The following is a 55000-nucleotide window of genomic DNA, read 5'->3' on the forward strand; positions in this document are numbered from 1 at the left end:
TTTCTGAATTTTCTGACATTATTATTATTATTATTATTATTATTATTATTATTATTATTATTATTATTATTATTATTATTATTATTATTATTATTATTATTATTATTGAGGGTGATTTAAGGTTAATTCTTCTATATGCTGTGATATCATCGGTAGATTCCATATAACTAGAATGACAACCAAATTATTTTAAAGAGTATTTTTCTCTGGATACTTATGGATATTCAAATCTTGAAGACTATGGTAAAGTATACTGCTAAAATTATACTTGATTTCATTAGAAAAGGATTTGATCCGTTATGGTGATGATTCAGATAGAGAAAGGTATTGAGAAAACTTTTAAAAAGAATCATCATATTAGCAAAAGTGTAGGTGTGATTTTTTTCCCCACACCACTAGCAACATATAACATTTGATTAGTAGATCTTATGAAAGTATTGGATATTGCTGGAAAATATATGCATAATAATGTTGTAGTACTAATTCCTGGTAACTTGATAAGACACAGAGATTGTATGTTTATATATATAATATATATATATATATATATATACACACGCACACACACGTATACATATATATAAATATATATATATATATATATACTGTATATATATATATATATATATATACATATATATATATATATATATATACGCACACACACGTATACATATATATATATATATATATACATATATATATATATATATATATATATTATATATATATATGTACGCACACACACGTATACATGTATACACACACACACACACACATATATATATATATATATATATACACACATATATATATGTATATATATATATATATATATATACATATATATGTATATATATATATATATATATATATTTGTGTATGTGTGTGTATGTGCTTGTATCATATTAACCAGTGTATTGGAAATTTTCAACTTATGTTTAAAAGGTAATTTTTTTTTTTTTATTCAAGTACCTTTCTCTCTGTTTTTATGTATCAAGAATAGAGATGTAAAAGCATTTTTATATGATGTGAGTCATTACTTCAATCATACTATAGAATGTTCAATATGTCTGCAATGTCAGTTTTATGACTAACTCTTAAAATTTGACAAAGAATTATAAATATAATTGTCTCAATTTATTAACATTTTAACCAATTCGCTTAGATTACACTTTTATTTGCAATACTATTATAAAATAATGAAAGTCAGTAAAGAATTTCAAACAAACGTAGCTTTCATGCCTCAGCGCCATCTATTGGTAGTAACATGTAAATGTCCTTGATGGTCCTTGTTTCTCAACTCTTAGAAGATGTTAGTGAAGTAGTTTGTTTGTTTTTGTAACCGTGAATATATGTGCACGAAGGTTTCCGGTATTCGTTTTATATACGTAAGATATTCTATGCGTTTACTTTATTATGTTAAGTAGTGTTCATGAGGTTTTATTGCATTCTCCCTTGGTCTCTCGCTATTAGGTCTTATTTTTTGTGGGATCAGTTAATTTGTATATGAAACTCAGTGTAAGCAATAAATTGAGCGCGGGATGGTGCATCCATTTAATATATATTTATTTGCTTCGAAAGCTTCAAATAGCTACAATTAACCATTTGTGAAATTGTGTATGTTTTTAATTTGGTGTGTATTGTTCAGATATTTGCCATCGCAAAATATTTATGGTAAAATTATAGAATAGTACAGTACTAGGTTTGTAGATAACTGTTACTTTATTTCTGGTGTGTTAAAAGGTCCTGATAATAGTTTATTGTGGAAATCCATAGATTTTGATCTATAGTGGGTCACTGTCATACATGAAAAGCTAGGCAATTCTTCAGAAGCAAGCAGCATCGCCATTATTGTAAATAAGTTCATGAAACTTCATTTTACGGTGTACTTTTAATAAATATGAACTTATTATCTTGAAGTAAAGTAATTGTAACCACATTACATCCATACAAGTTTGGGAATCTTGAAATTCTGGTGGGGAAATACCTAAAATGAGTGCTTTGCTGCAAATTAATGGTTACATATGGTTATTAAACACAGGATTACAAGTTGTAAAAACATATGGTTCTTGTAAGTGGCTGGAAAGTAGTGTATAATTAAGTTTAATTTATATCAAATCGCTTTAATGGCTTTTACTGCGCTGTAGCTCACTAAGCTATCGAAATTAACATTTCCTAACTACTGCTCTGTTCTGGGATTTAAAGCATAGAGGTGCAGCACACGCAAGCCCCTTTGGTCATTGTTTTCGGGACATTTTTTACCAACAATAGCTATATAGAAAACAGTGAGTATTTCCCACATATCCAATTACCGAATTTGAGGACATTACACTAAATTTTGAAAGATTTTACTCCCCTTTAGTAGACATCTTCATGTGAAGGTACTCATGCTAGAACTGAAGGGGAGGGTGGGAATTATATGGCTGCTGTTGAACAGTATCCTGGGACTTTTGCGTAAATATTTGAAGCTTGATCATAAGCTGTCCCACAATGCCTTCAATGTCTTTACTTTAGTATATTGTCTTTGAGCAAATTCAATTGCTACTCTTATGCCACCACTAGTCAAATAATAAAATAGGTAATAGTTTACAACACCACGCTCTTCATTTACTCTAAAATAATGCAATCCTGCAGTTCTCATCTTCTTTTACAGTAATTAGGAAGTTTTTTAAATTCTGGGAAAGCAATAATTAGCAAGATAAGTTGAGAAGGGGGAAGGGGTTATAAAAAGAAAATAGCTGTTTCCTCACTAAACGACAACTGACATGTCAACATAGTCAACCAAACAGATTTTGTGATGCCAGCGTGAATAAACAGAAGTCAGTGATGCCATCGTACATTTGATATACTGTATATTCAAAATATACTTAATAAAAAAGGGAGTGATTACTCAAAAGTGTCACTATTGTAACCTGCATATTTTATGCACACTTTAGAGTTATTAATCCATTTTTAATTAAGTGTATTTTGAATATACAGTATATCAAATGTACGCTGGCATCATGAACTTCTGTTTATGTACGCTGGCATCACAAATTCTGTTTAGTTGACGATGTTGACGTTTCAGTTCCAAGTCGTTTATTGAGAAAACCAAGTCATTTTCTTTTTATAACCCCTTCCCCCTTCCTCAACATATCTGACTTATTATTGCTTCCCCAGAATTTAAATAACCACCTAATTACTATGCAAGAAGAGGAGAACTGCAGGATTGCTTTATTTTGGAGTAAATTGAGAGCGTGGTGTTGTAAACTATTATCACAGTTATTGCCAACAATAGCTATATAGTAAACGGTGAGTATTTCCCCACATATTCAAATATCGAATTTGAGGACATTACACTAAATTCTGAAAGATTTCTCTTTCCTTTTGTAGACAATTTCATGTGAAGGTACTCATGCTAGAACTGAAGGGGATGGTGGGAAATATATGGCTGTTCTTTAACAATATTCTGGAATTTTTCCTAAATATTTGAAGCTCGATCATAAAAATTGTTCCACAACACACTCAATGTTTTGGCTTAATTACATTGTCTTTAAGCAAATTCAGTTGTTACTTCTATGCCACCACTAGTCAAATAATATTTGCCGTAACCCATATTGCACTGGAAACAACCCTTAGGAAATCTGTCTGTTAGAATTAAAGCCAGAAGTCTCAGCCACTGACTCTTCCATCACTACAATAAGAAATAATGCCTTCTTTTTTTCCCCTTCATTGTTTGAAGTATTCAGTCAAACAAATGTACCAGTGAACACTGAGCAGGTAACTTTATTACTTTGCTGAAATGCTAGTGTAACTTGATTTTTGTAATTGGTTATGAAACAGAGTATACCAGCATTGTCATAATGCCATAGATCTCGGCCAATAATGAGTAAATGGAACTGTTTGTTTGCATAAAAAAAGTAAGTTAAAGGGCTTATTATAAGTGAAGAATACCATAAAGAAAACATCTTTCCCCACTTAGGGAAAGTAAAAGTAAAAATGTATAAAGGCCCTTACAATTCCATAATCCACTATGCTCAAACTTGTATATTATCTATACTTTTTATATAGCTTTTCACATGCTCTTTACATGTATATATTTTTTTAATATCCAGTGCAGTATGCTTCTGAAGAAATATCTAAGAACAAAAGGTCAAAATCCAGTAAAAGTAATGAAACCTGATCAAAGCATTGTAGCTTTTGTTTGACACAAATTCCTGACGGATGGAAAATCGGGATTTTTCAGTAACATTCTGTGTATTTATTTGTAGCCATGGGCATCGTAATAAGAAAACCTCATTAGTAAATTGACCGTATTTAGCGTACCTTTGTTATTCCAAATTAACACTGACAGTGCTCTTTGTTCTTCTCTAGCTCGGTTCGTTCACGGTTTAACATACGCAAGTTAGCCCAGTTGGATAATGTTTAGGCATTGAATTTACTTGCTTACTTACTTTGATGGCTGCTTTTCTGGCCACATACAATTCACTCCAGACAGATATGTTTGGAATTCAATCTTGTATGATGCAAGGTAAAACAGAAAAACAATATGAAATATTTTTGTATTATGACTTGAAGCATTTGTAAAATTGAGTAAATAGATCAATTTTTATACACATTTAGCAAACGGGTGAATACACACTTAGTTATAGTTATCCGACACAGATACAAACCTCACTATTTATAGGGTATTACTTTTGGCAACGCTGAAAACCAGCCAAGACAATTTTAGTGAGGGATAATTACCCTACCCGCTAGTTAGCCGGAGGGGGTTGGGGTGGACTAGCTACCCTGCTCACTCACACCTGTCGGTTGAGTAACCACTTTTGCTCAATGCTCGGTAGAGTGCGGACGTGCCATCTCTCTCTCCTGTTAAACATACTGCCTTGACTTTATTACTTTTTCATTTACTTTTGTGTGTATTGGTGTGTGTGTTTGTCCCGCTATGCGGACACATCCAGGGATTGAAGGCCGCCGCTGTGGCACCTTCATGTCGTCCGTGGAGACGGAAGCACACCCTTTATGCCCGGCTTGCCGGGGAACTCATTGTTTGCGGGACAACACCTGTTCCGAGTGTAGGGAGTGGCCTGCCTCTCAGTGGCAGTTGGAGAGGTTTGTGCGTAAGAAGAAAAAGTCTAAACGAGAATCTTCGTTTTTCGGGTCTTCCTTGAAATAGAAGAGATTGCGTGTTTCTGCTTCCTCTATGCCCAAACCTCTGCCCGAAGCTAATCCTCAACCAGGCCTTTCCGGGGCACGGTCGAGCAGTGGCACAGGGCTTGTGACTCCAGGTCATCCCTGTGGAATAGACGAAGGTGGCGGTTCCCCTAGTGAGTCGGATCCTTCTCTTCCCCCAGGGAGGGCCTGTTCTTTTCCAGACCTTGTGTCTTTGTGGCCGTTGCTGGGCGTCAATGGTCCCCCTTCGAAGGAAGTTCTCCTCGAACTATTAGAAAGAGGAGCAGAGAGAAGGCGGTCATCTCCTTCCTCTGTGGAGGTCGATCCACCTCTTAGGGGCGCAGGCGCTGTTGCCCGTCGATCAGGCCGAGAGTCTGGTTCTGACACCGAAGAGTTAGCTAACCCACCAGGGGCGGTGGCAGGGCTCTCTCCAAGGCAAGCTTCACCTTCGCGTGAACATATCTCTTGTTCGCGAGAGAAGATATCCTCTGTACATCGGCAATCTCCTTACGCTTTAGGTTTTCCTCCCGGGCTGGAAAGAGAACCTTGTTATAAGCGTATTTCTCCTTTTGGCGAACTCTCCTCCACAGCGGAGGAATTATCTGTAGACCTTATTCAGTCTCCCCCTCGGGCGGAGTCTGTTGAATGTTCCTCTCCGAAGGTTTGTGGAGTGGAGGGGTGGGTAACCCCTCTCCACCCCGGACGTTCTCCTCCTTGGGCTGTGAGGAGACGTCTTTTTGAACCTTCTGGTTCTCCTGAAGTTGACCCTTTGGGATCTTGTGACCACCCTTTTAGCTGGCGTAATCGTCAGCCATCGGGCTCTTGTCATGTTGATCCTGCGGGTTCTCATGACAGCAGGAGTCCTTCGGGTCTCTGTCGCTCTGAACCTTCGGGCTCTCGCAACTTGAAACCTTTCAGTATCCGTTACGCTGAGCCCTCGCGCGCTCGTAACGACGGTAACGTTGAACTCCAGGTTCTCGTGCCGTCAGTCACGTTGATCCTTCGGGATCTCGTGACAGAAGAACCTTGATTCTTCGTTAAGCTGACCCTTCGGGGTCTCGTAACCCGAGTTACGCTGAACCCTTGGGCTCTCGTAACTCTAGTCCCGCTAAAACTTTGGTGTATCGTGACAGAGAAACTCTGGTTTCTCATTGCGTTAATCCTTTGGGTTCGCGCAGCACAGTTCACTCTGAACTTTCGGGTTCTCGTGACCGGAGTCCTTCTTTTTATGACGAGAGTATTCAAACACTCGTTGTGTTGATCATTCGCGCTCACACAACAAAAGCTATCGTGAACCTTCGGGTGAGCGTAGCAGTGAGTTCTCTCACCAACCTGAGATCTCTCACGCGCACGACCAAGTTGGCGCACACGGCCAGATTGGCGTGCACGACTGACATGACACGCACGACCGTCTTGGCCCACGCAAACAAAATGGTGAACATGGCGAGCGGGTTCATTCTATGGCGCTCGGGTTCATTCTATGGCGTGCCACATGCGCAAACATCCAGTTGCTCGCCAGGCGCGCGAACATCCTGTTGCTCGCCAGGCGCGCGAACATCCTGTTGCTCGCCAGGCGCTCCACGAGCGAGAAAAAGGTACGCTCAACCGGGAAGGGCGCGTGCACGAGCACCTTTCCGCCCATCAACTGTTCGGCGCAAGAGCGCACGACCATCTTGGCGCTCATAATCAGTCTCTCGAGCCCCTTAGGCCTCAACAGACACAACAGACGTCTGCGCGACCGAGCCCAGACCCTATCACTTAGGGTAGGCCTGTGCCGACGATCTTGCCTGTAGAGAAGCGTCCATCAGACAAAAGGGTTAGGAAACCTGCCCAGGTCCCTAAAGCCAGGGAGAAGTTCTTTCCTAAGTTCCTCAGGAGCCCGTGACCCTCCGTGGCTTAGCACCTTATTCAATACAATGCTCCAAGCCATGAAAGGAGTCGTTCCCCTCTCCCAGTCCTTTGGTGACACACCTAGGATTCCCTTGTCGCCTTCTCTCTTCCCAGGGTCCTCTCTTCACTCCGATCCTAGGAGGAGTTCGGAAGATCCCGCACAGGCTGGTCCTTCTGGCAAGGGGGGACTGTCATCCCCTTGCAAAAGATCTCTTGAGGAGATTAAGCATGAGCCTCAGGGAACCTCTGCAGTTCAAGACGCCACAGGCCAGGCCAAAGGGGAAAAGGAAATGGATTCGTCCTTCGCCCCCCAAGAAGGATAGGGTTACTTCCTATGGAGACTCCTTCCGTTTTTTACCGGTCGAGATAGTGTCTTAAGGAGGCACGACCTGTGACCGGACGGGACTTGCCTCATACGGCAACGGACTTACATTCCACCTGTAAGCCAATGGAGTCTCCTAGGCCCTTGGAGACAGAGGACCTCCGGCCTCGTGGGAGGGAACCGTAGGATTTTTTCACCATCCCCAAATCCTCGGCCAGGCTTCCTTCCTCACTGCCTCCCAGGCAGCCGGAAGTGAGCATCCCCGGTAGTCTCCCTATCCCCAGTCTATACAGTTGACGACTTTGACCCACTCCGGGCTCCTATGGATGAGAGCTCAGACTTGGAAGGGCAGAGCGATCTAGAGGACGACGCTCTGCCAGCAGCCGCTAGCCCTAAGCTTACAGAGGATGAGAGGAAGGAGTCTGTACACGCATTCTGGCAGTTCCCAGCCTGCATCCGTTCCATCAATGGACTTCCAGATCCATCAGCAGCCCATCTAGATGGAAAAGAAAAGGTCCTTGAAAAGTTCTATGGCACTCTGAAACCTCGTAGGACCAGTGCAGCTTTACCCTGGTCAAAGTGGTTGAAGAGTGCCAAACAGAAGGCAGTGTCCCAGGCAACTGGGTCCACCTCTTCTCTCCACTCCAACTCGTCCTCCAAGCTCCTACCACCTCCGTACGTGTTTCAGAGGAGGTATTATGAGATCCTCGGGGAATGTCTTCCAACGCTGCCTCTCGACCACTCTAAAAAGGCACTCTCGAAGGCCGCCCCTTTCGATAAACGTACGGGACTTCCGGTCTCTTCTTCGGCCTCTGAAATACTAAACCAGGAGATGGTGACGTACGCCATGCAGGCTACTTCGTGGCTGGATTTCTGGTTAGGATCCTTAGGACAACTGATGCGGTTCAAAGACCTGTCTTGGGAGTCCTCCATGAAGTCTTTGGAGACTTACCTATTGTCTGGCACTCAGGCCATAGATTTCCTCTACCATCAGGTAGTGAACCTTTGGGCCAACACTATCCTGAAGAGGAGAGATGCCGTAATAGGAAAGTTCTATAGACATCTCCCTCAGGCCAAAGTAGCAGGACTAAGAAATGCTCCTTTCGAGGGCAATTCTTTGTTCCATCCCGAGGATGATGAGTGGGTGGCAGAGAGGTGGAAGAAGTCTAGTCAGGACTCCCTCATCCAAAAGGTCTAAAAGCTAGACCTTACCCCTTCCAGCCACAGCGTAAAGCACAGCAAAACCTGCAGCCAAAAAGGGCTTGAGATCCAAAACAGCAGGGTAAAAAGGGTGCAAAGCAGGCCTTTCACGGCGAAAAGAACTTTCGTGGAGGAAAGGGTAAGAAGGGATCTGGCCAAGGCAGGTCCCAATAAGACAGGGAATCCTCCCATTTGCCCACCTGTTGGGTGATGCCTGCAAAGCCACTGGCAGAGGTGGCTTTACCACGGGGCCAAACCCTGGACGGTCGAGGTGATTCGTTCAGGGTATTGTATCCCGTTCACGCTCTCTCTCCCTCCACTTACTCGAGTGCCGATTCCATCAAACTCCTGTGCGAAGGGATCCGCAAAGAGTTTGCCCCTGGGGTAGAAGTGTAGTCCATGTTGGAGAAGGAAGCTCTCCAAGCTTCTACAGTAGACTCTTTCTTGTGAAAAAGGCGTCTGGAGGCTGGAGACCAGTCATCGCCCTGAACGAACAGACACCTTTCAGGATGGAGATGGGCGACAGAGTCAGACAAGCGACAAGACGCCAGGACTTCATATGCACTCTAGATCTGAAGGAAGCATACTTCCTGATCCAAATTAACCCGTCTTCCAGGAAGTATCTGAGATTCATGTTCAATCGGAAGCATTACCAGTTAGTTCAGGGTACTGTGTTTTGGTCTTTCCACAGCACACTAGGTATTCATGAGTGTGTTCGCCCTAGTATCGTCTTGGGCTCACAGACTCGGCATCAGTCTCCTAAGATACTAGGACTACTGGTTGACTCTGGCAGACTCGGAGGCGGCCCTTCTCTGCCACCGAGACGAGCTTCTAAGGTTTTGCCATGATCTGGGGATCGTGGTAAACCACGAGAAGTCTCAACTGCTCCACTCTCAAGAACTGGTATACCTAGGCATGCGATTAGACGCCCTAAGCCACAAAGCTTTTCCATCAGACGGAAGGATCCGGAAAATGAGGGAGATAGCACAAGTCTTCATCAGTCGGAAAGAGCTCCCTGCACAGTATCTGTTTCGCCTTCTCGGGCACCTCCTTTCCCTGACCCGACTTGTCCCCAACAGTCACCTCAGGATGATATCCCTCCAGTAGCGACCTAGATCCCAGTGGAACCAACACTCCGATTCCCGGGATCACCTAGTCAGCATAGGACTAGAGGAACTGTCAGACCTCACTTGGTGGCTGGCAGAGCCAAACTTCTGCAAAGGGGTCGATCTTCTCGTCTCTCCCCCGGAATCGGATGCATCAAAAGAAGGGTGGGGGGCTCACGTGCTGCATCATTACATCTCCGGCCAATGGTCCGAATCAGAAAGGTACCAGCACATAAATCTCTTGGAGATGAGGGCAGCCTTTCTGGCCCTCAGTGTTCCACCAGGTCCTGGCGGGGCACTCAGTCGTGCAGATGAGCGACAACACCACGGTCGTAGCTTATCTAAGCAAACAGGGCGGTACCTTTTAGCAGCAGCTGTGCCATCTTGCAGTAGAGATACTCAGATGGGCAGAGGACACCTCGGTGACTCGCTATCGGCTCGCTTCATTCCGGGCAAGCTGAATGTGCTAGCAGACCAGCTATCACATTGTTCTTTTCTGAAAACTGCGGACCCATTTACGCAGCTTCTCCCTTGCAGCATCCCTTGACTCCGCTGACTGGGGGTCATCGATAGCCCCAGTAACCAAGGTTTTACAGATATTACATACATGAGGGTCCCAATACTTTAAAAGTTCCCTTAGTGTTGGAACAGCGTGAGTGCGTCCTGCACACCTCATGGCCTCAGTAGTTCTTACTTCGTATGTTGCAGAAGACGCTTTTACACTTGGGTTGGTCTCCTGTAAAGAGAAGAAAAAAAATGAGTATACAGTGATTCATCTCACAGGATGAAGTACACAAATATTATAATAAATATTTTGTCTTTAGCATGTAGCTTAGAATAGATAAGCTAGAAATGAAATAAGAGAGACACATGTGTTTCCTGCCCAGCCAATTGCTGTGACCTCACTCAATTAAAACCATGGGTCATTCTATTTTGGAAAGTCCATTGGAATATTTTTATCCTGTAAGGATAGGAAAGTGTAACAACACTAGCTTCCAGGCGGATTAAAATTGGGGATTGTTATCAGTGATAACTATTTGGTATATAAAAAGAACTTACTTTCTTTATATTAAGTGGTCTCAACAATAGGCTGTGCACGACAAAACAGGGTATGTTGGAAAATTTCTGGCTACCGTATAATTTGTACTGTAGTTTTCTGTTTGCAGTATGATCTATAATGCAAATATACTGGCTACTGTATAGACATATAGTGTAGTTCCATGCGGCATATGCCGGCAGGCTAGCATCAGGGTATAGCTCAGTCGATGCACTCTCGACTGTGGTAATGGCCGGCAGATCGCCGGATGCCGGAGGGCGGCCGGCAGATCACTGGCTGTCAGCATTTTATGCCAGCCGGTGATATAGTATTTATACAGGGCAGTTGGCAGCTTGCCGGCTGCTAGCTGCCGGCAGAATAGATCCCAATGGTACCAGCTAGAAAAGAGAGAGAAATAATGGATTGAAGGATGGTGTAAGAGCTCTGCCTTACTGCCTTCTTCCAGAATGAGTGTTCAAATGGAAGGGGAGAATGTGTCATTCAGGCTTCCACCCATCCAAAACTATAGCTGGTCTCTGCCAGCACAATTTATGAATAACAGTCCAAGAGAGGAATGAAGAACACTCTACAATAAAGAGATCTTCTGCCGGCAGCCGGCACCGCCGGCCCAACTCGCCCAGAGCACTATGTCCGTAAGGGAGAGTTGAGTGAGACTGATAGAAACCCCAGCCAGCCCCTCAACGTCCCGGCAATCGCCCCGATTGTAGGATGATGGCCAATAGTTTGTGATGGCTAGGCCATCACCAAAGGACAGAAAGGGGAGGAGTGAGGGTCCTATAGAGTTAGGAAGGAACGGCAGGGTTGCCAGTCTTACCTCGCCCAACGAAACTCTGTTCTAGTATTAAGCCAACATAGGCGGCAGGAAAACTCTAATTCTCCAGCCTAGGGTTGGCTAATACAGTAAAGGGGCCAGCAGCACCTCGCCAACAACCCTAAGCTATAGAAGAACAGAGATCTAGTGCCGGTGTCGCCTAAGCAATAGAACAATGCTATTCTTCAGCCTAGGGTCCGCGGCACAGGACTAGTCAACTAGGCCACAGGGAAAAGGTATAAGTATAAAGCCTTTAGGTGTGGTCTAGGGAGGTCTTGCCTCCTATGCCTGTAGCTTAGTCCATTAGGGAATGCTATTCACCATGGCAGACAGCCAGGGTCATCGGACTAAATACTCAAAGGTTCTGACCAAACCCAAAAACCTGCCTCTGCAGTTACAGGGAAAGGACAGAAAACCCTTGCCTAGTCGTGCTTAAATTGCAACTCAAGGCCCGATAGACCAGGGTTATAGCCTAGGCTAACTCAGAAGGAACGAGATTTTGCCATTAAGTCTCCGTAGGAGACAAGTATTGCTTTATTAATAGTTAGGGAGATATGTCTCCGACTGGGTTAATAAAAACAATACATAAGGGCAATCGGGGAACATTTATGAAAGTATACTAAAGCCACTAGGCTAGTACCCTAGTGGCAGTGAGAATAGATTACCTAAATCACCGAAACACTCGTATACTATCTTGGAAGAGGAAAATATTATGCTATCAATATATCTTACATGTATAAAAATCTGCCTAGGTCTTCATTAAATATGACACTAGGAAAGTGTATCATATCATGCATGAAAGTACTAAAACTGAATGCCTAAGCTAGGAAGCCTAGCGTAAGTAAGGTTCGGTTACCTAAATCGCCGAAGCTAATATAAATACTATCGGCATAATTTAAAGAATTCATAGCAATGGAGGCTAAATAGCTGAAGATATTTAAGCTATTAAAACCAGGAAGGTCGTTCTGGCTAACTAAATGACTCGTGCGTTACAAACGACAGAGTCTATGACGTCTCCGGCTTAGACAACAGCTCTTGCAATGTTAATATAACTTTTATCCATATTAAAATAAGGCAAGAGCTTACATTTATACAATGTAAGAATCAATACTCAACTTTCCAGAGGCAAATGAGGTTTGAGAAAGCATGATTAAACCCAAAATCTTCCGAAATGACGAGAGAGCACAGGGAAATGACCCAGCAATGGCGCTACGATAAAAGGAATAAAGTTGGCAGATGGATATGACGTTATCTAGATACTCAAAACAGTAATGGAGGAGAGGCACCTTACTAACGGCTCCCCGTCGTTTTCTTGCCACTTTTCCCCCAAAACATAGCGTAAACGCTATTCGGGGTGAAGATATGTGGCGTGTCAAGAATACGTCCTCTGATATTATGCGATATCCCTGAAAGGAAAAGTTAGGGATATTCGCACCAGGAGTTAAATTTGGGAGACCTTAAGGTAAAATTCTCTAGGAATATCAATGTAGTCAAATATACCCTGGGAAGCTACTCTTAAAGGAATTTCCTACAGCACGATATGTCCTGAGCCCAAAAATACCCTATAAATAGCTCCAGGTTTGTATGTTGGGAAAAATACAAATTATTTCCTAAGTTGTTATTTTTACGCTACAGCCTCTGTTTAAACATGTACTTGGCATCCGTTACCCTTAACAGACTTAATATACCAAAACAGACTGTTGTAAAATAAAAATTCTAACATCGAAATCTGACATAATCACTAACTTTATTTTTTTTCCTGAGCTACCAGGAGGGACAAGGTGCTCTTAGGTCCCTCCGTACCCAGGTCCCTCCGTACCCAGGTCCCTCCGTACCCAGGTCCCTCCGTACCCAGGTCCCTCCGTACCCAGGTCCCTCCGTACCCAGGTCCCTCTGTACCCAGGTCCCTTTGTGCCCAAATTTCAATGCAGTTTACTGCTAAGAGCCAGTGCCTTATAAATACCAGAGAAAATTGCTGTTATCTTAGCAATTAGATATATTAAAACTTAGAACTGATTATATGCTGCATTGTATTTGTAAGGTACATTTCTGAATTAACATTGAATGTTGAGAAACAGGACAACTGCTGTATGGCAGTAAGAGGTTATGGGTAAAAGGTGACAAGCATAACTTAGGCTCGCCAGCAATATGAACATTCAATCCAAAGTTGATATGAAAATATAAGTTTACACATTACTGTAACTCTGTCCAAGTGTATGTTGGTTAATGAACTAAAACTAGCTATCCAATAAAAGATCTTTGCTCCACCGTTGTTGGGTTTGCTTGCAATTAACCAGTTATTGCTCATCTGTTCTGGCAAGGGTTATATGTTACTCTACGTGTTAGCCGAGGGGGCAATTATTTTGCCAGGCGAGAATTCTGTGACCCAACAACCTATACACCACCCAACTGCATGAAATAGCTGGTTATGGGTGGGAATTTTTGGTGGCATAAAGCCAGATGGCAAGACATGATTTTGGTTCCCATGGTTAATGAGCTGATGAAAGCTACGAGGAGTTATCTTTATAAAGCATCTCAAGGTGAAGAGAATAATTTCATAATTTGTGGCAAGGTTGTTAAGTCTTTGATTAATATTGGAATCTCCATATTTTCAATAATTCACATAATATTATGGATACTGCTATTTGTTCTTAAGCTAAACATGGAGAACATTAGTGTTATGTGCTGTTACAGTATTTTTGTTTTTGTAGTAGAATAAAAAGCTCAATACTTTGTGTAATACTTTACATGTTTCTCCACCAGGTAAAAATAGTCCCAATACCAACAATCACACCAAGATCTGTTTTATGATGAACTTTTATATTCACAGCATGAAAGGTCTGAATGTCACCCCAACCAACTGGTGGAAACTATGACATTGTACCCTCGCTCAATTCTAAAGAGTGCTCTACTAAGAGTCTGCCCCCAAGGAACTTGAGAACCTTTATCTTCAACCTCTTAGACTAAGGTAAGTAATAATGTAAATATGCTAGATCTTAGGATATTTTAATAATGATCTGCAAAGTCAAGTTGCTGTTTATTGCACATCCATTACCTCTTTGCAAATCCATACAATTATGTATGTCAAGAAGATTTATTTGAGAGCAAAGTGAGTCTAGTTGAGCAAAATCCATTTGATGGACATAACGTAGATTAAAGAGTAGGTTATTATATTCAAGTTCCACATCAAATTCATGATCCATAATTTGTTCCCACACATCTTACAAACCTTCGTCATGTATTTAGAGATTGGTCAAGCATGACCTATAATCGGCCTTTAAAATTGGATAAGTTGGCTATCCAGCTGGTGAGAGGGTGGGGTAAGGAGCCCCAGTTCCTACTCCAGTCAGAGAAAATTTACTTTTACGTTGACCACTGTCATAAATTAATGTACAGACAACACATTCCAAAATTATTCATTTCCTAATTTTTTGTTTAAGTCTATGTTAGTTCTTCATTGTGTAATGGAACCAAGAAGTTCATTGCCAGTGGATAAATGGGTCTAACGGCTTTAGCTAGAAAATTCCTCTGTTCTTAGTTGCATTTCTGTCCAGAGTTATCCCGGCACGTTGAATGCAGTTTGGGCCCATTGGTTAAGTGACAGGCTTCACCCTGAATGGGGCCAAGCGAGCAAGACGTGTATTAGGTGACTGGGTAATGACCAGGAAAATGCCGATTGTATTTTTTTTTCTTGTCCTGTCTACAGCTGTCACCCCTTTTCATACACGACTGTATAGGTACTCAGAGTAGTAGGCTGAATAGGTTAGGAGTTTTCGGATCTAAATCAGTGTTTTTCAGGTTTTGTGTGAGGAGTCCCTTGGCCATTGGGCTGTCTTTCTCACGGCTTCCTGAGGTATTTCAAATAATTCATCAACAACTGGAGGGAGTTAGTAGATGAGGCTACTTCTCCATGGTTCTCTTTGGGCTACTTGTTTCAGGTTTTTTTCGCTGACGGGAATGGTGAAGGGTGTGGTGGTCCATAGTGACAGGGAGCCTTATGGTTCCCTCCTTAGCACTAGAAGATGGTTAAGTTATTTGGTACATTCCAGCAGGGCATATAAGTTTCCGGTGCTAGGAGCCAGGAACAGTGAGTGTCCTTTGCTAAGTAACTGCTTCAAAGGTCCCTGGAGTTACCCAATTCATTTCCAGTCTTTGTGATCCACTCTCTTTCTCTTTGGCATTTGCCCCGACCCTTATATCAGTGGGCCAAGTGCTGCTGCCCTCCCTGTGTGTCAGGCGTTGTACCTCTGGCACTTCAATTTGTGTGTTTGCAGGGAATGAGTGCCTTTCCTTCCCCCCTGTGGTGATTTGCCCCAGTGGTGTGGCTTCTGTGTAACAACCAGTGCAGTTCTCCCCTCGAAATAATTGATGTTTACGATAGCATGGACCTCATTCGCTATGCCTCCATTCTTATGTTGACAGGCTTCACAGAACTCCACAAGGTGTAAGACCTGCCCTAGAAGTTATTGGTCATAATTGGCCAGGGATTCAATTGATGACACAAATAACCAATTGCTCTAAGATATTGCCTTTAGTCTATTCAGGCTGTGGAAATTTTTTGCTCCAGATGACTCCACACCTTGTTTTGTGCTCATAGACATGACTTTTGCAACCCTAATACTGTGAACATAAGAGAGTGGGGATGTAGTCGACTATCATTTCAGTCTAATTCGACAAATAAGGAAGTTAATGCAATGACTAGCCTATAACCAACCTCCTGGTTGGACCACTAGTCAAAAACATGGCCGCCTCTATCTCTTCTCATGATTTGTCAGATCCTTAGAGCAAGAAGAGATCTGAAGAGCTCTGTCAGACGTGGTTACCTTCCTGGCTCACGAAACTGCAAACAAGTGGACCAACTGGGTCCTTATGTGGAGATATGCAGTTGCTTTCAGATCTGCCAAAAAAATCTGGCACAATGTCCTTGATTAAAAGAATTCCCCATTTAATCAAAAGCCCAATGCTCTTACCTCCTTTGAAAATAGAAGGGACAGTGGAATTCTGAACGAAATCTAGGGACATCAGGACAAACACTGAAGGTGAATGCATAAACTGATGTCAGCCCTTAAGAAATCGTTGACGATCTTCAGATCGAGATTCCGTAAACCTTCAGTCTCTTCCTTGAGAAGAGACCTTTTCATGCCTGGTTAGATCAGGCCAGAATAGGAAGGGGCTCGAGAGGAATCACTAGAAACTGAAGATGTCTACTGAAACTAGAAAATGCAGGTCCCTACTGCAATTACTTGAGTTGGGATGTGTCTGTCTGGCTACTGACCCAGGTTTTACTGGGCAGAGGAATGGATGGTAGCTATCCTTCAACAATAACGAATCCTCTACCTATTCTGATATATCCTCCACTTATTTGGATAAATCATTCACTTATTCGAACTTGCATTCCTTGATATTGAGCTTTGAAGTTTTATTTTAACAATATATTCATTAGTACCTGATCATTAAATAGCATTTCAATCTTCCAAGCCTTGAAACTGATTTAGAATTTCATTAGTACCTGATCATTAAATAGCATTTCAATCTTCCAAGCCTTGAAACTGATTTAGAATTTTTTTTTCAAAATCCATAGTCAATAATTATACGAAAACTACCATCATAAGATAGATAAAAACAACATGCTCTTACTGTTCTGCATGAGGTGTCATGTTAAAGTTATTTCTTATATTTCAAAGTTACTCTTCATCAATGTGTTCTTACATAATGGATTCCTTTTAAGTTCATTGAATCGAAGATATGAATATTTCATTTTCCTTGGTGTCCTGAGTATCAAAGGTAGTTATTAAATTCTTTTGATTGAACGGCTTGATTGATGTAAAGACCTTTCCCATATTTGTTGGAATAATTTTGATAGAGAAATATCAGAATTTATCTATAACGGTACAAAATTCCTACTAATGCGGAAAAGTAAAATAGTTAAAATCTAGTAAAAGCTTCATATTTTTTCAATGTAGTTAGTCACTTTTTGTGTAGATAGTGTGTTCTCGGGCTGAAATATCCGTATTTGAACAATTGTATTATACATTATGAATGGTGATTTCTATTTCAGTCCAAATATGCTGGTATTAATTAATGTAAAGCCTTCTGCTAGTTTTTATTGTTTTTTTTTTTTTATATCTAAATGTTTTTGCAGGTAACTGCAGGTTTCATTAAGATCCCAGGAAGGCTTGGGTTCAACACCCCAATGAAAAACCGCGTTTTGATGAAGTATACTACCCAAAGAATATTGATCAGATTTGCATACAAATTTATTACAGATTTGTGGTGTGAAATATCGTTATGCATGAATTTTCGTTTTACTTGCAAGTATTTGCGGTGATTTTTATTTCCCTTTCTTACAATCCCAATTAGAGTTACACATTTTTGGAGGATCCATGCTATGTTAAATTAGAATTCATGATCTGATAACCAGAAAATTTCGCCATGTTACCATTGAACAGTTGATCCTAAGAGAGCTCAAAGGGTGTAGAACTGTCTATCAGAGTCTGTAATAAGAAAAATAACGATCAAATGTTGTTTGTATTATAGTCAGTGATGGCATATTCGCTTTGTTTTGTTTGTATTTGAGTATACTTGATCTTTAATATTGGGTGGCTAGTTTTTGGGTTCTGTCATTACGTTAAATCATAGTGATTAACTTTATTTTGCAATACTTTTATCGTATTTTTTTCTCAAGTATCACGGTATTGCATCTATTTTTTTTCAGATTTGATAATTGGAGAAAGGTTTAGTTGCTAGACTGACATATTGTAATGTGGCATGTTTGGATTGAGTTGTCCTTCCATGAGGATTAAAAAATGTCATTAAAGTAAGAAATGCGAATTTTCAACGAAGTAAGTACTTCTATTTCAACTTTACTATGGTTTCCAGGAACCATATTTGTTCATTGTCATTGTTGTATTTGTAGGCTACTGTTATGAGATCCTAAAAAAAATCTGCTAGTCTTTACATAATAAAAAATAAATTCATTTAATAACTCAGCAAGGTGCTAGTAGTAACAGTTTATTCATATATATAGGCTTATTTCTGTAATAATAAATATATATATATATATATATATATATATATTTTTCTATTCTCACTTATTAAGAAAAAAAATGCATTTGTAGTTTGAAGAGTTACCTAATCAATGTCAATATCAATGTCACGACAATGCTAAAAAGTATGAAAACATTTAATGACAGTTCCCAATTTAAAGAAACTTTCACTATTTGCAAAATTTTTTATTACTTTACAGAAAGGAAGAAATATTTTGAGTTATTTAGAAACATAAATTTTAGTAATGACAAAATACTAGCTCTCTATTTACCTGTTTTATGGAAAATTAAGGTGTCATGAGTAACTCGCAGAAAATGTTTGCAAAAGGTTTAATAGATTTTTTGGGGGGAGCTATGGGATGTTATTTCAAGATTAAGCTGAGTCTCTCTTTCGAATTATGAAAATTATTTTTTTTTCAATTATAAATGGCATTGGAACTAATTGTTTAGTTGCAATGTTCTTTTTGTTTATTTCCTATGTATACCTTGTTCTATACTTATTTTGTATTAATAGAAAGGCTATCTTATAATTTTAAGCGCATTCTGTAAAGTGAGCTTCACTTAAGAAATTACTTTCAGAATAGCTGTTTCCAGTTTTGTTAACCTAGGGCTAGGTCCGGTTATCAGGTGCATATGGGATATGCAATTAAAAATTGTCCTATGTACGTTAATCAGATTTTCTAAGATTTTAGCTTAGCAACTTATAGCTCCAATAACTTTTACGTGTGTTGATAATAATAGCATAAGTTCTGTTTTCACTGGATCTAATTTGTATATGTCAGAATATTTAGCTTTTTTTTTCAATTTGATATATCTTTTTTTTTTTCAATTTGATATCTAATGAAGTAATAAACATTTTGGATATAAGGTTGGTTGTATGGATTATTGGTTTTACTGGAATTATCTCAATTAGGCATCAGTCATTATAGCAAATTTTAAATGAATTTCAGCATCCTAGATTTTCCAATATAAATATATACTGCTTCTCTATTATGAAATAGTAAATGAAATATTTACTTAACATTGGAGTAAAATTAATTTTACAAGTTGCCTTGGTGTGGGAGATATATTTATGATAGTGTTTTTTAAATGCACCTTTTTATACCGTAACCCAATACAACATACAATATTTTCTCTTTATCATATGCTGTAAAAATCTTAGGCTATTTTGAAAGGACCATATACATGTATAAGGGTCATGGCACATGGTTGACACATCAAAAGTCAAATTTGTAACTAATACAACTTTGAATCATTTTTTATATTGTATGACCTGAGCATTGTCTGATTTAAGTATTTGCAATTACTTTTCCAATGGGTTTCTGTATGTTAATTAGGAGCCCTGCTGCTTCTGCAATGGGGAAAGATAATTATGAAAATAGTTTTATGAATAAAGATTTAACTACCTTCATTTGTATTGCAAAATAGTAGCCTACAGTTTTGTGATCAATATGCACACTTTTTCAGATGCAGAAGAAATTTCTTCACCGCTTTGGTTTGGACCAGTACATCTGAAAGTAACTTTTTGTGACCTGAGTAGATTACCATAAAGATTCCAGCTATTGGAAAATCCATCAATTTAATAATGTCTTCACTGCTGAAGCTAAATACTAAAAGTATGATGTTCCACACTGAGAGCAGCTGACATATTTTCTTCAAATTGTGAATCTTGATGGGTCATTCCAAGATCATACCTAGTAAGGTTAGGATTTTTATATCCCAGTTCAGACAACGACAAACCATCATCATTACAGAGTATTTGGTATATATTAATAGACTATGGCTTAATTGATAATTCTCTTAAATTATATAGGTTGTATTTCCTCGGCAATTCTAATTTCTGGGTCGAACCTGTGGCGCCCGGTGAAAAGTCCTTCTTGTATATCTTTTCTGATAAAACTTTCCAATTATACCAGAGAAAGATAAAAGCATGGAATGCTGAGGTTACAACCCTCGCGCGAGCACCTTTTGGGTGTCGTGTATAAAGCAAAGGCGCGTGAAATCCACTATTCACAGGTTGTCTTCCATTTAGTTAATTCCTTCGTCAAAGGGATGGGCCGATACAGAGGCCCTAGACACACCCCCATCGCCGCACCACCCACGCCACGACGCGAGCGCCATCTGAACTTCATCCTTCTTTTTGGAATACAAAGTGTTGAATTGTTTTGTTGTGCTCTCGGTCTTTTTTATCAATCGTGGATTTATTTTGTCATGTCCGAAGCTCCATCTTCACACATTCCAATGTTAAGTGCCATAGTTTGTTTTGACAGTATTTTATTGTACCGGGCTTTTGTTTTATATCCAGTATAGTCTGTTTTATTATTCCCGTCTGGCCTTTCATGGCGGCCATTGTTTGTTCACTGTTTGGGAATTCATCTTTGTCTGCCCGTTTAGTTCTCTGTCACTTAGGTTCTTGGTTAAGTCCCTGGCCTTATGCCTTTAGAACCGTTATTATTTTTATTTTTATTTTTTTGTGTATTTATACTCATGGTACTTTTTGCTAGTAAGTCCAGCCTACGAACGAGATAGCGATTTAGCTTTGTATTTGTTTAGTACCCGCCCCTCCGAGGCTTTCGTCACTCGACTGTGCTATTTATTTTAAGTTTTAGCAGTTGCTATTCTTCGATCGTAGTGTTTTATGGATGTACAGGTTTATTTTATACGTTTATAATAGTGTTGTGTGTTTTTTAGTCCTGTTTTTGTGTTTAAGAGAGCGAGAGCTTGGGGTCCCCGTTTTCTGTTCGCAGTCACGAGTTACCCCTTTCTCTCGTTTTCTTTCTTAGCTCCGGTGGGGGAGCGGATTTCCCGTTTTCCGTTTTGTGCGTTCAGCGGGTTCTCCCTCCCTCACCTCTCCCCCTCTGGGTGGATGATAACTTACGAGTTATCTATTTTTCGTGACTTTTCAATTGTTAGCGTTATTTTGGTCCGTCTTTCGTCCTCTCCCCGTTACGGCTCGGGAGTAGTTATGAACGTTTTCCACTCCGCCTGGAGTTATACTCCGCCATGAGGGATTCTCAATAACTTTCGTTCTATTGTTATATTTATATTGTTTACTACATGGGACGGGCTTCATATTGTTTAGATACGACCCTCCGGTGGCCCTTACTTCGGTCTCAGGCCACGGCCATATCCACAATAGCCTTTGTTATTACAACTGTGTTTGTTATTCACAATAATTATTCAGGACCTTTCTTCTCCCTCCGGCCTCACCGGAGATCGTAAATACGCTTTACTATAATCTAAGCTTTAGTCTTTAGCTGCGGCTTAGCTTTTTATCTTTCACAATTGAATTATTAGCCACAATTGAATTATTCAGGGCATCTCATTATCCTCCGGCGTCACCGGAGGTCGCCCAAACACTTCACACTTATAGTTGTCTTAGCTAATTAGCTAAGGCTCCTTTATTCAGGACATTTCATTACGCTCCGGCCCCACCGAAGCTCCGGCTTCACCGGAGGTCGCCCATACACTTCACACTTATATTTGCCTTGCCTTTAGCTAAGGCTGGTGTTTATATTTATTTTAAGGGCATGTCACTGCTTCCCCGACCCTTGGAGGTCGGCGGATTGCTTTAAGCTAATTATCCTTATGTCATTAACAGACATTGGGTGCATTACAAATATACAGACAATTGAATATTAAAGTGCCAACAATGGTATGGGGCGGTATCAACTTAAAGTTAATATTCAGTTGTTTGGTCAATGCAATATGGGTGCTTAGGGAATTCAGTGGGTGCCGGAACTCTAAAATAATAGGTTTTTTATCCCTTATCAGAGTTTCAAGCAACACCAGACTCATGTCTCCTTTCTTTTACAGAAGGCCCGTTGTACTGCTGAAGGATGCTCTGCCTCGTTCAGCGATCCCGTTGGGCATGACCTCTGCTGGTCTCATGCTCACTGCTCCATTCCCTTTATCCAGGAACCAGGACAGGCCCAATACCCAGTGTGATTCCCGGATTTGTGCTCGTTCTGTTACGAGTTGTCGTCAGTTCTGCTGAATGATGATGTAAGTGGGTTTTCCCTTTGTTCCTTATTTCTCGTTGGCAGACACTACTATAGACATGAATATGATATACACAGTATATTTGGGAGGGCAAACCCCCTCCTCCATCACTAATCACTGCAAATCTTACAGGCCGATGATGTGTCTCTTCGGTCAGCAAGGGCTACTCTTTGTCCGTGGGTGTCGGGCTTTGGCAGGAATGCCCCGTCTGGCGCACCCTATCTCCTCGATGGGGATATGGCCTCCTGTCTCTTCCCAGGCTCGACTACTGCTGCAGTCTCCCCTGACCTTGCTGCCCCTTTAATTGAAGAAGTCAGGGCTACCATTTCCGTGGAGGACGAACCCCTCGTACCGATGGACATGGCGGGTCTGGATATAGACGTAGAACCCAGGGACGAGCAGGTAAGTGGTGCCGAGTTGGTGGAAACCCTTTTCTCTCCTACTCCCTCTCCTACCTCTTCCTTTCTAGGTTTTGATAACTCTAAGGCTTCTCCTCGGGATCCCTCTGCCTCCGTACGACCCAAGGTGAAGCCACTTCGAACTTATAAGACTTCAGCTTCAACGTCACCGGTCCCCGGACCCCCGACAGCTCCTGATATTCATATTGCTCCTCGTAAAACCACTACTCCTAAGAATTCTAAGTCTACCAAATCCAAGAAAAAACCAACGGGTGACTTTCAGGTACCCTGGGCTGATCTCCTCCCCATCCAACTGATCAAAGGATTGGTCAGGGATCAAGTTCAACATCACTCTGGTGCAATAATAGAGATTAAGGATATGATGGCTACTCTGATCCGCGCCGGAACTCAGTTTCCTCCCCCTTCTGCCCCAGACGCATCGAAGCTGCCGCCCTTCGATAAAAACAATCCTTGGCGGTTTGCTTTGCATGCTCCATTCGTAGATGGTTCCCTAACTCTGGAGGGCAAGGGCACCCACCCTCTAGAGGACCTGGAGTTCTATCCCCCGGGCCTAGCATTCCCGTTCAATGGTTTTGTACGGTTAAAGGAACATGCATTGGTCCGTATGGACAAGGTACTGAAGGAAACGGTCATATTTCCAAAAGAGCAGGCCCAGGCTATCTGGGCCAGAACACTATCAGAGTGGGGGTGTATTAACTCCAAGCTCACCCCACACAAAGGTTCCTACACTTTTTTTACGACAGCGGCCTCCATCTCTTTGCCGCTCATAGATAAAGTCACAGAGCTGACTATACAGGCCATCAAAGAAGGCTCTTCCATGCCGGCTCTCAAGGAGACGGACCCCACCTCTTTGCTTATTCCGGGTTCCTCGGCAGCCTAGGATGCTGCGGCCTCTACCTTCACGGTGGGGAAACTAGACCCGGACTGTGCCTCTACTCTTTTCTCTGAGAAGCTTCCCAGATTAATAGTCTTCTCAAAACTGAGTTCGAGACCCGTACTAGACTTGCTAGGTCCCTCCAATCCATCACCTCCATGGAGTCCCTAGCATCTCTTTACCCAGAGGAAACGCTGTTCAGAGTCGCCACAAAGAAACCGCTGCTATCCTACCAAATAGATCTCCATGACTTCTGGTCAGCTCGGGTTAGTTGCAGGAAGTTCGTTCTGTCGGAGGCCACCATCAGGCATGAGCCGAACAGACTGATAGCTTCCTCCTGCTGGGGTAAGACCCTCTTCCCTCAGACCGAGGTGGATAAGGTTCTTCAGGATGCAGCGAGGGCAAACCAGAATTTGCAGGTAAGGTGGGGTCTCTCAGCCAAAAAGAGGTTCGAACCCCAGAGACACACGTTCTTCAAGAAGAAGCAGAGGTTCAGTCATTACAAGGCGGCCCGGGGTACCTCGTCCCCACAGCCTTCCGCGGCCTCGACTTCTCGACAACAGGCGCCTTCTCAGCAGGTAGTCTACCTCGCTGCTCCCCCTGGTACACAGCCCAACCCCTCTTGGATGCCCTCACCTGCATACAACCCTGCCTACGAATCCTCCGGTTCCTTTCGTGGATACCAAAGAGGGAGTTCCAGAGGTAGAGGACAGTTCCGCCAACGTGGCGGGCCTAGAGCAAGGGGTTCCCATGGAGGGAGGGGCCCTAAGTTCACTCCCTCCCAATGATGTGATGCCGGTAGGAGGGAGACTTTATCACTTCCGGGATCGTTGGACCTAAAGTCCATGGGCTCACAGCATAATATCAAGGGGCTTGGGTTGGAAATGGTCACAGGGATCCCCTCCTCCACCGGTGACCTTCTTCCAGAGACCCACTCCCATCCTGGAAGAGTACACTGCGGAGTTACTCAAGAAGAGAGCAATCAAGCGGGTTCGATCCCTGAAATTCCAAGGCCGCCTGTTTACAGTCCCGAAGAAAGACTCGTCGGCGTTGAGGGTAGTTCTGGACTTGTCGAAGCTCAACTCTTACATCCTTTGCGACAAGTTCCGTATGCTGACTATCTCTCAGGTACGGACCTTAATTCCCCGTGGGGCCGTCACCACCTCTATCGATCTTGCCGACGCCTATTATCATGTCCCAGTAGCTCGAAACTTCTCTCCTTACCTAGGCTTCCGTCTCGGCAAGAGAGCCTTCGCATTCAAAGTCATGCCCTTCGGTCTCAGCATTGCCCCCAGGGTATTCACGAAACTGGGGGAGACGGTGCTCGAGCAACTCAGACAGCAAGGGATACAAATCGTCGCCTATCTGGACGATTGGCTCATTTGGGCCCAGTCGCACCAGGAATGCAACAGAGCTACGTCGAAGGTACTCCATTTTCTCGCCAAACTGGGCTTCCAAGTCAACCTCCGGAAGTCCCGCCTACAACCATCAAGCCTCTTCGAATGGTTAGGCATCCGTTGGGACCTCTCAAAGCACAAGCTCTCCCTTCCTCCCAAGAAGGTGAGGGAGATAGCTTCCAAGGTCAGGAACTTTCTCAAACACAAACAGGTGTCCAGAAGAGCTTTAGAACGAGTCCTCGGCCTACTCCAGTTTGCCTCACTGACCGATCTCCTATTAAAAGCCAAACTCAAAGACATCAATCGAGTTTGGAGAAAGAGGGCGACAATACCTTTAAGAGACAAGACCTCGAAGATCCCCTCTGTCTTGAAAATGAGACTACAACCATGGTCCGATCGGAGGAACCTCTCCAAGTCGGTTCCTCTACAGTTCCCCTCTCCACAAGTGACAATTCATACCGACGCGTCTCTGAGTGGTTGGGGGGGGGGGTTACTCCCAACATCAGATGTTTCAGGGCTCTTGGTCACCCGCCATGAGACAGTTCCATATCAGTGTTCTCGAAGCCATGGCGGTGTTCTTGACCCTGAAGAGAATCTCCCCTCCGAGGTCGACCCACATCAGAGTAGTCTCAGACAGCACGGCCGTAGTCCACTGCCTCAACAGGGGGGGGGTCCAAATCACCCAACCTGAATCAGATCCTGGTCACTATCTTCACCTTGGCAGCTGACAAAGACTGGTTCCTGTCAGCAACTCACCTAGCAGGAGTCCAGAATGTGATAGCAGACGCATTATCCAGGACGAGCCCACTGGAATCGGAGTGGTCCCTGGACATGCACTCCTTCCGGTGGATACTCAGGCTGGTTCCAGGTCTCCAGGTAGATCTATTCGCGACCCGACTCAATCACAAACTCCCATGTTATGTGACACCGAACCTGGACCCTCAGGCTTATGCCATGGACGCATTAACCCTGGATTGGAACCATTGGCAGAAGATCTTCTTATTCCCTCCAGTGAATCTTCTACTGAAAGTCTTGCACAAACTCCGCTCCTTCAACGGGGCAGTAGCTTTAGTGGCACCTCACTGGCCAAAGAGCAGTTGGTTTCCTCTCCTCCTCGAGTTGAAACTCCGTCCCTTCCGGATCCCATTCCCCAAACTGACCCAGGTGGTCCAAACTCGGACTCTGTCAGACTCCTCAAGGATAGCCAAAACCCTAACTTTGAGGATTTCATGAAGTTTGCGGCACGTAGGGACGCAAACATCGACCCAGATAATGTCCTCTTTATAGAATCAGACAAAAGGGACTCAACGATTCGCCAATATGATTCGGCGGTTAAGAAACTAGCGGATTTCTTAAGGACTTCAGACCATTCGGTTATGACTCCTAATTTAGCCATCTCCTTCTTTAGATCCATTTTTGACAAAGGCCTAGCAGCTAGCACTATAACCACCATTAAGTCAGCTCTGAGGAAAGTCTTCCTGGTTGGGTTTAACATTAACCTGGCGGAGTCTTATTTCTCATCTATTCCAAAAGCATGTGCTAGGCTTCGACCTTCGGTTCGTCCTCAAAAGGTCTCTTGGTCTCTAAATGATGTCCTCAAACTGGCTTCCGACACGGACAACGAATCCTGCTCTCATATCACTCTTCTTAGGAAGACGTTATTTCTAACAGCTTTGGCCTCGGGTTCCAGAATCTCAGAACTAGCAGCCCTCTCACGAAACTCAGAGGACAGGTCTCTCCCCAGAAATAGATTTTTCCTTCGTCAAAATCCCTTTTATAGAAGTGGATGAAAACATAGTTTCATTGTTTATTTCTGAATATTTAAAATATTTCAGATGTACACCATGCACTTTAATTTGAATCGGAAGCCCTAGTCAGCAATATAACATACCAAGTTAGTATTTCGGTAAAGTTTTTTTTATGGTACCATGACCAAATTATTGAATCATTAAATTAAAGTTTTAGCATCATTGAATTATTATAAGTTTTAGTAATTAATGTCAACTTCCACTACAGGGATTTAGCGAGACTAAAAAGTATTTTTTGTTCAGGCAAAACACAAGTTTAATATAATGCAATTTTTTTTTTATTAAATATTAAACCTCTGAACTCTTTCAAAATGTTTACATATATACTTAGCCATGTCGTTTTGAGACTCCTGGGAAAAAAAATATTACCTATGAAATTGAAGCTGGTTTGTCAAAATCAGTATCAGTTGTATTAATGCCGATCTACGTTCTATCAATTTATCAATTATAGCAAACAGATAGGATATATATCTCGGCAATTTTTTATTTAGTTGAATATGGAAAAAAAGAGAGAGATTGTTAGGTAAGAGGTATTTTCATTTGTTTCCAATGGAACTTGATACTTTTAACATTCTCCTTAGTGTTTTGGACTTCCATAAGAATTTTCATGTAAACAATAGCATAGTAGGAATTAGAACCATATATTGAATTACTGGCATAGTAACACATACTAGAAATTAAGACTGTGCTGTAAGTATGTCAAAATTTGTGATATCAGATTCTACATAGCGAACTTGAAATGAATTTTGGCATACAGGATATTAACTCAAAATGTTGGTTCTCGTTTTAATAAAACCTCTAAATATAGAACCCACTTGACATTGGAGTAGGAATAATTTTACAACTCTCTTGGTTTGGGAAATGTGTATGGAATTAATGTTTCCTCCTCTTAATCATTGTGATTTTTTTCATTAATGAGTCGGCTCACTAAGCCAGCCATCCGTCTTATTTCATTGCTCTTAATTTCTTTAAATGCCATAATCCACCTAGCCATTCTCCTCTGTTCTCCCAAGCCCTGTTTCCTCTTTTTTTTTTACATTATCATAGGTCTTATTATTGTGCAATATAGTTGTCTACTAGCTTGATTGATACTTAATTCCACTTTTAACTTCACTAAATACAACACGAAAGATAAATACAACACGAAAGATACTCTTTACCCTATGTTATAGACATCTCGTGATTAGAAGCATCATGAAAATATGTATTTATAGCACAATATCAAGCATAAAAACTATTTCATAACACATGGCTGTCATATCATTAGTCTAATTGGTTTCATATATAACTATGAATCACTTATGAAATAAGAGAATTTATGCTTGTAAATTTTCAATTAGTTTCCATGTAATGAGCATTTGTTGTAGTTCCTTTAATGTTGATTTTAAAAGTAGTTATGAGGATAAATTTAAGACCGTAGATTTGTATTAATTTTGAGACTAAATTGGAGAAATCTCCACTAATTTTAATTTTTTCTCTATTTTTGTATATATGATTAATGTTTGTATTTTTTCAGGAGCTCAAAATGTCGTCATCATTTAGTTTCGGGGCAGTTACTCTAAACTAATTATCTGTGACCTAAGAATAGCAGAATACCTTGAAACTTAATTCTAGCAACAGTATACAATGAATATGATGCCCATCCTATTAAAAGCCAATAAGAATAAAATGGAGTTTCATGGAGTACACCTGCGAGGATGCCAAATCACCTGTCCAAGATGGTGCCCCGTGCCTCGTCCGAGATGGTGCCCCGTGCCTCGTCCGAGATGGTGCCCCGTGCCTCGTCCGAGATGGTGCCCCGTGCGAGATGGTGCCCCGTGCCTTGTCCGAGCTGGTGCCCCGTCACTCGTGCGAGCTGGTGCCCTGTCCCAGTCACTTAAGACTCAATATTTCCTTAAAAAACCTTTTATTGGTTAATTTCATTATGGAAAAGATGTTAAGTTTTAAATGGAGAAGGATTTTATTTCCCTTTTAACATGTTTTATTGCTTTCTAAAAACTTAACGTGCTTTATTACTTTCAAAATACTATTTTTCTCAGACGATACAAATTATAAATTATATAGGCAGTATACCAGAGTTCTATTTTTATGGGTATTAGGATTGGGTAGAATAGTTTGATCAGTGACTGTCCAGTTACAGGCAATCTATCCTGATGTTAGCTATCCTGATGTTAGCAAGCACCCATCTGCCTGGTGATGGTTGTGGTAGAGATAACCCATCAGCCTGGTGGTGGTTGTGGTAGAGACAACCCGTCTGCCTGGTGCTGGTTGTGGAGTCAACCCATCAGTCTGGTGGTGGTTGTGGTAGAGATGACCCGTCAGCCTGCTGCTGGTTGTAGAGATAACCCGTCTTCCTGGTGGTGGTTGTGGTAGAGATAACCCATCAGCCTGGTGGTGGTTGTGGTAGAGACAACCCGTCTGCCTGGTGGTGGTTGTGGTAGAGATGAAGGTTGTGGTAGAGATAGCCCATCAGCCTGGTGGTGGTTGTGGTAGAGATGACCCGTCTGCCTGGTGGTGGTTGTGGTAGAGATGACCCGTCTGCCTGGTGGTGGTTGTGGTAGAGATAACCCGTCTGCCTGGTGGTGGTTGTGGTAGAGATAACCCGTCTGCCTGGTGGTGGTTGTGGTAGAGATAACCCGTCTGCCTGGTGGTGGTTGTGGTAGATATAACCTATCAGCCTGGTGGTGGTTGTGGTAGAGACAACCCGTCTGCCTGGTGCTGGTTGTGGAGTCAACCCATCAGCCTGGTGGTGGTTGTGGTAGAGACAACCCGTCTGCCTGGTGCTGGTTGTGGAGTCAACCCATCAGCCTGGTGGTGGTTGTGGTAGAGATGACCCGTCAGCCTGGTGCTGGTTGTGGTAAAGATAACCCGTCTGCCTGGTGGTGGTTGTGGTAGAGATAACCCGTCTGCCTGGTGGTGGTTGTGGTAGAGATAACCCATCAGCCTGGTGGTGGTTGTGGTAGAGATAACCCATCAGCCTGGTGGTGGTTGTGGTAGAGACAACCCGTCTGCCTGGTGCTGGTTGTGGAGTCAACCCATCAGCCTGGTGGTGGTTGTGGTAGAGATGACCCGTCAGCCTGGTGGTGGTTGTGGTAGACACAACCCATCTGCCTGGTGCTGGTTGTAGAGTCAACCCATCTGCCTGGTGGTGTTGGCTGTGGTGAGCGCCACCCATTTGCCTGGTGGTGGTTGTGGTAGAGATGACCCGTCTGCCTGGTGGTGGTTGTGGTAGAGATAACCCGTCTGCCTGGTGGTGGTTGTGGTAGATATAACCTATCAGCCTGGTGGTGGTTGTGGTAGAGACAACCCGTCTGCCTGGTGCTGGTTGTGGAGTCAACCCATCAGCCTGGTGGTGGTTGTGGTAGAGATGACCCGTCAGCCTGGTGCTGGTTGTAGAGATCAGCCGTCTGCCTGGTGGTGGTTGTGGTAAAGATAACCCGTCTGCCTGGTGGTGGTTGTGGTAGAGATAACCCGTCTGCCTGGTGGTGGTTGTGGTAGATATAACCTATCAGCCTGGTGGTGGTTGTGGTAGAGACAACCCGTCTGCCTGGTGCTGGTTGTGGAGTCAACCCATCAGCCTGGTGGTGGTTGTGGTAGAGATGACCCGTCAGCCTGGTGCTGGTTGTAGAGATCAGCCGTCTGCCTGGTGGTGGTTGTGGTAAAGATAACCCGTCTGCCTGGTGGTGGTTGTGGTAGAGATAACCCGTCTGCCTGGTGGTGGTTGTGGTAGATATAACCTATCAGCCTGGTGGTGGTTGTGGTAGAGACAACCCGCCTGCCTGGTGCTGGTTGTGGAGTCAACCCATCAGCCTGGTGGTGGTTGTGGTAGAGATGACCCGTCAGCCTGGTGCTGGTTGTAGAGATCAGCCGTCTGCCTGGTGGTGGTTGTGGTAAAGATAACCCGTCTGCCTGGTGGTGGTTGTGGTAGAGATGACCCGTCTGCCTGGTGGTGGTTGTGGTAGAGATAACCCATCAGCCTGGTGGTGGTTGTGGTAGAGATAACCCATCAGCCTGGTGGTGGTTGTGGTAGAGATAACCCATCAGCCTGGTGGTGGTTGTGGTAGAGATAACCCATCAGCCTGGTGGTGGTTGTGGTAGAGACAACCCGTCTGCCTGGTGCTGGTTGTGGAGTCAACCCATCAGCATGGTGGTGGTTGTGGTAGAGATGACCCGTCAGCCTGGTGGTGGTTGTGGTAGACACAACCCATCTGCCTGGTGCTGGTTGTAGAGTCAACCCATCTGCCTGGTGGTGGTGGCTGTGGTGAGCGCCACCCATTTGCCTGGTGGTGGTTGTGGTAGAGACAACCCGTCTACCTGGTGGTGGTTGTGGTAGAGACAAACCGTCTGCCTGGTGCTTGTTGTGGTAGAGACCAACCGTCTGCCTGGTGCTGGTTGTGGAGTCAACCCATCAGCCTGGTGGTGGTTGTGGTGGAGATAACCCGTGTGCCTGTTGGTGATGGAGGCAACCAATCTGCCTGGTGATAAATCTTCTCTCATCAATTGTTGAATTTGACATCCTTCTGCTTGACATCCTTCTGCTTGAAGTCTGTATTAAGTTTAATATGAGAAGCTTAGATTTTCCTCTACAAATTTTCCTTTTCTGCATCCACATGCAATATAACCTGCAAAATAGTTAGAAGGTTATGGCATAGTTATAAAAGATTAAAATTATGACTTTATAAAAGATTAAAATTAACATTTGCCTATAGACCCCTATCTTCTCAACTATGCTAAAAAGCAGTGAAAAAACCTATTGTCAAATATTTAATCTTAATTAAAAGTGGTCAATCCTAATTACAAGATAAACACAATCTGTATATAAAGTAATTACAACAAATCCATAATGGCCACTAAGGCATATTCATGGGCAATTGTTATCCTTAAAGAAAATTTTTGATTGCCCTATGAAAATATTTTCTTTCGGCATAAAAACTTTTTCTTTCAGCATATAGTTTGTTTCTGTAAGTTAACAATGGACAGTAATTTAACAGCACTTGCTCTCCCCTGTCATTGTTCTTTTTACTTTTTAAAACATAAATTGGGTTTATAGTATTCATACCTATATCCAAAACTGTTCCCATCAGCAGTGTTATAGTTGAGAAACTTTATTATGATGCACTAGGAAAACTGGTTGCTTAAACTCGGTCCACAAATACATGGAGGGCAAATACTCCAATTTTGAGGGTGAATTAAGATCACTAGTGCCAATGTCGGACTCATGCCCTTTGTTAAAGCAGTGGATGGGTGCCCAAATAGGGACCACGTCGCCTGAAAACTAACTACATTGTCCTGTGTTTTGTCCGACGTGCAGTCCAACTTTGCCTGCCTTTTCTTACTGCCTGCCTTAACGTTTCATATTGTAACACTGTAAAAGATACAAATATGGTTATATATGAATATCCACAATGCATTTCCGTCATGTTTAAAGTCATTGGGAAGACTAGCAAACAGGCTTATGGAAGCCCAAAGAAAAAGGTAATCAAATAAAATACCGATACACATGCATAAAAAAAAAAATGTTTTACCATAGTAAATAGCCAAGTATTAATAAAAATTAGCCATAGGCCCTTATTTAAAAATATACCCATTGTTTAGTTGAAGCATTAACAAAATATACATTAAAGATTTATGACCCTTTGATCAATTATAAAAATAAGGCATATAGGACCCTATAACTATTTTTTCCTTTATCACTAAAATAACTAAGGAAAAATAACATTCTATTACTTCTATTTGTAATACGAAAAGATGCCCTCAGAAACCCAATTCCAGAATTTACTACTAAACTGATCACTTGAGACTATTTAATCTATATGAAGTTTTGAAACTAGATTAAAATTATCTTTATTGAAATTATCTTTATTTGACCAAATTTTCTGAGTATCACTTCAAACTATTCAATGCCGTTTGGTTAGCTTAGTTAACACTTATTACCAATGACATCACTCTACCAATAACTTTTATGGCGTAAACGTTTAAATCTTAAGGGGCCAATTTAGATTAATAGCTATCTAGTTAAAGATTTACTTTAATTCTGTTCAAGGTAATTTAGAATAATAGCCATCTAGTAGATTTTTTTTCTATTCTGTTCATGATAACCTATACTAGGGGCATCATATTTATATCATACATGCAGACAACTTAATAAATTCTAAATTTAAAAGCTTTATTAAATCAAACAATTCAACAGATTCCTAGGCATGTAACTATATGTCTAGAAAAAATTACTAGGCTTAAGCTTTAGCTAGCCCTTTAGGGTGCATACAATACTAAAAAAAACACTTGAGGCTATGTACCAAACTGACAAATCGAAGTTTTTGTTCAAAAGCCTACATCACTTTGAAAGATAATGTAACTCCTAACATCAGAGACCATATTAAAAAAAAACTTAAACATTTGTGCAAAATTCCATGAAAGTTACTTTTGAGCTTTTAATCATTCAACTCAAGGAGAATTACTTTTTGTGATAACTTCCATAAAATTTTAATGCAGATCTACTACATTTAGTATTGTGAATTTACTGCATTAGCTTTTTATCATGTTAAGTTCATGAAAAGGAGCAACCTACATCAAATCTTACCAATAGTCTACATTTAAAAAAGTGCCAACAGGTTTGGCAAATACTTCTCCTAGTTCTATTTAGACCCTCTCTCAAATAGTATTTTAAAAATGTAAAGCTACAGGATATATTTTCCCTTCAATCATATTTGGTGAAACCAGTTTCGGCCTTCATTCAAGTACCTAAAATTTTTAAATAAATGTCCAAAGATTTCATTTTTTATCCAAAATCGAATAAACAAGTCTCCAAGTAAAACTATGTTAATTATAAATTTTAACATTTCACTCCACAAATTAAAATACAAAATTCTTCGATACAATAGTTTGTCCAAACTTACACTATAATGGTAATACCAATTAGAATGCCAGTCAGAAGGATCTTTTAGAACCCCTCCTGCTCTGCCTTTTAGAACCCCTCCCCCCTGCTCTGCCTTTTAGAACACACACCCCCCCCCCTGGCTCTCCCTTTTAGAACACCCCCCTTATCTGCCCTTAAATATCTTCTAAACATCTTATTTTAAATTTATTTTTTTGACCAAACTAACGAAAAAAGCTAAGGTGCCTTTTAACACTTAATTAGTAAACTAAGATTGCAATAAAGTTAATTTTTAATGCAAATTATATTTTTCATAATATTTCTGCTGGATATAAAATAAGATTCTAATATTAATGAAAAGATTCCTTTAACAAATAGCTGGTACATTAGGCATTGATTTTTTAAGTGACCATTATAGTTTTAATATTTTATTAGGCATAAAAAAAAATTTCACTGGACTATTTACTTGTTACCGTACGCCATTAAAGCTTTGTACTGAAAAGCCATTTCTGAAATTCATGCAGAATTGGACTTAAAAATACTGTGACATTAAACTTAATTTTTTTTTTAGCAGGCAGAGTTATCTAACGTGTACGCATGGGAATAAAACTATCGATCAATATAATGTCGAGGAATAACTGCTATAATAAAAATTATATCATGCATATGAAATAAGCCTGCAAGGATAGGAATAAAACCATAACTGATATAAGGTTTAGAAGAAAACTTGGCAATAACCTTTAAACTTTTAACCAGGCCATGGGAATTAAAGTTATAAGCAAAGGAATAAAACAACAATAAAAGTTTTAGAAGAAAGACTGCTATAGCAGAACTTTCCTACGAGGCACAGCATGCATTCACAAAGTTAGGAATAAAACCTATCACCAGCATAAGGTTTAATTGCAAATATAATGGTTGATAAAGCCATATCACCCATATATTAGTTTATTCAAGTGCTAGAGTACAGTTTATTGAGTACAGTTTATTGAGTACAGTTTATGAATTTCTATACACACATCCAAAGTATTAGTTTGTTCAAGTACTAAAGTACAGTTGCTAAAGTACAGTAGCTGAATTTCTTACTTCGCTTAAATTTTTGTTTGGCAAGATAAACAACTGATTCTATCAGCGTAAAACTTTACTGGAGCCAGGTCCTCATAGAAGAATCAATCAGAGTAACTTTATCACAAGCCGGGTCCTCGAAGATTCAAAGTCAGGTCCTCGTAGAAGATTCAATCAGTGATTAACTTCCACAGAAGCCATGTCCTCACATCAGCTTGAGATCTTCAATTGGATGCCCCTATCTAAGAACCTGGAAGTATGAAGAGATTGATAGTAATTAAACAATATATTAAAGGCAATTTTAGAATTAAATTTACTAATTAGGTTTGTTCCTATTTTTTTCAAAATATGCTTAAAGACTAATTTTGAATTGTTTAAAAGAACATTTCTGGAACCTCAAATGCCATAATCTTAATAAAAAATTTACTTTAATCAAAGCCTTAATATAGTTCTCGTAATTAAATTAAAGCATGAATAAAGTTTTCGTTGAAAAAGGTTAAAGTAGACTAAATCTTTAAGGATTTACCCAATTTTAGAAACTGATCTTCAAATTTACTTCAAATTTTAAACCTTCTTTAGAAAAAAATTTAACTTTAATTAATGATGAACTCGTATGGGGGTTAAATTGGCTAAGCCATGCGTTGAAGACCTCATGGAATGGTAAAATAGAATATGATCATGACAATTATAGATTTTATATATACTCATAACTAGTTTTATCGGCGTATATTTCTTCCATCATTATCTGTCACTCTCCTGTGAATTAAATAATATTAAATAAAAATATTAAACTAAATGTATTTTATATAAACCTGCACATTCTTTACATAGTAGACTATGGTTTGCATACCTTAGGGAAGGTTTCAAATTTAAATATGAAAGTAGACTGGATGCCCTAAATTTAAAGTTATTTCATACCAGAACTTACAATCAAAAGTACTGCACATTTAATTAAAAGGAATTAATTGTATTTCATACCAGAATTTACTATCAAAAGTACTGCACATTCAATTAAAAGGAATTAACTTCTATTTCATACCAAAATTTACCTTCAGATATGGAAGGTAATGAACAAGTAAAATATTTAAAAAACGGTAACATTAAAACAAACTAATGGCGATGTCCGCCTGTTCAACAAACACTGCTGGAAGTTTGAACTTCTGAAGTTATACCGATTCAACGACCCGAATAGTAAGAATTCCACAACGTGTCATAGCTCATAAAACTAAGAACACTATAGTATTGAGCTTCATGATGGAGAATGCCCGACTAAAATTGACTACATACCTAGTATTACAACCAGGACGGAACTGTCCAGAAGATCTGAATATAAAGGAATATCGGAATTTTGCAAATTACTTTCTTTTAGCATCTGTATCAGGCATTTAATCCACAGGCACATGGGTCAAATGGCACAAGGAGCGCAGTTGACATTGGGTAACTAGCCAGAAGGTTATCTACAAGGGAACGCCATGCTCTAGTTCATGATTCAGTACTGATGTTAACTGAAAAATCTGAAAAAGTTTGCCTTGATACATACTGGTGCCAAAGCTTTCTTTGAAGCACATGAAACTAAAACAATTTTTGGTCTAGGTGGGCTGTATAATTTAGTCTACTCTAGGGGTACTTATGACAACCTGAATCAACATTGCGACCAAGTAGGCCACATAATGTAGTCTACTCTACGGACACCTAAGTGCGCTGAATAGAAAAATAATTAAGTAACACCACTAACATTGGGTACACTTGAGTAGCCTTAGTCGATAGCTACCTAATGAAATTATGAATACCTAAAAGCTACTTTATAAACTAGTGGACTGTGGTATGCCCGGAAAAAAATATCCAACCTCCGGTTACAAGAGAAACTACAAAAAAATCTGAATATCCTAGTGACTTGCCTGAGGTAACTTCCCAGACAATCCACCATGAACCAAGCAAGGCTGTATGCACCGAGGCTGCGGCAGCAGTTTATCCAAACCTGAAGCAGCAATATACTTTCTATCTCAGAACTACTCTGAAAGGAATACTGCATGGAAGGCCATGTCATACGCTAAGCATGTAAGGATGACTGCAAGCTTCAGTTTACTACAAGAATCATATCAAACTGTCACTGCAGTATTCAGTCCCTGAAAGAAAATAGAGACTACTACAATGGTGCAGCAGTAAATTTAAAGACTTATCTCACTCAACCTATCTGGTTCCAGCTATTTAAAGTTAAAACTGAAGTCTTTCATGCACTGAAATTACTTACTAGAAAAAGTTACCAATTATATAACTTTTGTCAAATCTATCTCTATGATCACTTCAGTATAAAAAGCTACCAGTATAAAATGTAAAAAAAAAAAAAAAAAAGATTATCACTGGAGACACCGAGGTACCCTTAGCCAGCAGCTTATTCACAACAGTCTCTCCAGAAGTCACTTAGTAAACTAGTTTACGGTGGAATACAAGGAAAAGAAACATCCAACCTCCAATATCTGACTTACCTCCCGATGACTTCTTCCTAGGCTTATAATCTCATGAACCAAGTCAAAGGTGTACGCACAGATGCTGTGGTAGCAAGACTTTCTCAGCCTAAAGCAGCAATATACTCCATAGTTTTAGGCATTACAGAGACTGATCAAATATCCTCCCTTAAATAATGCAGGGAAGGACATGACACACTAAGCATATAAGGATGTCTGCAAACTAATGGCTCCCACAAGAACCACATGTCAAAACTTCATCACCCACCAGTATTTAGTACCTAAAAGAAAACGAGATTTTACTTTTATGATGCAGCAGGAAATTAAACCGAGTTCATCCTAAACTCACTGAAACATATCTCAACTTACAAAAGATATCTGTTCTCTTCTTTACAAATTATATCTTCTCTTCTTTAACACTAATACATCCTCACCTCACAAACTATCTGTTCCAGGTGTTGTTGAATAGCTATATTATGAATAGCTATGGGAAAACTAATTTCTCTCAAGCTCTGAAATTGCATACTAGAAAAGTTGCCAATTATATAAACTTCTGTCACATCTTACTCCATGGTCACTTCAGTATAAAGTTGCCAGATAGAAAAATTATAGAAGTTCATGTATCTAAACGTTCCAGGTAGAAAAATTCATGATAATGTATTTATATTGACACTAAGTTTTGCCAGTTTAAAATCTTTCTTATTCTGAACTTCTAAAAGCTTTAAAAATGGCTTAATTTGAAAGTGAAAAAAAGCCTTCAATTATTAAATTTTATTGAAGCATTTATGATTAACACATGAACATTACTGGTCCTCTTTTTAATTTGATAGAAGTTTAAAAAAGCCTTCCATTATTAAATTTTGAAGAGGCATTTTCAAGAGTAATAAATGAAGATTGATTGATCCTCACGGCATTTAGACAGTGGCATTTAAAAGGCTTTCCTTCTCCACACTTCTATATATCTTAGCAATTTCTTAGCATCTAGGGAATTTGAAAGTACTTACTATTGAAAATTTTTTAATTTTACCCTTTCGTTTTATGAAGTCGCACATGGTCCAAGATTCTTGGGGTACCCAAACATTATTTGAGCGCCTATTACTTTCAACTAATGTTGCTCTAGTAAACATGGGAATATTTACATTAGGCAATTTGTTCTCATGCACTGTAGTAAACGCTGTTCAATATGTCTAGTCTATATTAAGGTTGTAGTCAACTAACACTAACCATAATATAAAAAGACTAAATATCGAAGTATTTCGATGACTGTAGATTTATAAATTTTATTCGCAAGCTATCATAAATGGTGCATTACATTTCAAATCTTTGAATATTTAGGGAATCCTGATTAAGTTTCTTATCAAGTACATTATACCTTCACCGTGTCCAGCCACCATTATTAAATTATTCAAGGTTTGATAGTGAGATTTCTACAACCCCCGCTATAGCTGCAATCTACTGACCCTGTCTCCTAAAACCTAGTGCTTACTTGTTTAAGAATGTTAAAGATTATGTCAAATCGTTCATAATAGCAATTACTGTCTTTTCAGCTGACTGACTTTATACCATTTCCTTTAAAAATATTTTTCATACCTTCGATCTTTAAAACTATATTTTCGCTAATTATCACGAACAACATCTGATACCTATTATTCTTATCAAGATATTTAAGCAATGGAGTTTTTTCTAGCACTTATTTGTCATCAGCACAAGTCTAACTTACTAGATTTTTTGAGTGAGGGGGATGTGGCAGGCCAGCATACTTTGTCCGAACATAGTTCAAGTGGAGGAACAAATTTATTGAATTTTAGATATTGCTCTCATACTATAGCATTTTCTTTTAAGTCTCTCGATTGATACAAAATGCAACTTCTTATCAGGCTATTTGATATGCTAATAACTAACGATTATACAAGTTTAAGTTAATGCATATTTCATGGCCAAATGCATAAAAGCATTGTTCTAATTGGTTATCCTCTTACGCTCATTTCTTACAATGTCCTATCATGATATTCAATATTCCCAAAATGCATTTCCTTGTAAATTAAAATGACAGGTTATTTACCAACCATATTAATTTCTTTACTAATTTCTTGCCATGGCTAGCATATCGAGAAATACAAATTCAAGTTCTCTACACCTCCAATATCAGGAATATTAAATTAATGAGAAATTTCTAAACAGCAAGGTTCAGTAATAAAAAAATCAAATGTAATGCATGTTTATGGTTTTTATTTTTTTTCTTCCCTGCAAGACTTAAAATCTTCGCAGGAACAAACTTTACGTAGCTGATTAGGTCCGTATAAGACTCACAAGAGGGATGATTCCTTTTACTTTCAAATGAGCAACATTTTTACTTAGCAGTAAGTCCATAGAAGTAGAGTGATGGGAAAGTCATTAAAGAGCAGCCAATAGTCTTTATGAATACCGATGTTATCGTCCGATGTTTTAGTTAGATATGTTTATTTAAAAAAAAGGAAACAAAAAAAGATGTCACCTAAAAAGATTTTTCAATCATCAAGAACCGAGAGCCGGGGCATTTTGTGATCTTTTAGATATTCTATTTTAGTTTTATCCTAATGTTTGCATCACAAGTAGACCCTAGATAACAACATTATCAACAATTTCAAATTATAGTCACTACAATTTATAAAACTGTAGATGGGGCATTTCAACCTATAGTTTAAACTAGTCAAATTACCATTATCAGTATATACCAGATATCCTAACTAACAGTATGCCAAAGATAACTTACGGGATATATTGGGAATGATGAAAATTTATAACAATGGATTAATAAATTTAATACAATGCATAGAACACTAGTTAAAATTATTTGATTGCTAACAAGACCCTACCCCTAGATTCAAGGAATTTACCTTGCTATTAAAACAAATTTTGACCTTATCTATATGTCAAATATAAAAATGTAAAAAAAGATTCACTTACTAAATTTTCACCAAGAAAGCTCTTAGGAATTAATTATCCAGACCACGTCACGTATGTTTCCAGTGACAAAACCCTGTAATAAGGTTTTCTTTATGCAGGGCATTGCCTGTGCAGAAAGAGATAGTCTTACTTGAAACATCCAATCTTATTGCAAATAGTCGCCTGGTCACTTTATAAAACTGATTTTAAGTAATCAATTATCAATAACAATTCAACTCGCTCAATAGCACCATTCAACTTGCTCAATAGCACCATTCAACCCTATTCACTCAATAACAATATTAGAATATGCAAAAGTAAAGCAGAATCTCTAATATAGAGAATTACACCACTGTAGAAAATACACCGAATTTAAAGTAATGCATCTCAAATACAGTATTACGCCGCTAAAATATGAACAGTATTCAAAGTATTGCAGGATCTCTAGTGCAATATTTAATCACTGTAGAATACGCACCTTAAGGCATATTGCCCAATTTAAACTAAACGAGTAATAAACCAGTCATAAAAGCATAAATCTCGGATCTGTGTAGCTCAAGCCTGTTCAGATTATCAACACGTTTCACACACCACTTTCAAACACTTCATAATCTGACTAGTCTGTAAACATTTAAGAGATGAATTAAATAGAATGATTACATAACACTTTTAACCATACCTGTACAAATCACCAAACTCTCTTTACACTTAACTCAAGAACACATCCTGGCAGATCTTTGCCCACCCACTTTCATCTACTACTACAGAGAGGGAAAAATAGTTTAGAGACATGGATAACGAAAAAAGGAATCATGAAACAAAAAAGGATTTTCATTTTTGGGATCCTTGCTAAAATGGTGGTGCCATCTATGTTAATATTTACTGACTAATACAGGTCGAGTGAAATATTTGCCTTCATTTGACTATAATTTTTAAGTGAATGATAAAGTTATTTCCGGTGACTTCTAGTACCTCAATTAAAGATGGGCAAATATATATATATATATATATATATATACAGTATATATATATGTAATAAATAGATATATATATATTATATATATATATATATATATATAAATAAATAGATATATATATATATATATATATGTATATGTATATATATATATATATATATGTATATATATATATATATATATATGTATATATATATATATATATATATACAGAGAGAGAGAGAGAGAGAGAGAGAGAGAGAGAGAGAGAATTTCCTTAATTTTCCATCTCAAGCCAAACTCAATCTATCTGCAAAGGCCATCGACTTCAATTACCGAAACTTCAAAAACATCCTAACGACTTATCTCTGATTTTCCTGGATATTTCGGTCTGAGGTGAACCATCCCGGAAAATCTTAAAATATATATTTTGTATATTTCATAAAGCCATAATAGCAAAGATTTTTTTCCCGTTGCATAATATTGAAATGTTCCATTCCTATATGAATAAAATGTCCATTCCTGCATTCTAATTTTCATATAGAATCATTTTTATTAATTTTAGACTATGCAAGAGAGAGAGAGAGAGAGAGAGAGAGAGAGAGAGAGAGAGAGAGAGTATCTTAGTATTGTTTAGAGATTTATTTTTCAATGAAGTTGTCATTCAAAAGATAGATCAAAGTCGATTTTTGATATAAGGAAAAAAGCTTTACTTCACTAATACATTTATACACACATTATAATAATAATAATAATAATAATAATAATAATAATAATAATAATAATAATAATAATAATGATAATAATAATAATAATAATAATAATAATAATAATAATAATAGTAATAATAATAATATTAATAATATAGTCTAAAATCAATAAAGATTGAATATTACGACAAAATTGTTTACTTCACCATAAATAAATAAGAAGAACAAAGCAGGAAAAAATAGAGGGACACTCAGTAGATTACAGACCTTCGCCAAGGCAGCTTAATGCTCGACCTTTTTTTTGACCTTGACCTTTGGCCTTAACATGCATTAATTAGTGTGGATTTTCATACACTTCAAGTATGAGCCAGGTTTTAAGTCTCTGTGAAAACAATGTCCAAACTTATGGGTGATTACTTGAAATGAACATTTTGCTTGACCGTGACCTCGACTTTTGAGCTTGACCTTCCAAAATTTATTTATTCCAGCTTTTCACATAATGGTTTATCCCGGCAAGTTTCATTACTCTACGATCAAAATTATGGCCATTGAGCTGTTCACAAACAAACACACACACAGAAACAGAAATAAACAAATAAACAGGGGGCATAACATAACCTCCTTCCAACTTCGTTGGCGGAGGTAAACATAGCACTCTTTACACTACGTTCGACAAGTCTCGTTAGCATATCTCTTTATTCGAACTATAACTTTGGGTTTTTTAGGATCAAAATAATACTTTTTTATATAAAAAAAAACATGACAGGAACAAGCCACAGATCATTGTTAACAAAAATCCGCTGTACTGGCTTCTCCTTTTCAGATTTCCGTTCAATTTTCTGTAAAAAACTATAACGGAAATTTGTGTTGGAATTGCTAGGAAAAAAAAAAAAAAAAAAAAAAAACTAACTAAAGAAGGACTGGATATATCATTCGAATCTCAGGTCGAAATTTGAAAATGCACACTGACTCCATTAGAAAAGTTGGGTGTGGTGCCCTGGTTGTAGCGTCTTTGCCTAGTTATTGCCAAACTGGGGTTCGAGTCCCGCTCAAACTAGTGTTTAGAACTTGAATGTGAATAAGCAAAATATGGTAGCCTACCTCGCCAACCTGTAATGAGAATAAGCAAAAAGAGCTAATTTAATATATATCCGCATCGGTTTTTCATGTGTGTACGTTTGTTAGGGCCAGTTATTAGTAATAAGGGAAAAAAATTAAATATAAGGGGAGTTCTTTTGGTCGCTGCAAGCTGACCATCCTTATAAGCTAGGGATGGGAGGCTTTGGGGAGCTTATAGGTCTATCTGCTGAGTCATCTGCAGTCATATCCTGACCCTCCCTAGTCATTACTTGGGTGGAGAGGGGGCTTATGTGCTGATCATCTGTAATATGGACAGTCTCTCGGGCATTGTCTGAGCTTTTAAATCAATGGTTCTCCATTCATAATCTACTTCACGCTTCATAGTCCTCAGCTATGTAGGCCTTGGTCTTCCAACTCTTCTTGTGCCATTGAGACCATTTGAAAGTTTGGTAAACTAATATCTATTTATGGGAGCGCGAAGATCATCCCTGACCATCTCAATCTACCCCTGACCATGATCTCATCCAAATATGGCATTCGAGTAATCTCTCTTATAGTTTCATTTCTGATATATTCCTGCCATTTGACTCCCTATATTCTTCTGAGGGCTTTGTTATATAATCTACGAAACCTGTCGGATATTGTTTTGTTCCCGTACCACGAATCATGTCTAGACAGTAACACCGACCTGACTAAACTAATATATAGCCTGAGTTTTATATATAATTTCAGGGAATCTAATCTAAAATTTCACTTAACCTAATAAAAAAAAAATATTAATATCATCGTTAGCCAGACAATTGCCAGCTGGATTATATTTCATTTGTGGTTTAATAGAGCTTGTAGCTACAGTTTTTAATAAAAGTGAGATTGAAAAAATATGGACGGTGATTTCAAGCATATTCGTAAAATAAAAAATCGAGGTTTTATCAAGGCAAGAAAAAACCTGGAACATACGCTGTGAATGTCCGGAAGATGGAACTAAATTACAGCAGAAACTTAATATTTTCCGCCTACTTACTTTACACTCGTCTTTTTTTCTAATTCTTAATGAAACCATTTTTTTTAATTACAGCTTCCAAGCTTGCCATTACTAAAGCAAATTATTTTCATAAAAATTTTCACTTATTAAAAGCTTGCAAGAGTTTTGTGAAAAGAAAACAAAAATAGTCCTTTTCATTTTTCTGAACATCCCAAAACGACATATTATTTTCAGAGATTTTATACGTGATTTCGCATTTCCTTTTCTTTTTTTTTAATCATGCTTGAGTAGTGTTTAGTGTAATATGAGTTTAATTTCAATATATAGAAGATGTGCATATATATTTTTATACACTGTTTTATCATAATTTTAAATTTTATTGGCAGATTGAAAAATACCATATATATATATATATATATATATATAAATATATATATATATATATATATATATATGTGTGTGTGTGTGTGTGTGTGTGTGTGGGTTTGTGGGTGCGTCTGCCTGTGTGTGTACGCGTGTGTTTACGTATATACCATGTAAAATTATATGAATACACTAATATATTAAGGTATTTTCAAAAGAATTGAAAGTCAAAAGGGGGTCCCAACAATTAGGAGAATGGGTAAACAAATATTTCATTTTAATTATTACTGCAATGTTATAAAGCTTAGGGGTGTTAAAATGTCACTTCAAACTCAATGTTAATTTAATAAGAAGAGCAAAATACATAAACTCTCTCACTAGATCTTAGGTACACTCTACGTTCGTTACTGGATTCTTTTCTGTTGATTGAAGTTTGGACTAGATATTTTTAATAACCTGTCTTATGTGATGCTTTCTCTCTCTCTCTCTCTCTCTCTCTCTCTCTCTCTCCTCTCTCTCTCTCTCTCTCTCTGAATTTTATGTATTCCTCCCTGCTTTCATTAGTGAGTATTATCATATTTTTCTCTTTCTCACTCGAGTTTAAGAACTCCACTTTCGAATTAGTTACAGGTAAAACTTCCAATGTTTTTTCTTGTATCAGAGTGCAGATCCCTTTCTCGTTCTCAAGTATTTAAGGGATTCTCTTGACTAAACCTTTAAGCGCCTGGTTTGCGTTCTATAAAAAGTTGTTAAAGCTGAGTATTTAAGAAAAAAATAGTAAGGGAGAGTCCATTCAGTCTCTATTATTGTGTTTTTGATATGACAGGTCGAAGTTTATGTTTATCTGTATTTTCATTTCCTTTTTTTTTACGTTTCCTGCTATTCTGCTTTATGTAATTGGTCATGCCTTATTTCTGGTAATGTCTGTAAAATAAAAAATATAACAGAAAAAGTACTTAGATAATATGAAATATAATTAAAGAAAAGTTTTACCTTATATAATTAAATATCAATTTGCTCTACAATTATAAATACCAGCCAATATTTTCAGGTATTTGGAGTTTTTATTTCAGAATCTGTCTGAAGATTAAACTAGTAGTGTCAACTAATTAATCTGAAATGAGAGAGAGAGAGAGAGAGGAGAGAGAGAGAGAGAGGAGAGAGAGAGAGAGAGTGTGTAACTTGTGAAATAGTGTTATTAAAAAATCTAACTTGTTAATACAATTTTTTTCTGTATGTTTAGGCCATAGATTAAAGCAGAATAAGCCAAAATATGATTATAAGATTTTGGAATATGTTTGATTTTCATTCATAATAGTATTGCTTTTTCGTTTAATTTGCACTACTGTATGGTATTTATCTCCTTTTTGTAATTTTATTTTACATTTTATCCTTATATTCTACTAGTATATCAAAGGTATAAAACTACCCTGCACAATTACTTATATGACACATAGTCGTCCATTGAAATTTATGCATAATAGAATCTCAGTCCAACAATATGTTTACATCTAATGGCTTTCCTCATGAAACCAAATAGCATCAATCTGTTTGCATGTAATGTCACATTGAGGAAGAAGACCAAAGCTGATAAGCCTTTCCTTCATGACAAAAGCCAATCAACACATGTTTTTCGAATGGATTCGTGATATCAGACATTTCTCCGACGTTATACATAAAGATAATGATAAGCTTTCTGAAAATTGTAGTGATATTGCACGAAGAGAAAAGATAATCCATAGCCAATACCTGTGTTTTAAGGTTTTGAGACAGTAAGTTTGTTGCGTTAGCTAGGGATTATAACTGCTACTAGATATCTCATTGAAAATGTAGTCCAACTTGATCGTCTCTTTTGGTTGATTAGTCTATCTGTGTATTAAAGTGTAAATATATACGAGGACATATTTAGTTGTTTCAGGGAAGATTAAGAAAAACTAGCTAAAGGTTAATTGAATCATTTGCCCTTGTATTCAGAAAATCTGAAATTATAAAGAAAAAAATAAATAGACCATTAGTAATATAATTCCTTCATGAAATATTATATTCTGAAAAAGGCAAGAGAATGAATAAGTAGATGGAAAAAGGGAGTTTATTCATATAAGAAATTTGAAATAGACTCAAGCATCGTTGTTATGTCTAAGCAGGTTTTTATGAATCTATTTAAAATGTATGTTCAGTATTCACATGTGTACAATACTTGTAAGTTAAAGATGCTATTCTAATGTACAAGGTCTCCTCAACCTTTTGTTAATTGATTAGGTAACGTATAATTATGTAATAAAAAAAAGTTCAGATAGGCTTGAAAATATATGTGGAATACATAATGAGAAAATTTAATAACATAATATATATCTTTAATTCATATATAAGACATTTCAAATCTTTTATCAGAATCCTTCAAAATCCTACACACACACACACACACATACACACACACAAACACACACACGCATATATATATATATATATATACATATAAATATATATACATATATATATATATACATATATATATATATATATATATATCTGTGTGTGTGTATGTGTGTGTGCATTTATAAGTGTTTATATACCCGTAAAAACTTATATATAAAGAAAAATCATCGACTTTAGAACGATTCTTCGATGGAAAGATTAGTATTAGTAATGATTTCCTTAAAATAATTGAAAGAAAGAGGAATCCTGCTAGGTAAAATATTTGTGAGAAGCAGTTTTCTCTATCAGCAATAAATCTCTACCCTGCTCAAAACATCAATATTTTAATGGTACAACCTTTTGTTTTCCAGTAAACTTCAACATTGAAATAATTTATCTGCTCTCAAGGTTGAAAATTTAAATCCTCAGCAAAGGTTTTCGTATAAATTTTGATGCAAGGAGAGTAAAAAAAATAGGTATTTTTATATAGAAAAGAAAGTGTAAATGTTTCGAAATGTAAGGAATTATATTTGCTTCACATTTCTAGCATCATTTCACCTACTTTATTATGAAAGTTTAAATAAAGCATATAAAAGTTTTTTCTGAGTAACAAAGTCTTCATAATTTCACAAAAAATCTAAAGGTAGAGAAAATCCTGCAACCGAAATGTTTCTTCTTCGGCAGTGATGGTAATTTTATTTCATAAACCTAATAGGTTGCAAGCTTGCAAAAATGATAGGTTTTTTATGCATCAAATTCATATATTAGTCTTAGCTACACGAAAATAAGACTAACTTTGAAGAACAGAATAACTGATAAAATTACGAAAATTATAAAATAATGTGAAAAAATTATAATGAAAATACCATTTTTAAGGTTATGTAAAATAAAGAGGAATATTGCAATGTATAAGTAATTAAATTTACAGGAAAAGGAAAGTTTTTCTAGTGTTAGTACAATATTATCTAGACATGAAAAGTTTTTCATGTGAAATTGGTCATGAAAATCTTCAGAGCTCTCTCTCTCTCTCTCTCTCTCTCTCTCTCTCTCTCTCTCTCAATTTCCACTTGAAGATATATATATATATATATATATATATATAAATATATATATATATAAATATATATATATATATATATATACTCGTATACATATATATATATATATATATATATATTATAACCTTATAACCTTCACAATGTTTGATATTAATTCTAGTATTCAAAATACGTGGTTCTGATATTTAAGTTCTCATATTTCTGAATTTACTACTGCTACTTTTACCCGACACCAACGAGTCACACGCACAGAGCCACTATTTTTAAGTATCTTTTTTCCTTGTTGTAGCCAAAGTCTCGAATAAATTCTTATTTTTTGCGCCGGGGTTTTCATTATGTTGTAAATCCTGACATTGTATCGTGACCATTGGTATGTGAAACTGAATTACATGCATTTTTTTAAAAAGTTCGAATTTTCCTAACATGAATATACAGAAGATTTTTTATTATTTTGATATTAGTATATACGTTTCATAATATATTTTAAATATCTTACTTCACCTTTAACTATACTTTATCATATATTCTCTTTATTTTACACTCTATAGGTTTCATATTCATTCTGACATTACCAAAATTCAACAAGATAATGTAACGGATGATGCAAATAATATGAATGAATATTATGATGCATATACAGTTAATATAATTTATGACGAGAGTATCGAAGCATGAAGAAATGTTTTCATAGATATTAGGGTCTTACATATTATCCGATGTAGTCAATGGTCAAGTACATAATTAAACTTTTAATTATCTAGTAATATTTGGATACCCATGATCTGCATTTGTGTCATCTAAAAAATAGACAAAACCTTCGTTGGTGCCATCGACAAAATATCCGAGACCTTCATTGGTGCCATCGACAAAATATCCGAGACCTTCATTGGTGCCATCGACAAAATATCCGAGACCTTCATTGGTGCCATCGACAAAATATTCAAGACCTTCTTTGGTGCCATTGACAAAATATCCAACACCTTCGTTGGTACCATCGACAAAATATCCGAGACCTTCATTGGTGCCATCGACAAAATATTCAAGACCTTCTTTGGTGCCATTGACAAAATATCCAACACCTTTGTTGGTACCATCGACAAAATATCCGAGACCTTCATTGGTGCCATTGACAAAATATTCAAGACCTCCTTTGGTGCCATCGACAAAATATCCGAGACCTTCGTTGGTACCATCAAGAAAATATCCAACACCTTCGTTGGTGCCATCGACAAAATATCCGAGACCTTCGTTGGTACCATCAAGAAAATATCCAACACCTTCGTTGGTGCCATCGACAAAATATGCGAGAACTTCGCTGGTACCATCGAAAAAATATCCAACACCTTTGTTGGTGCCATCGACAAAATATCCGAGACCTTCATTGGTGCCATCGACAAAATATTCAAGACCTTCTTTGGTGCCATTGACAAAATATCCAACACCTTCGTTGGTACCATCGACAAAATATCCGAGACCTTCATTGGTGCCATTGACAAAATATTCAAGACCTCCTTTGGTGCCATCGACAAAATATCCGAGACCTTCGTTGGTACCATCAAGAAAATATCCAACACCTTCGTTGATGCCATCGACAAAATATCCGAGACCTTCGTTGGTACCATCAAGAAAATATCCAACACCTTCGTTGGTGCCATCGACAAAATATCCGAGACCTTCATTGGTGCCAATGACAAAATATTCAAGACCTCCTTTGGTGCCATCAACAAAATATCCGAGATCTTCGTTAGTACCATCAAGAAAATATCCAACACCTTCGTTGGTGCCTTTGACAAAATATCCGAGACCTTCATTGGTGCCATTGACAAAATATTCAAGACCTCCTTTGGTGCCATCGACAAAATATCCGAGACCTTCGTTGGTACCATCAAGAAAATATCCAACACCTTCGTTTGTGCCATCGACAAAATATGCGAGAACTTCGCTGGTACCATCGAAAAAATATCCAACACCTTTGTTGGTGCCATCGACAAAATATCCGAGACCTTCATTGCTACTATCGACAAAATATCTGAGACCTTCGTGGCTACCATCCACAAAATATCTGAGACATTCGTGGCTACCATCCACAAAATATCTGAGACCTATGTTGGTATCATTATCAAAACATCAGAGACCTTCATTGCTACCATCTACAAAATATCCGAGTCCTTCGTTGCTACCATTGAAAAAATATCCGAGACCTTTCCTGGTACTCTTGATAAAACATTACAGACCCTCGTTGCTATCATCGACAAAATATCCGAGACCTTCGTTACTACCATCGACAAAATATCCGAGAACTTCATTTCTACCAATGACAAAATATCTGAGACCTTCCTTGCTAACATCGACAAAATATCCAATTCTAAATTTTTTTCCAGGAACATCATTTTTAGGAGTATGAAGGTTTCAGATGTATGTAGAGATAAGTATTGGATATGTGTGACTCATATCTATGTAGAAAAATAGTTGATTATGACTAAACATTAAATAAAATTAGTTTGAAATATTTGAATATATAAAAAATGTATTCCTTAGGAATTGTACGCTGCTGTGCATAGAAATCCCAAATTCTCACAATAAAATTAAAAGATGGAAATTATTTAAAAAAGGCATTATGAAAAGTTAAATTCAAATTACAAAAAAGCAGCCAACGTGAGTTGATCATAAGGTAACTATTACGCGATTTTAGTGAAAACGCCTATCAGATTTATGCTACAAATAACCGAAATATATTAAAATAACTTCTCTTTTGTGAAGGAAAGCCTGTTAATTTATCTAAGAAACACAAAATCCATAATTATTATTATTATTATTATTGTTATTATTATTATTATTATTATTATTATTATTATTATTATTATTATTATTATTATTATTATTATTATTATTATTATTATTATTATTATTATTATTATTATTATTAGATATACTACAACCTTATTTTGGAAAAGCGTGAGGCTATAAGCTCAAGAGCTCTAACAGGGAAAAGTAGACCATTGAAGAAAGGAAATAATGATATAAATCATCCATAGGCTTGTGTTCTCCATCGCAAATCCCAATGTCAATGAGCTGATTTCTGAACACAAACAGTTATAAGGTACTGATTTATGAACACAAACAGTTATAAGGTACTCAGTTCTGAACACAAACAGTTATAAGGAACTGATTTTGAACAATATGACATTTGAATAAATACATGAAATTCCTCTGGCAGTTTTGTAAAACGGGAAATTACTGGATGGAATTAACAAGCAAACAAGATTAAACAAGAACATTTATGAATGAATAGAATTGATTGAACGAAATTGATTGAATACCTAGAAAGCAATCGAAACAGTAAACCTGATTTGTATATTTAATTGCATTTATCAGAAGGATTGATAAGTTTTTCGAAGTAATCTAGTACATCTGATTTTAATTAGTAAGATAATGGCAATTTCAAGAGGGGTATTGTCCTCAATTCAGGACTGATATGATGGTGGAATCGGTCACTTGCATGTTTTGACTCTAGGTTTGCTTAAATAGTTAGTTTGCTAACTAGCTTAATAGATAAGTTTGGATTCCAATTATTTCTTAATTGATTTAAAACAATAATGCTACTTGGACAAAATACTTACAACTAATCCCTTGCTAGGACAACTACCTTTCCGAGCTAAATGGGCACCCCTGCGAGTGGGTACAAATGATCCTCATTATAAGAAATGAGTGTAGCCACCACCAACTGACAAAAAGTACAAACGCGAAAAGTTATGAATACGTTTCCAGCTAAAAGAGTAGTGTCATAAACTAGCAAATTTTGCTAACTGGTCTCTATGTCATAGCATACAAAAATTCGAGTGAAGTTTTTATTGTTTCATAAAGAAAAGACCGAAATACAATGAAATGAAACGAAATTTTTCCATGTGAATATTATTATTATTATTATTATTATTATTATTATTATTATTATTATTATTATTATTATTATCATTTGCTAAGCTACAACTCTAGAAAAAAATAAACAGGATGCTATAAGCCCAAAGGCTCCAACAAGGAAAATAGCCTAGTGATAGAAGGGAAAAAGAGAAATAAACTACAAGAGAACTTTAAGAACTGTAACAACATTAAAATAAATCTTTCATATATAAACTATGACAACTTTAAAATAACAATAAGAAGAAAAAATAGGTAAAATAGTGTGCCCGAGTGTACCCCTAGCAAGAGAGCTCTACCCAGAGATAGTTGAAGACCATGGTACAGAGGCTATATCACTACCCAAGACTAGAGAAAAGCGGTATGATTTTGGAGTATCCTTCACTTAGAAGGACACTCTTCAAGGTTTGTTATCAGCAATGAACAAAAATCTAAAACTTAATGTCACTTGATTTTCAGTGGTATAAAAATGAACGAGTACTATTGAAAAAGATTTGCCAATAGACTGAAAATATACTTCCCTTCTGTCTGAGTACATAGTGATATGAACTATTCCATTATTCGAAGTTCAAAGAAAGCAAACATTGAGAGCCATGTAAACCAATACAAATGAAGCGAAGCAAAAATAAATGAATAAATCTCTATGAATGCAATAATTCATCGACATGCCAGTCAAGGAATTTACCAAGAAATTAAATGTATTGATCGAAAGAAAAAAGAAAAAAAAAATGTAAGATTTCCTACGATATATTTAAACCACAAAATAATAAGAGGTATTAGGACAATACAACTGAGTTGTTTACTCATATAGAATTATTTTAAGGCAATTCATTGCATATGTGACATCCTTTCCCAAATGAATACTAGAGCACATTAAAAGTTTAAAGGCCACTCATGAATTGCAGAGGCAAGGGATAGTGACAATCCCATAGCTAGGAGGACAGTGCTAAAGAGACTCATATTATATACATATGATCAAGGACCAAGAATCCCTCTTTATCCAAGCTAGGCCCAAGTAGGTGAGGTGGGGGGGGGGGGGGGGGGGGGGGGCAGGCAGTGATTGCTTATGAGTCATCAGGTATACCTATAGAATCCCACAACTCTCCTCCTCATCCTTAGCTTGAAAGGATGGTAAGGTTGCAGTCATTACAAGAAGCTATTGAGCTTGAACGGGACTCGAACTCCAGTCCGACCAATTTGTTAGGCAGACATTTGAAATAGGGCACCATAATCTTATGAAATATGATTATACTCTTAGAAATTTTCCCAATATCTTCTTTAGAAAATATTTCTTATAGAGGATAAGAGTGTTCCACTTGTAATGTCTGACCACCAGAATAACATAATTCCTTCTGCATATATATATATATATATATATTCATATATATATATATATATATACTGCATATATATAGACTGTATATATATATATATATATATATACTGTATATATAGACTGTATATATATATATATATATATACTGTATATATATATACTGTATATATATATATATATATATTGTATATATATAGACTGTATATAGATATATATATATATATATATGTATGAATGTGTATATATACAGTATATATATATATATATATGAGTGTATATATATATATATATATATATAGATATATATATATATATATATGAGTGTATATATATATATATATATATACACTCATATATATATATATATATATATACACTCATATATATATATATATATACACTCATATATATATATATATATATGACGATACAGTTCTTCGTAAGTTATAAGAGAAGGTGGTATTGAAGCTTTAAATAAGAAATAATCATTAATAGAATTTTTAAGTTATATCATGAATATGAATACAGTTCAGTTCATCTGTTACCATTGGAAGAGAAACAGGAAATCAGACATAGAAATATCAGTGCGATATTAAACTGGAGAATACCACGCCCATGTCTGCTTCATAAAATAATTATTCATGATAGTTTCCCTTTTGAAATATAAACGACTGGTACCTGGGTGGTGAGAGATTTTCATTATTCATTATTCTTGTCTGAAGCTATTCCACTATCGTGTGAGAGTGGTATTTGCATATTAGCCTTTGAAGGAGCTTCAATAGGCATAAATACAGTCTTGAATTATGCATTATAGTACATTCGGGTGCATATAGAGAAGGTTAATATTCGAGCAAATATAAATCTTGAATCATGCCTTGTAGTGTATTCGGTTATATAAAGAGAATGTTGATATTCGAGCAAATATAAATCTTGAATCATGCCTTGCAGTGCATTCGGTTATTTAAAGAGAATGTTGATATATGAGTAAATACAAATCTTGAATCGTGCCTTGCAGTGCATTCGGTTATATAAAGAGAATGTTGATATATGAGCAAATACAAATCTTGAATTATGCCATTCAGTGCATTCGGTTATATAAAGAGAATGTTGATATATGAGCAAATACAAATCTTGAATTATGCCATTCAGTGCATTCGGTTATATAAAGAGAATGTTGATATATGAGTAATACAAATCTTGAATTATTCCATGCAGTGCATTCGGTTATATAAAGAGAATGTTGATATATGAGTAAATACAAATCTTGAATTATGCCTTGCAGTGCATTCGGTTATATGAAGTGTTGATATTTGAGCAAATACAAAAAAAAAAAATCAAATTAAAAATATTTCCAGCATTTCACGATATACTCAATTAATAGGAGGATAGAGTCTATGGTGTTGTGAAAGAGTTTTACATTCTAATAAGTATAAAAATTTAATATATAATTCTAAACATTACTTTAAATATGTCTTCCGATTCGAGTAGGTATCGAGGAATGCAGAATGATAGGGAAAACTAAACAAAAGCACATTTCAAATCATCCTCTTATTCTATTGCACCAATGTCGATGCAGATTGGTTATGGTTGGAGACTTCTTGTCTAATCGTTCACAACAAACCAGCCTAGTATACGTAGCAATGACTAGTACAGCTCTGCTGATCATGGCTATTATTATTATTATTATTATTATTATTATTATTATTATTATTATTATTATTATTATTATTATTATTATTATTATTATTACTTGCTAAGCTACAACCCTAGCTG

General features: G+C 37.9%; 2 protein-coding genes and 2 long non-coding RNA genes across 4 annotated transcripts; 2 read left to right on the top strand and 2 right to left on the bottom strand.

Moving 5' to 3' along the window:
- Positions 1–14378: 14378 nt before the first annotated feature.
- On the top strand, positions 14379–29020 carry LOC137642300 (uncharacterized). The gene is made up of 4 exons (XR_011044739.1): positions 14379–14508; positions 17683–18382; positions 20054–20288; positions 28603–29020. It is a non-coding gene; the product is annotated as an uncharacterized lncRNA (long non-coding RNA).
- A 384-nt stretch (positions 29021–29404) lies between these two features.
- Positions 29405–32097, bottom strand: LOC137643369 (uncharacterized protein FLJ40521-like). The gene is made up of 6 exons (XM_068376198.1): positions 32081–32097; positions 31462–31632; positions 31124–31366; positions 30691–31029; positions 29921–30565; positions 29405–29804 (listed from the first exon to the last, which is right to left on the bottom strand). The coding sequence occupies exons 1-6, from the start codon at positions 32095–32097 to the stop codon at positions 29405–29407; spliced, it is 1815 nt and encodes a 604-aa protein (XP_068232299.1).
- A 4627-nt stretch (positions 32098–36724) lies between these two features.
- Positions 36725–41150, bottom strand: LOC137642301 (uncharacterized). Its single transcript, XR_011044740.1, has 3 exons — positions 41092–41150; positions 37509–37768; positions 36725–37148 (listed from the first exon to the last, which is right to left on the bottom strand). It is a non-coding gene; the product is annotated as an uncharacterized lncRNA (long non-coding RNA).
- A 7161-nt stretch (positions 41151–48311) lies between these two features.
- Positions 48312–50445, top strand: LOC137643370 (uncharacterized). The gene is made up of 3 exons (XM_068376199.1): positions 48312–48316; positions 48525–48637; positions 48785–50445. The coding sequence occupies exons 1-3, from the start codon at positions 48312–48314 to the stop codon at positions 50443–50445; spliced, it is 1779 nt and encodes a 592-aa protein (XP_068232300.1).
- The last annotated feature ends 4555 nt before the right edge of the window (positions 50446–55000 follow it).

Source organism: Palaemon carinicauda, chromosome 6 (genome assembly GCF_036898095.1).
Source record: "Palaemon carinicauda isolate YSFRI2023 chromosome 6, ASM3689809v2, whole genome shotgun sequence".
Taxonomy (NCBI): domain Eukaryota; kingdom Metazoa; phylum Arthropoda; class Malacostraca; order Decapoda; family Palaemonidae; genus Palaemon; species Palaemon carinicauda.

Excerpts from the sequence above, each read along its gene's own strand:
- LOC137643369 (XM_068376198.1), bottom strand. Across the intron at positions 31,030-31,123 it reads AACCACCACCAGGCTGATGG|GCAGACGGGTCATCTCTACC; the intron begins GTTATCTCTACC and ends AACCACCACCAG. Across the intron at positions 30,566-30,690 it reads AACCAGCACCAGGCTGACGG|GCAGACGGGTTATCTCTACC; the intron begins GTCATCTCTACC and ends AACCACCACCAG.
- LOC137643370 (XM_068376199.1), top strand. Across the intron at positions 48,638-48,784 it reads TAATATAATTTATGACGAGA|ACAAAACCTTCGTTGGTGCC; the intron begins GTATCGAAGCAT and ends TCTAAAAAATAG.